Genomic DNA, 72,089 nt, shown 5'->3' on the forward strand with positions numbered 1-72,089 from the left:
AAACACCAGCCCCCCCTGGATTCCGATGGGCTGATGCCTGGAGATGGTTCCGCCCTCAAGATAGCAATGGGAGGGTCCCATCACTACCTCTTGGGTCCCAAACCATGTCAGGTGGTGACTTAACCACCACAACTCCCACAATTAGCTTCAGATGCCAACCCCTCCCAAAACACGGTCCCTTCTCAGACTCACCTAAGCAGCGAAATTTATGCAAAAGTGGAAAATTCCACATAATTAATCCAAAATGTTAATAAAAATGTGACATGGAGGAGAAGGATGTAGTAAGAATGAAAATTTCTAGAAAGAAGAGATAGTTCTGACGAATTTAGTTGGATCGGCAGCAGAGTCTCAAGACTAGTGGAGAGGAATCCCAATCAGGTGTCAAGGCCCTTCTGCTGGTCCCTAAGCCCCCTACCCACGACAAGGGGTCAGAATCTAGGGGGCAAAATTACAATGGAATAAGCTTAGCCGTCCAGTCGATTGACGGAGGTCTAAAATGAACGTGATACGGTGGAATCACCTATGGCAGCCGGGCATTCATTACCTTCATCACCTAGAATTCAAATGAATTAGCAGGACTAGATGGGATTCAGTAAAAAGATGACACCTGCAATTTTACTCACTGAAACGTTCAACTGCTTTTCGAAGATAAGCTCTGACTTTGAACCGAAAACTGGAACACTGAGCCTATGAATTTGGCGTGACATTTTTCCTGCTTATTTTGATACTAGAAGCATACGTAATAAGGAATCGTGCACCTGGAATAATAATAATAATAATAATAATAATAATAATAATAATAATAATAATAATAATAATAATAATAATAATAATAATTATTATTATTATTATTATTACTATTATTATTATTATTATTATTATTATTATTGAAGCTAAATCCACAGTTATGTAGATGTACTGTACATATAAAATCAGTAGCGATAGCTTTCGGGAACTTGTTGGGTTTCCCTTTCCAAGTTCACGAAAGCTATCTACAGTATACTGATTTACCTTGAAATATATGTGCATATACATAACTGTGGATTTGCTTCTCCATTTTAAGACTCATGCTACCATGAGTACTTTTTTTTTAATTATTATTAATAATAATAACAATAATAATAGTAATAAAAATGGGCTGTGTAGAGTGGTGGTATTATTATTATCATAATAATTAGCTTCGTTCTGTTTTTCTTCGGATTTTCATGAAGATTTGTATTTCGGTGCCTAACTCCGGGGTTGGTTGGTGGCTATTTCCTGAGAGGAAATTTTCTGTTCGTGGACCATTTTTCGTAACTTCTGATCAGTTTAAAAACGAGACTTTTAGGAAACCTCAGACTTCAGAAACAAGTTAGAAATTTTTCTCTGATTTTCAAGGAACTTTGTAGAAGTTACAGTGGGACTGGGTAATTACTTTCCAAAAATAATTTTGACAGATTCATTTTTCAGAATCACTGGTTAATTTACCTGTGAGCATTTTGACTACCATTTATTCTGACGAAATTTGGAAACCAGGTCACTTAGGGGAGGGGTGTTAGTGGTGTTTATTTTTCCAACGTGGAGGCTAAAAATTAATTCTCTGATTTTAGAGAAAACATTGATATGCATGTACTTTGGGAGTTGGTGATTCATTTTCATCTATTGTATTTACACTGACAACTTTTTAAGGTTATAGGGCAATTTCAAGGTCAGTGCTTTATTATTTGTCCATAAGGTCTCAAAAACTATAATAGTTAGAGATCCCAGCTCTTCAGCATATTTGTCGGAACATGTTCATTGATTTCTCCAAACCTTTCTTTCCTTCAGGCTATTTTACTATTATTCTGATGATATTTGTTCTTTTACCGCGGTCTTGCTTTCGATTTAGATCCACAGTGCATTATAGAAGAGTTTTATTTCTTCAGGAGCTGTGTCTTGGTTGAGGTTTGGTCCTATCCAATACAACATTTATCCATTGCCTTTTACTAGTGTTTGGTAGGCGAGGTACCCAGGCTGTTGTTGACTAAGGGAAATATCCCACTGGTTATCTTGCCTAATCATGCAATGGGACAGGGTCCTTTGTGCAAAAACTTGAACTACAGTGTTCAGGTGTCATTTAGGGCACTCACGTTAGCCATTCAGAAACAAACCTTCGCTTGTAGGTTCAGCATAAACAGAAGTATTATTATTATTATTATTATTATTATTATTATTATTATTATTATTATTATTATTATTATTATTATTATTATTATTATTATTAAAATAGTTTAGCCACACCACTGAGCTGATTAACAGCTCTCATAGGGCTGGTCCGAAGGATTAAAATGAAATGGAGTACCAGGTCTAAGCCATAGGCTAAGCACTGGGACTAAATGATGAATGAATAATGAAATTTTAATATGCAAAAAGGCATATGCTTCCACATTACAACACATGTACACATTAAATACATTTACTCAAGTTTCATGTGTCCAACTAAAAAAATAAATAAAACTGAATAATGATCAAATTCTGAATAACTTAAGGTTTTTTGAAATTCGGATTTTTTTATGTATTAGTTGCCCCGTGGGATTTTGTATTTTCATAAATTAATTTTTATACTGTATCAATTAATTTACATTTCCTCATGAATAATAAAACCGAGTCAATTGAAAATGTTGCAGACTCTGATAAAACTTCACCAATCGATCCACTTCCAAAAATTGATAATCGATGTTGGTTATATTTTGGCCATTCGCATAACACGTTTATCTGTTATTATCACTTTGCATTCTGAGCATTCGGGAGCTGTTCATGTGGGCTGCTCATTAAGTGTCCATGTGTCAGACAACTATGGCCTATTCGGAGACGTGTTAGAATTACTTGCGTATGTCTCTCTCTTTGGTATAATGAACTACATTTCTTAACTCCAGATTTTATTTCCTTCAACTTATTATTTTCAGGTTCTTCATTCCATTTATTTTGCCATTTGTTTATAAAGTCTAATTTTATATGTGTTATATATTCGTTAACTGGGATGTTTACATTAGATCGTGTCATATGGGCTGCTTCTTTAGCTGCTTTATCAGCCTCTTCATTTCCCTTAATCCCTACAGTACATGGGCAGGGATCCAACATATTTCTATATTTTCCCTTTATTATATAACTTTGGAGTAATAGCTTTATTTGTTGTACAATGTTAGTTTTTGGTTTGTAACTCTGAATGGCTTCGATGGCGCTTCTAGAATCGCTAAAAATTACAAAATCATTAAATGAGGTTTCTTTCACTGTTTATGGTTGATGCTATTGCGCATAACTCAGCTGTAAATACCGAGGCATTATCACTTGGAATATTATTATTATTAAAACAGTTCAACCAGACCACTGAGCTGACTATGAGCTCTCATAGGGCTGGCCCGAAGGATTTGGATGAAATGACAGGTCTAGGCTAGAAGCCTAGCACTGGGGCCAAATAGGTCATTCGATATGGTGGTGAATGAATGAAAATGAAATTAAAAGCTGCATAATGGCATACGCTCTCATACTGGAACACACTCACACAATAAATACATTTATATTCATGTTTCCATATGTACTCACTACAAAGGTATATTAAAATTTAAAATAAATTTATTAAAATTTTAAAATTTAGTTGTTTTAGAATTCATTAGACCCCTACTGTTTTCGTATTTCTATTATTTACTTTTTATATTTTATCAATTAAATCACAGCTCCTCATGAACATTACAATTGGTATTGCTGAAAATGTAGGAGATTCCCACAAAATTTCCTTCATTGATCCATTTCCAAAATTTGATAATCGCTACAGGTTATATTTTGGACATTTACACAATACAAGTTTGACTGTTACCAACACTTTGCAATCTGGGCATTTGGGAGGAGGGCCACGTGGACTGTTCATTAAGTGTCCATGTGTCAAACGAGTATGGCCTATTCGAAGATGAGTCAGAATCACTTGTGTGTGTGTCTCTCTCTCTGATATGATGAACTCCATTTTCCATTTTATGTTTCAGTTCATTATTTTCAGGTTCTTCATTCCACATATTTTGCCATTTACTTACAATGATTGTTTTTATATATCTTATATAGTCACTAATAGGGATGTTTACATTTGCTCTTGTCATGTGGACTGCTTCTTTAGCTGCTTTATCAGCCTTTCCATTTCCCTTAATCCCTACATGGGCAGGGATCCAACATATTTCAATTTTTTTCCATTATTATACAATTTATGGAGTGAAAACTTAATTTTTTGTACAATATTATTTTTTTTATTATAGCTTTGAATGACTGCTATAGCGCTTCTGGAGTCGCTATAAATCACAAAATTATTACATAAGGCTTTTTTGATTGTTTTTATGGCTGATGCTATTGCACATAACTCTGCTGTAAATACCGTGGCATTATCTGGTAGAGAGAACTAATATGTTTTGTGTGGGGATACTGCAGCATATCCCACTCCGTATTGTGACGTAGATCCGTCGGTGTATATTGCGTAATGTGGACCATTTCGGACTATATGTTCTACTGTATGTTGCCTATGGTGTTCTGAGGTATATGAATAATTTTTTGATAAATATTTCAAGTGTGTCCAAATTCTCATTTTATTCGTTGTCCAAGGAGGAGGTAATTTTAATATTAAAGGTAGTATATTTATATTTAGCAACCCAAACAAATCTTGTAGCTATAATTGGGAAAGGAGGTGGATGATTGTTTATAAACACATCTCTTAATCCAAATAATTTTTTGGTTGGAGAATCATTTGTCTGAATTCTCAGAGCACTCTTCATTGTTACTAGCTCTCTCTACAGAGAGAGGGGTAGTTCACCACATTCAACCTGTAAAGAAGACGTTGGAGATGATCAAAAAGCTCCTGAACATATTCTAAGGCCTTCATTATGAACTGGGTTGCATCTGATGCCGAGCCATATATCTCGCTTCCATAATCAATGATAGACAGAACCGTTGCTTTATACAGTACAGTAAGGGTATGTCTGTCGGCTCCCCAAGTAGTGTTCCATAGTTTTTTAGTTAGGTTTAATGCTCTTTTACATTTTGATTTCATGTATGTTTTGTGGGTTCTCCAGTTAAGGTATCAAATACTAATCCCAAAAATTTTGCTTTTTGGCCAATTGGTATGGAATGATTTCTTCGTATGTGGTCTTCCAAGTTAGACAGAGAATCCAGTGTAGATCTGTTATATTGTGACCCAAACTGAGTGGGAGTCAAAATTTTATTTTCTCGAATGTGCCATGTTAGTCGAGCATTTACTATTTTCTCTAGTAATCTGCATAAACAACTTGTTAGAGAAATTGGTCTGTAATTGTTTACATTACTGGGATTCTTTCCAGGTTTGGGGATAGGAATAATTATACCCCTTCATCAGAGAATAAATTTCGAAGCCATAAGTGGTTATAAAACTCTAATAAGTATGTCTTTGTCAAAGGTGCTAAATGGCAGATCATTTCAAACAAATATTGTCAACTCCAGGGGCAGATTTATTGCTGTTCAACAGAGCAAATTCTAACTCTTCCATATTAAATTTTCTATTATAATATACATCTTCTATTGTTTCAAAATTTATTGTTATTAATTCTATATTATTTTTCTTTGTGCAGAAATGATCATCTAAATTTTTGTCAATATTTACTTTTGCTAAATTTTCACCTGTTACATTACTTACTTCTTTAGAATCAAGTATTCTTTTCCTATTTTTTATTATGGCATGTCTAGGTGGTTTAACATGGGTACCATTTATTTTCCTGAATTTTTCCCATATTTTTTGTATGGGAGTATTATTAGAGAGATCTGATGCATATTTCCTTCATGAAATTGTCCTTCCTTGAATTACTTCGCTTTTAAATTTTGCAGATATTTTGTTATATATAGGTTTTAATGTATCAATTTCTAACAATAATATAGTAATTTTTTTGTAAAGTTCATTCTAATATCGGTAATGTTTTGTTTATTTTACTATTTTCTATTCAAATTATCTAATCGTCTTCCAATTTGGTGTTTTATTTTTACTAATTCTGTTAGTTTTTCAGACCACCATGGGACTTTGTTTTGTTGGATGAGATTTTGATTTTGGTACTGCTCTATCAGCAGCATTTTTAATGAAATCAACAAGAAATTTATTAGTTTTATTATGGTCTTTTAAATATTGAAATGGTGGGGTAATCCTAGTGTGGCAATCATACTGCTCCCAATCTTCTTTATAAATGTTATATTGAGGGACATGCTTGGTGGGATTATTTTGTAACAATGAAATTAATATTGGGAAATGATCACTTGTATGCAAGTCGTTAACTGTTTTGCAATCTAATCTGTCAACTATGTTTGTTGTACATAGAGATAAGTCGATTGAGGAAAATGTTCCATGTGTTTTAGAAAAATATGTGCTCATTTTGTTATTTATAAAGCACATGTCATATGAATCTATGAATTCTTCTATTTTAGTTCCTGCTGTATTTGAGTCTGTACAATTACAGTCCCACATCGGGTTGAGCATTAAAATCACCTACTGATAATGTAGGTTCCTTGGAATTATTAAGTAATTCGTTAAGTTTGTCAAAGTCATAATTTTTATTAGGTTGATTATATATATTATAAATTACATAATTATTGTTTTTTATTCGTATTCTAATACTCGTTATTTGCAGATCAGTAGAGTTTACGGGTACTTTGTCATAACTTACTTTGTTATGTACATATATAGCAGTACCTGAATTTCCTTATTCCTCTCTACATGTAGATGCTAAGGTATATTTACATACTGTTGATATTGTTTTGTTAACATGTTGTAAACATAATATCATTGGTTCGTATTCTTTTGGTAATCTTTGTATTTCTCCCAAGTGTAATCTGGTCTGTACAGTAGACCATTTTGGTTCCATTGTATAATATAGCTATTGAAAATATTATGTTATAGCGGTCGAGTTTTACTTTTTTTTTTTTTTTGCTCAATGAACATGCAACCTTTTTCACGGGTACTCAAATCCGTGGTTTCTCTTTTTCTATATTTCGTAATATTTCTTATAATGTTTGTTAGACCATCTTTTGTTATGCTTTTGTTATTACTGCATAATTCAATGAATCAATCATTACCTCCACATGTATTATCATGTATATTTGTTTTTTCATTTGTTCTTGTACCAATTACTGGAGATGGAGTAATCTCTTCTCCCTTGACATAATCGTTATCGTCTATGGTGTGGTTCTCTTTCACTTCTTCGGTGTTTTGGATATCTGCCATCATAGGTTTTACTATTATTTTAGGAGATGAAGGTATATTCTTAGCTTGCTTTTGTTTTTGCTCTTTCTTCATATCCTTTACCTTTGGTTAGACTGACGTTTCTCTAATAATAGTTGGTTTTTTCGTTTTGGGTGGTGTTCTCTCCAAAGGCCTTTTTTTATCTTTAATTTCCATTCCATCACGACCCTCTTCTGTTACTTCTGTAGTAGCATCCTCCTTGTTCCTATATGCATTAATATTTCAAATGAATTGGATAAAATATTATCCATCCCATTTGTACTTGTTTCTTTATTCTTTACCATTACAGTTTTTATTTCTAAAGCATTAATTTCTTCTTGAGATTTACTATTCTGTGCTCCGTTATTTCTGTCTGTATGCTTTTTTGTCTAATTACTCGTTCTTGTTATTGAAGAATATGTACATTTCTTAGGCGGAACTTGAATTCCTCTCACTTTCAATTCCAACTTAGCCTCTTTTATAGACATCCCTGTTCTTTCTTGTAACATTTTCAGTTCTGTATTGTATATATAGTACATACATTCTTTGGACCTTGAATGATGATCTTGTCCACAGTTTACACATTTCCATTGTGTGGCATATTCGTCAGATCCACAATAAGCGCATATAGGTTCCTTTCGACAGTTTTTCTTCGTGTGTCCATATTTACTACAATTTTGACATTGTAGTGGCTTTGGAACATAAGGTCTCAGTTCTCTAGTTTGGCCCAAAATTTTTATTTTTTGAGGCAGATCTTGACCCTCAAATTTTATTTTTGTAATTCCTAATACTTTATTCCGTTTACTTGGTATTATATATATCTCACAATCATGAACTTTGGGATATCTCATTTTAAGAGTGTCCAATAGAATATTCTTCTCAACCAATTCGTTATTATTTTCAGGAAGTACAAAAGTACTCTGAATGCTGTTCATAGTGTCATGCTTCTTTACTTTTACAATCACACTGTCGATACTTTTTACGGATAAATAGTCTTCAGTCTGGTTTTTTGTTGTGGCTTCTATAAGCCACGTCTTTATTTTTATTTGTCTGAACGACATTTCTGTCGTTGAGAGTCTCTTTAATGGGAAGTTTTCCAACTTTAGGGCTGGAATTTGTTGTTCTGTTTCTAAGGTTAGAAACCTTGACCAACTTCCATTCCCAAAGAGGGAGTCGAAGTGAGTCAAGGTTGGGTCAAGAAAGGTATTTGCTTCTTTTGGGTTTGTTTTGTACTGGAGCATAAGGTTCCAGTGTGATTACATTTTGATTCTTTTTTTATTTTTCTAAAGAAAAGTTGTCTGAGGAGGTTCCAGCGGTTGCCAACTGTGCCGAGTCACAACCATCAAAAAGGCCAGGGGTACTTGAATCTTTATTTTCACTTATCATAAAGATTTGAGGGAGGAAAAAATATTAACCTGAAAACCTAAAAAAGATATCATCAGCTTTACATGGAGTTTTATTCTTCCACCAATGGCACACGTGAGAACCGACTCCCAAATGTCTGCGTCCCTACCCTACCCCACAAGGGATGGCACAATATGATTAGAGTGGCCCAAGTGTAAACCAAACCTGCTTGCTAAGACTGAAGGTATTACGAGAATACTATCATCCCCATTCTAATCATGTTACGGGTAAACCGGATAGAATGCCGAGAGTCCTATCCCCAGAACCAGACCCCCTGGACGTGGTCCAGCCATGAAAAATAGTTCCGCCTGATATCTCTCAGGTCCAAATATCATCGGGCAGTTGATGGTCCTACCACAGTTCCCACTATTTAGCCTCGGATATTAACCCAGTCCCAGTTCTGATATCTTTTCCTGTTTATCAGATCCAATAAATTTTTGCAAAATTGGAAAATTCCACAAAAATTCATTCAAAGAAATATATAATGGTACATGGGACTCTTAGACTCAAACCCGGGAACAGATTCCTGGGGTTCAAGAGCCCCCTCACCACGTCAAAGTGGTCCCAAATCGAGGGGGTAGTCTGCAGAAAACACAGATGGTTTCATCCAAGGTGGGACAGCCAATCCATGGTATAAACTTCACTGTCATACCAAACCATCGTAAAGGGACTTTCTCCTGCAGGTATAACGTGTAGTGCTTCTCATCTCTCTCTCTCTCTCTCTCTCTCTCTCTCTCTCTCTCTCTCTCTCTCTCTCTCTCTCTCTCTCTCTCCTTCATCCTTTGTACTGCGTCCTCTGTCCTTCTGTACTCTTCCCGCTTTTTTTGCTCTGTCCTTCCATCCTCACTAGGGTAATCCTATGGGAGATTACATAGATTTCATTGGGCAGCACTAATGATGACACTTTCGATGACCATCATTTCCTTACGTGGAGATTCTTGAAATTTCTGCTTTTGGTTGGCTAATCAAAAACTGATCATCCGACCATGCCAGACTGGAAACTTCTACTAGGTTTGCAATGAGATCTTGCTTATAATGCGTCGAATCTTCCAGAAAGGAAACCCCACGGGGTTACGAAGAAATGACAAGCAACAAGGGGCAAAGATACCCAGGACAAAAACCTACTGGGTGCTCACATGACATGCACTTTTCAAAAAGAACATTTTAGTTTTCATTAGTACACCTCCTTAGCCAAAATAATCACTACCCACGACTGTCACCTGGTTTAGATCAGTGGTATCATTATCAGGAAATTCTAGGTGTCAGTAGCAATGCCTCCTAACAGTAATGGGTGCTCACATACATCTTTACTACAGTATATCTATTGATGCGCCTGTCGATCACTGAACAAACCAATTTCTTATCAGTCATTTGGTCCTTTGTTACCAAAGTTCTACTTGGCAGTAAGGGAGTTTATTTATCAATATATGCAGTGCCTGAATGATGTACAGGTGGGAGATATCATGGAAATGGTGCATAATATTTATGATGGCCATTAGATCCTGCTGGGTCAATAAAGGCTCATGTATTTTTTCACAGTGCCTTCTCCAGTTTGAAGGTTTATGTCAGTGATTTCTGTTATGACACATTTACCTTCATGTTACCTACACAACAAGAGGGTGTACCATTCATCAGTAATCGTCTTGATTTCTTTATCAATATCACAGCTGAATAACCTTTACTCAAGTTCCTGAGCAGACTGGTTAAGCTTGCAAGTAGAATACCAAAATCAACAATGTAAAAGGGCCCTTCTAAAATATACAGCGATATGCTCCACTTACAGTGTTCTGAGCACCCCTGCTCTCCATCAAGGCATATTTCATAGCTGGGGAGTTTCCATTGAAAGATAGTTTCTTCTTTGGGCGAGCGGGTTCCGTTCTCAGCTACCACCCTGTTGGCCGCGAGTTCGAATCCCCGTTAGGCCAATGAAGAATAAGAGGAATTTATTTCTGGTGATAGAAATCCATTTCTCGCTATAATGTGGTTCGGATTCCACAATAAGCTGTAGGTCCCGTTGCTAGGTAACCAATTGGTTCTTAGCCACGTAAAATACGTCTAATCCTTCGGGTCAGCCCTAGGAGAGCTGTTAATCAGCTCAGTGGTCTGGTTTAACTAAGATATACTTAACTTTTTCCATTGAAAGATGTCTGTTGAAAGGTTCATTTGTTTAAGCTACAGAGAACACCATCTGATATTAGGTTCAAATGTAAAGAGATAAGTAATCAAGATCAACCAACCCTCCCCCCCGGCCTCGGTGAGAAAACACACTGACGCACTCACACATCTTCAACATTGAACAAGAGGTAAAACACATAACACACAGGACATACGCTTTTACAAACAGACTTCTTCAAAAGGGTTTTAGAGCAAAATACAAAACAATTTCATTATCCTCGAACAAAATAAATATAATGGCGGGAAACAGCAAACTGATAACCTCACAGATCATGCCACTTTCGGATGCAGACGACCTGTTGATGTATAAAAAGGTAAGCATCTTTTTCTATAAACAACACCTCGGGCTACAATCTAACTCTCTCTTTCACTTCTTCACTACTTAACAGAAATTATTTAAACAGTAACATTTAATCATTACAATTTTCATTATTATTATTATGATTATTATAACTTCAGATACTTATTAATGTTTACTTTATTACATAAAGTAAATTTGGTCTATTTGGTGTGCATTTCCATTGGCCTCCATGAACTATTTCGGAAAACAAGGATGTTGAGGGAGGTTAGTTTTCCAACAGTGCTATCCTCAAAAGTGTAATGAACACTACAGTACACTGCTCAAATGCCTGTTTCAAGGTGCCCTCAGGGATGTTACAGTGAGAAATGGTGTTGACATGGCATACCCAGCCAAGGCTAAGTTTCATGGTTTCATACACGGGCATGATGGTAAACAAGGACTCGACACTGAGGGGCACAATCACCACTCTGATGGGAGAGTCCTACAAGATATCTAGGAATTCAGCCAAGGAATGAAGGATACTCTTTTGGGGGAACATATAATGTCAGAATTTGATATAGACTATTTACCAGATGTTACATAGGGCCTGGAGAAAGGCTTATTCCTATACTGGACATATGGGTTACCAAGTTTATGGGGTTTTACATTCCCATGCATGTAAGCCAAATCATAATCAGACTGAACGTCTGAAAGTTTTCAAGCTCTGAATGGCCAAAAGTGTCCTAGCCTCGCTGTCATTCAATGAAATCAATAAATCAAGTCTGACAAATTTAACAGGGGTTTCAAGGAAGCGAAAAGAGTGGCCTTTTCATGATCTTGGATGTAATGTGAGTTCCTGAGTTAGTTGCTTTAAAATAATGTTAAGGTGAAATTGATTAGGAATTTTCTCAGCTTAAAAATGTTTATATGTAAAGCAGTATCGTTTGTCGATACGATAACGTCCTCGCGTATTCGTGGTTAGGCAGTCGATTACCAAAGATGGGGTTACTATTAAACCAAATATCATGAATGCTACTTTAAACCTTTAAAATAAGTAAAGATACAGATCAAGAACAAATCATCATGCATGCTATGAGGACGTATGGGAATAGGATTTGAATTGTACTTGATTGTATATGTACGACTTTCATTATGCATTTTTATCTTCTCTTTTATATGATTCCTTTCCTTTTTTTTTTCTTTTATTTTTTGCTGATGATAACTTGCTTCAATCTTTAAAATGCCAGCGGTCCATTCTTTTGATAAGTGTTGTTTTATATAAAAATGGGTTTGAAATATGTTGGGTTAAAGTAAATTTCAAGGTTAAACTTAATCTTTTCAAATTTTGGCTGATTTTGGGTATTTTTCATAAAAGCTTTTATTCCGTTCTCTCCCCCTCGATGTGGGACCACCTTCACGTGTTGAGGGAGCTTGAACCCTAAGAATTTGTTCCCGGGTTTGAGTCCAAGAGTCTCATATGTTAATATATACTTGTTTGGATTAATTTTTGTGGAATTTGCCACTTTTGCTAAAATTTATTGGACTTGTTAAATAGGAAAAGATATCATAGCTGGGATTGGGTTTATATCCGAAGCTAAATAGTGAGAACTGTGGTAGGACCATCAACTGCCCGATAATGTTCGGACCTGAGAGTTATCAGATCGATAGCTCAAAGGCGGAACTGTTCTTTAGGACTGGACCATGGATTCCTGGGGGGTCTGGTTCTGGGTATAGGACTCTCCGGAATTCTACCCAGTTTTCCCATAACATGATTAGGGTGGGGATGATAGTATTCTCGTAATACCTTCGGTCCTAGCAAGCGGGTCTGGCTTACACTGGGGCCCCTCTAATAATGTTGTGCCATCCCCTGTGGGGTAGGGTAGAGACGCGGACATTTGGGAGTCGGCTTGTACTTGTGCCATAGGTGGAAGAATAAGCTTCATAAAAGGCTAATATCTTATTAAAGTTCTCAGGTTTAATTTTTCCTGTTTTTTTTACCTCAAATCTTTATGACAAGTAGAAATAAAAATTCGAGTGCCTGGGCCCTTTGACAGTAGTGACTTGGCACAGTTGACAACCGCTGGACCGTCCTCTGACACTCTTTCTCTGGAAAAATCAAATAAAATTCCTAATACAGTTACACTGGAACCCTATGCTCCAGTACAAAGCAAACCAAAAAAAGGCAAATATCTTGACCCAACCTTGAAATGTCAGAATCTTTTACATTTCCAGTCGTTCCGAGTTTGTTGTTCATGAGGAACTGTGGTTTAATTAATAAAATATAAAAATAAGTAAACAACGAAAGCACGAAAACCCTTATAGCATTTGTCGAATTTAAATTTAAATTTTTTTAAAGTATTACTTAACTTATTATGAATTTTAATATACCTTTTCAGTGTGGAAACATGAGTAAATGTATTCATTGCGTGTATGTGTTACAGTATGAGAATGTGTGCCTGTGTGGTATTTTATTCTGATCCTTCGGGCCAGCCATAGCTATGAGAGCTGAAAGTCAGCTTAGTGGTCTGGTTAAACTGCTTTATTACTACTATTCCGACTCTGTTGTCTGTCCTTCTCCATACTTTTCGCCACCACCAAAAAATAAAGAAAAAAAATTGGAAATGCCAAAGGCTTTCTGCTTTTTAGATTCTTTCTCTGTCCCTTGATGGCTAGGGGGCAAGTCTAGTTAATATCCGGAGTTTGTTGAGCTATATAGTTCCTTATCAGAAGGTTTTATGAGCGGTGGCCCCCGACTAATTGATGAGGCTGTAAATGATGCAATCTTCGCCAACGCCTCAGTAACAAGCATTAATTGCTATACCCTACAACTACTAGGCCACTACTAAACCTTAATGTTGCTCTGAGAATTTCGTTCTTTTGGTTTTTCGTTTGAACAGTTAATGTTAAGGGGTCGGGAGACGAAAGGTTTGGGAACGATGCTGTGCAAAAATCCCAAGAGATACCAGCCTCGAAGAATGAATTTGAGTTTTTCGTATATTTCCCTACAGAACTGGATATATATACACAAAGTTGGACACACATGCACACACACACACACATACATACATACATATGCATACATTATATATATATATATATATATATATATATATATATATATATATATATATATATATATATATATATATATATATATATATATATATATATATATATATATATATATATATATATATATATATATATATATATATATATATATATATATATATATATATATATATATATATATATGAGGAACAAATATCATTCAATGTTCAATTCAGAGAGGTAAAAGTTGATATCGATTCTGCTGTAGGCTACATTTGCCTGTTGAACTGAGGTTACTGTTCTTAGAACTGATATCAACCCACCTCCCCATGAAAGGTGATTGGTAAGTTTGCATCAAGTGGACATTTATGAATTTTTGTCACATACTCTATGACATTTTAATATTCACGAATAATATGCATAAAACCTGGAATCAACAGGGAAATGTACAAGGGAGTCACTATCAAAATATACCTCTCATGATGGCTCAGTGGTTAAAAGTCATTATACACTGTTGTTTTTAAACCAGGCAGCTGCTCAAATCCCACTGGTGACGAAGCACTTATTAATCATAATTCCCCGAAGTATAATGAATTGAATATTGAACTATATATGTGGCTTCATATCTATGAATATAATAAATGTCACGGTTTATGTGGCAAAAAATAAAAATATATATATATATATATATATATATATATATATATATATATATATATATATATATATATATATATATATACATATATACATATTATGTTATATATATAATGTATATTATCAACACATAATCACGTGTGGAACAGAAATAAAGTTCTGACTCACATCAGAATCAGAACCCAGGTCTTTTATGACTTGCATGGCCTAGTTGATTTATGGCCATCTTTTTTTCAATTGAAAGTCCTGGGTTCGATCCTGATGTGAGTCAGAAATTTATTTATATATATATATATATATATATATATATATATATATATATATATATATATATATATAGCCTATATATATATATATATATATATATATATATATATATATATATATATATATATATATATATATATATATACTGTACATATATATATTTATATATATTTATATATATATATATATATCTCTGCGGAGCGTCACTATACTGTGATCAAAAATAATGAGTAAAAAAGCCACAATAATGCAATTGATAAATTGTATATTTTAAGATACAAAAGTATACAAAAAAGGGGATAAAACAAGGGAGCTTTCAACCGTTTGCGCAACGGTCCTCTTCAGCCAACACTGAAGAGGACCGCTGCCCAAACGGTCGAAAGCTCCCTTGTTTTTATCCCCTTTTTTGTATACTTTTGTATCTTAAAAAAATACAATTTATCAAGTACATTATTGTGGCTTTTTTACACATATGTATACATATGTATACATATATATATAATTACATTTATATGTGTATATGTATATATATATGTTTATATATATATATATATATATATATATATATATAAATATATACATATGTATATATATATATTATTTTATATATATATATATATATATATATATATATATATATATATATATATATACTGTATATACATATATATATGCACATGGATGTTGTAGTGTGTGTGTGTGTGTTTGTATATGTTCCAGATTAACTCTGACATGTATTGAGCAATTTCAACCAAAATGCATATGACTTACTCTCTGGAAAACAATACTGTGGGGGTAAGACATCATTGGCACCAAAGGGGACCAAAGGGGACCAAAGGGGACCAAAGGGCACCAAAGGGGCTGGGGGTGGGAGGGACTTCACTAAAACGGTGCTGGATCTGCCCGTAGACTTATTGTATGGCATTCATTGTGAACTAGGTCTAACGTTTTCAGCAGTGCGTCTGATGCTGAGCCATACATTTCGTTTCCACAGTCAATGATAGACACCACTGTTGCTTTATACTGTACAGTAAGGGTATGTGTATCAGCTGTCAAGTAGTGTTGGATAGTTTTTTAATTATTATTATTATTATTATTATTATTATTATTATTATTATTATTATTATTATTATTATTATTATTATTATAGTTTAACCACACCACTGAGCTGATTATCAGCTCTCATAGGGCTGGCCCGAAGGATTAAAATGAAATGGAGTACCAGGTCTAAGCCATAGGCTAAGCACTGGGAATAATGATGAATGAATAATGAAATTTTAAATACATGCAAAAAGTCATGTTTCCACACTAGAACAAATGCACACGTTAAATACATTACTCAAGTTTCATGTGTACAACTAAAAAAATAAATAAAACTGAATAATGATAACATCCTGAATAACTTAAGATTTTTAAAATTCGGATTTTTTTTTACATATTAGTTGCCCCGTGGGATTTTGTATTTTTTATAAATTACCTTTTATATTTTATCAATTAATTTACATTTCCTCATGAATATTAAAACTGAAAAAGTTGCAGACTCTGATAAAACTTCACCAATCGATCCACTTCCAAAAATTGATAATCGATGTTGGTTATATTTTGGGCATTCGCATAACACGTTTATCTGTTATTATCACTTTGCATTCTGAGCATTCGGGAGCTGTTCATGTGGGCTGCTCATTAAGTGTCCATGTGTCAGACGAGTATGGCATAGTTGGAGACGTGTCAGAATTGCTTGCGCATGTCTCTCTCTTTGGTAAAATGAACTCCATTTTTTAACTCTAGGTTTTATTTGCTTCAACTTATTATTTTCAGGTTCTTCATTCCATTTATTTTGCCATTTGTTTATAATGTCTACTTTTATATGTCTTCTATTTACATTCGATCTTGTCATATGGGCTGCTTCTTTAGCTGCTTTATCAGCCTCTTCATTTCCCTTAATACCTACATGGGCAGGGATCCAACATATTTCTATATTTTTCCCATTAATATATAACTTATGGAGAAATAACTTTATTTCTTGTACAGTGTATTTTTTTTGGTTTGTAACTGAATGGCTTCGAGGGCGCTTTTAGAGTCGCTAAAAATCACATTATTACATGAGGTTTCTTTAATTATTTTAATTGCTGATGCTATTGCGCATAACTCAGCTGTAAATACCGAGGCATTTATTATCAGGTAGAGAGGACTGATACATTTTGTCTTGGGATATTGCAGCATATCCCACCCCATGCTCTGATTTAGATCCGTCTGTGTATATTGCGTAATGTGGACCTTTTCGGATTATATTTTCTATTGTACGTTGTCTATGATGTTCTGGGGCATCAAATTCTTATTTTATTCACAGTCCAAGGAGGCAGGAGGTAATTTTACTACTGAAAGCACTTGCATATTTATATTCAACGACTCAAACAGTCTTCTAGCTCTAATAAGGAAAGGTGGTGAATGTTTGTTTATAAATACATCTCTTAATTCAAATAATTTTTTGCTTGGACAATCACTTGTCTGAATTCTCAGGCCACTCTTCATTGTTACATTATTATTATTATTATTATTATTATTATTATTATTATTATTATTATTATTATTATTAAAGTAGTTTAACCAGACCACTGAGCTGACTTTCAGCTCTCATAGGGCTGGCCCGAAGGACTAGAGTAAATTACCAAACATTATCGGGCAGTTGATGGTCCTACCACAGTTCCCACTATTTAGCTTCGGATATAAACCCAATCCCAGCTATGATGTCTTTTCCTATTTATCAGGTCAATAAATTTTACAAAAAGTGGAAAATTCCACAAAATTAGTCCACAGAAATATAAAATAATATAATACAAGAGACTCTTTGACTCAAACCCAGGAACAAATTCCTGGGATTCAAGAGGCCCCCTCACTACGTCAAGGTGGCCCCACATCGAGGGGGAACTTGTTAAAGAGATTGCTCTATAATTATTCACATTACTAGGATCTCTTCCAGGTTTGGGTATGTGAATTGTTATCGCATTTCGCCACTCACCTGGAAGCAAGTTTCGGAGCTATAAATAATTATAAAATTTTAATAAGTATGATTTTGCCAAAGGTGCTAGGTGGCAGATCACTTCAAAGCAAATATCATTACCTCCAGGAGCAGATTTATTACAGTTCACGAGAGCATATTCCAACTCTTCCATACTGAATTTCTTATTATAATACATATCTTCCTTTGTCTCAAAATTGAGTATTATAGATACTGCTTTATTCTTTATTTTTTGAAATGTTTGTCCAAATTTTGGTCGCTGCTTATTTTGGCAAAACTTTCCCCAAGTATGTGCCTAATTTCGAAGGGATCTAAAAAAATTTTTTGCCATTATCTAACATAGCTTGTCCGGGTGATCTAATATTTTTTCCATTTATTTTTTGGAAATTTTCCCATACTTTTTTAATTGATGTTTCGCTTGTTATTTCCGATACATAGGACCTCCAAGATATTTTACTTTTTATAACCTCCTTTCTAAATTTGGCTGATATTTTATTATATAAAGATTTTAATGCATCTATTTCTAATTATATAATTGTCATTTTTAATACGTTTTCTTCTAGGAATGGTTTTGATTGATTTATTTATTTCATTGAATCTTCTGTTTAGAGTAACTAACCTTCTTCCTAGAGGGTGTTTTTCTCGTACTGATTCAGAGAGATCATCTGAACACCAGGGGAATTTGTGTGTTTTATTATGAGGTTTTCATTCAATGAGTAATACCTTTGTCTGGTGCCTTGTTAATGACGGATACAAAGAATTCATTTGCCTCACTATGACTTTTCAAATAATCATATGGCGCAATATTTCTGGTAAGCACGTTAAATATTTCCAAATCTGCTTTTTGCATGTTGCAATGTGCAGAGCATGGTTTTGGTTTATCATTTAATAGGGATATTATTATGAGAAAATTATCACTTGAGTAGGAGTCGTCATATGTATTCCAATCTAGTTTGTGAACTATATTTGTTGAACAAAGGGTGACATCTGTTGAGGAAAATGTTCAATGGGTTTTGGAACAGTGTGTATTTACTTCATTAGGTCTCATATTTTTTCTCCATTTTTATCTGGTATAATATTGTTATAATCCCATATTGTATTATGGGCATTGAAATCTCCTATGGGATTCTCAAATATTTAAATCATACTTTTTATTGGGCTGGTTGTATGGGTTAATAACATCAAACATATTGTTTTCTATTTTTACTGTTACTGCTGACATTTGTAATTCAGTGTAATCTATATCTACTTTGTCGTATATTATTTTATTATTTTCATTTCTCTTTGATGTTTTGGCTGGTAGATATTTACCTATATTAACAAGTTTTCCTATGTGTTGTATACATAAAATCACTGGTTCATGTTCGCTAATAAGTCGTTGAACTTCTCCTAAGAGCATTCTCGTTAATAATCCAATATTGCACTGAATTGTTCCAGCTTGTCAGATTGGCAGTGCAGTGCACAGGTGGGCGGTAGCTCACTTGGTACAGTTGTCCACCAGGTACTTCTGGGAACTCGCAACGTATTGGCCAACAAGCTCAGCTGCCAGAGTCAGATGACAGGGACGGAATGGTCCCTACACCAGGCAATGTGGAGAGGCTCTTCAAACTTTAGGGGCTCTGAGTATAGACCTTTTTGCAACCCAGCACAACAGGAAGCTTCCAGTGTTTTGTTATATAGTGCCAAACCCCTGGGCTGTTATGGGGATGCCTTTTAGCACCAATGGGACAACCTAGTGGCCTATGCCTTCCCTCCGTTTTGCCTGATTCATCAGGTAATCAACAAGGTGCTGAATACTCCAAATCTCAGGTTGACTTTGGTGGCCCCCAAGGTCCTGGAAGAGATCCCTGTAGCACAGCCTTCTATGTCAGCCACACATGGAGAGATATCACTAGGCTGTGGAAGTGCTGGTACTTCATGCCTGGAGACTATCCAGCATCTCCTGAGAGCAAGAGGCTTTTCTCACCATACAGCAAAGATGTCTGGATACCTTCAGAAATCCTCAGCAACTTTGTACCAGGGGAAATGGGTCATCTTTTGTAGCTGGTGTCAGCCACAACGACACCAGCTACAAAGCAACTCTTCAGCAGAGTAGCAGACTCTCTAGTCTTACTTTGCTGAGAGAAGCTTCTCTCTGTCTCGGCCAATAAGGGCTACAGTTCTGCCCTTGGCCAGTCTTTAGGTTGAAAGGTAGATCTCTGTTCCTCATGGGAGATTTCCATGCTCCTGAGAACAGCTTTGAACAGTCTTGCCCACCCAGAGAACTCAGGCCCCCATGTGACGTGTAACTCTCGTAATGAGGAGCCTGACTCGTACCCTTTATGAGATGTTGAGAGAGTGGTCAGACAGGGATCTGACCTTTGAGACTGCTTTTTTGCTTGTCCTGGCTTCGGCAAAGAGAGTGGGTGAGCTTCATGGCTCCCCTTTGATGTTAAGCACTCTAGGGGAAGGGGATCAGTTAAGGTGCTAGGGTACTATCTCAAGGTAACTCGACAATTAAGACCTAAGTGTTGATGCCTCTTTGTTAGTACTGGCTTGACCAAGAAAGAAGTGTCCAAGAACACAATCTTTTTCTGGCTGTATGACGATCAAGCAGGCATACGCCTCATCTGGCAAGGAAGACAGGTATGGTCTAGGCGAGAGCTCACGAGGTCAGTGGCATAGCTTCAGCAGGTGTTACGAGCTGAGGTGTGGTCACATCAGACCACTTTCACCTTGTTTTATCTTCGGGAGTTGTGTTGTTCAGCCTGCTCCCCTAAGAGAGTCAGGTTGCAAGCCAGTACCTGCTGAATGGACGAGGATTGCAAGTGAGTTGCATAATGGGGTTTCGTGTCAATGGTTTTTGTTTTCTGTAGATTGACTGGATGCAAGTCGACCTCCCTCTATGCAAGCCAGTGTGTTGCTTTAATCTTAAGTCTAGCATTCACTTCAATGTATATCAAGTCCGCAATAATATTCAGTGGTGAATTATGTTAATTTTATAAAAAAAAAAAAAGAGTTACAGGAGCTTTCGAAACCTGTCCGGGGTTCATCTTCAGTCTAACTAAAATCATCGATACAAAAAAGTAAATATGTAAGCTCCAGTTTTAGGGATGGAACCAATGGAGGTTACATATTTACTTTTTGCATTGATGGTTTTAGTTAGACTGAAAATGAACCAACCCAGGACAGGTTCGAAAGCGCTTGTAACTTTTTTATAAAATCAACATAATTTACCACTGAATATTATTGTGGACCCGATATACAGCATAACCCGTACTCGATCTAGAGAAGGAAGACCTATTCACTTCATTTTCTGTGCATTGGCGTGTTTTCCATGCTGGGTCCTACGAGACTGTAAAACATCCCACCATGCTTTCACTACTTTTCTTTGTCACCTTTGGCTATTTTGGTTTTATGAAATCTCTTACACGACTTTTAAGTTACACTAGTCATTTGATTTCTCTTTGTACTTGTCGCAGGTTTCGGAGGGAGCATGTGGAAGTCTATCCTAATATATTGATATCGTTTTCTATTACACAATGTAGAAAATGGGCATGTTTAAAATGGGGTACTATATTATTTCGTTACCCCACTAATACCCGATTCCCCCACCTCTCTCTCTCTCTCTCGTTTTACGTCAGAAATCCAAATAGTTCTTGAACAGAATTTCAGTAACAGTAAAAGCAGATCAAACTCCATAATTTAATAGTACTTTGTAAATAAGGTTCAATTCGCGTCCGTACAGAAATTTCTAAAAAAATTAGCATCTTGATCATTTTAAATAATGGATAAATAATTGTGATTTTTTCAGCAATCTGTTGGATTAACCAGCTTTTTCCCTAAGTGATCAAGCGTATAAAATAAGTTCTCTCCACTCTTTTCTGCCCAGTACAGTATTCTTTTTCACCATGAACTCCCGCTGGATTTGAATCTTCATCCATCACCATTTTGTATAATTTCCAGGGTTTTTCTACAGCTTTTCGTCTTGCTACTTCCAAATTTAACATTTTTTTTACTAACTACACTTCATCCCTCTCAATACATAACCAACCCATCTCAGTCGTATAGAACTTAATGACTTTCTTTTCTCTCAATAACACCTCTTCACCAATTCTTCATAATACGGTTTCTCGCCTTACTCTGACTATGAATCTTAAGATTCTACAGTCACACATTTACAAAATCTCTTCTCTTTTCCTTATCAGGCTGTTAAATTTTTGGAGATGTTCATTTCACAGATGACCTCAGGCATACTTGTTATGTCTGAATGTATATATTTGTAAGTTTCTGATGTCTGTATTGTGAATGTTGCTGCATGACCTTTAACAAATTTAATCCGTGTATACAGAAATGTATGGATGCATATATGTATAGATAAAATATAACAATCTCTTTTAGCACCTTCAATATTTTACGTTAGTTAAATAGTTTGACCAGTCAATCGCCTCACCAAACAGACAAACGGGCAAATCCAGCCCAGTCCAGTCCAGTCCTCAGCTGGTGATAGACATACATTTGATTTACTAATTACTGTACATAATGAGTAAGCCTTTTTGGTTGTGTGGCTTTACAAGATATATCTTATCATTATTATCATCATTATTATTGATTGACTGATTATGAAATTTAAGTCTTGAAGACCAAGCGCCAGAACTCATCAGGATTTTTCAGCGCAGCGATGAAGATGAAATATGTAGATTAATGATGTGATTGATAATGAAAAGGTGAATGATAACATACTATACTAGTAAAATTCAGTGTTAAAATATGAACGTAAAAAATAAAGCATGATACTCGATAAAAACCATAAAAAATAAATATATATAAAAATTTTATGTATAAAATACTTAATTAATATATAAAATAAATATGACAAATCTTAGAATAGTTTAACCAGACCACTGAGCTGATTAACGGCTCTCCTAGAGAGGGCTGGCCTGAACGATTCAAATGAAATGGTGTACCAGGTTTAGGCCATTGGCCAAGCACTTGGGACTAAATGATAAATGACGATGAATTTTTTAAAATAACAATGCAAAAAGGAATATGCTTCCACACTGAACACACGCGCACATTAAATACATTTACTCAAGTTTCCATCTGCACAATAAAAAAAACTAAGTAATGATAAAAATCAGAATAAGTTAAGATTTTCAAAATTTGGATTTTTTAAATGTCCCAAGAGCTTTTGTATTTTCATAAATTATTTTATATTTTATCAATTAATTTACAGCTCCTCATCAATATTAAAATTGGAACAACTGAAATTTCAATGTTGTAGATTGTGATACCGTTTCACAATTGACCTATTTCGGAAAGTTGATAACCGTTGTTGGTTATATTTTGGACATTCACATAACACATGTTTAATTGTTGTTATCACTTTGCATTCCCAGTATTCGGGAGGAGGGTTATGTGGGCTACTCAAGAAGTGTCCGTCCGTGTGTTATGCGAGTGTGGCCTATTCTAAGACGTGTCAGTATTACTTGAATATGTCTCTCTCTTTGGTATGATAAACTCTATTTTCTGACACTGGGTTTTATATGTTTAAATGCCTATATTAATGTGTTACATAATCATTAATAGGGCTATTTATATTTGATCTTGTAATATGGACTGCTTCTTTGCCTGCTTTATCAGCCTCTTCGTTTCCTTTAATCCCTACATGGGCAGCGATCCGACATATTTCTATATTTTTCCCATTATTATACGATTTACGGAGTGATACCTTAATCTGTTGTAAAATGTTATTTTTTGGTCTGTAACTTTGAATGGCTCCTACAGCACTTCTCGAGTTGCTAAAAATCACAAAATTATTAAATGAGGTTTCTTTAATTATTTTCATAGCTGATGCAATTGCGCATAACTCAGCTGTAAATACTGAGGCATTATCTGGTAGAGAGAACTGATATGTTTTGTCTTGGGATATTACAGCATATCCCACTCCCTATTACGACTTAGACCAGTCTGTGTATATTGCATAATGTGGACCTTTTCGTGTTATATGTTCTATCGTGTATTGTCTATGGTATTCTGGGGGTATATGAGCAACTTTTTGATACATATTTAAGTGTGTGCAAATTCTCATTTTATTTATAGTCCAAGGAAGAGGTAATTTTACTATTGAAGGTAACTGTGCATTTAAATTCAGTGACTCAAACAATCTTCTAGCTCCAACTGGGAAAGGTGGTGAATGATTTTTTATAAAAACATCTCTTAATTCAAATAATTTTTTGTCTGAATTCTCAGGAAACTCTTCATTGTTACTAACTCTCTACGGACAGAGATAGGTAGTTCACCACATTCGACTTGTAAAGATGGGGTTGGTGATGATCTAAAGGCTCCAAAGACAGACAACACCGTTGCTTTATACATCTAGTGAGGTTATGTTTGTCGGCTCCACAAGTAATGTTCGATAGTTTTTTAATTAGACTTAATGATCTTTTATATTCTTATTTCATGTATGTTCTGTGAGCTTTCCCATTCAAGTGAGTATCAAATACTAACCCTCAGGGGCGTTCCTAGACATTTTGGGGCCCAGGGGGCACAGTCCCACTTGGGACCCCTCTTATGTCATAGCAGCAATGGTTAAATTTCGCATTTTGGGACGCCCCCCTCACTTTGGGGCCTGGGGAGCGATTTCAAACACCCCCCCCCCCCCCGCCCCTCAGGAACGCCACTGCCAATCCTAAAAATTTTGCAGTTTGGCCAACTGGTACAGTATGGTTTCTAATTTTTAAATCTATTTTTCCACATTTTTCCACGTTTTGATTTTAGAAAACATGACTGCTTGCATCTAATGTATGGATAATTTAAAGCCTACAGATGAGGCCAATTCATCTATTATTATTTAGCTTTAATTAATGATTCACTCCACATGTTTTATGCGAGATGCTGAATAATATATGTCAAAATCATCCATATACAAATTACTTTTAATTCCAATAAGTAGAATATTATTGATAACATTCATTACTATTCCAATAGGTAGAATATTACTGATAACATTTATTACTAAAGTAAATAGAGTGCCACTAAGGACAATACCTAGCGGAACACCATTTTCAAGTAGAAATGTTCTTGACAAAACATCATTACTTCCCACCTGAAAACTGCAATCTATCAGAAATGAATGGATGGATGTATGATATTTAGGGCAAAAGCCCAGGCACTGGGGCCAACAAGGCCATTCAGCGCCGTAAAGGAGAGAAAATAGATTATGTTAAAGTTATGAATTCATGAAGGAAATGATTAATAAATAAAATGAAGTGATGTGACCAATAAATAAGGGTATGAAGTTTAATGAATGATGTGATATATACATAAAAAATTTAATGTCATTAAAATTCTACGTGATGTAATAAATATATTAAATAAATCAAATATCGTTAAAAATTTTAGTACACTTTATAAAAGAGATGATAGCAGAAATATCTGCTTCATCTCCCAAAATATCAGACAGGGATTTACCCTGAAAATATCTCTCTCTTTGGTTAAAATATCTGGGGCAGACTACCAGAATGTGCTCCACTGTTAGTGTCTCGTCACAGTAAGCACACTCTGGAGGGCTGCTTCCTTCTAAAATAAACTGATGGGTTAGACGAGTGTGCCCAATCCTTAATCTGGTTAAAATAACCTCTGTTCGTCTGTCAAGCTGGAACGACGAAGACCACTGTAGTATATTATCCCTAATATTTCTATACTTCTTATTATTGGCAAGAAGAGGAGAAGTCCACCTTTCTTGCCATTTACTTAAAACATAAGATCTAATGGGACCTTTTAGATCTGTATGAGGCACTTTTCTGAAAGAGGTTTCTGATAAAATACTAGCAGCTTTCGCTTCCCTGTCTGCCATCTCGTTTCCGCGAATCCCCACGTGAGAAGGGACCCAACAGAAAGAGACTGATTTACGTCGACAATATATACGAAAAAGCCACTCCTGAACTTTTTGAATTAATGGATGAAAGCTATTAATTTTTTTAATAGCTTCTAAGGTGCTTCTAGAGTCTGAGTATTTGACAAAATTAGAGTCACTACTTTGAAAAACTAAATCTAGGGCAGACACTACGGCTGTTAATTCGGCAGTAAATATTGATGCAGAGTCAGGTAATTTAGCTGTGTAGGCTGCGCTGTATCATCAAGGATAACAGCGCAACCAACACCACTATCTGACTTTGATCCATCTGTATAGATTTTTGTAAAATTAGTATGGGTAACATCGTGCTCTAAGAATTTTCCCCTAATCTCTTCTACAGTGCAGTCCTTTTTGTTAAACAGTTTCTTACATATTGATGCTTCTGGGATAAGCCATGGAGGATTTACAGGATATTCTACTTCCAGGACTTTCTGGGATTTAAGATGATTATTCCTAACATCCTCATTCAGTCGAATTTGGAATGGTTTAGAAGCTCTTGTACCAGAAAAACTTCGAGAGTCTGTTTCCTTTAGTGCTTGAAAGGAGGGATTTTTGGGAGCACTTTTCATTCTAGCCATGTATTGCAACCCTAGCTCTTGTCTTCTTAGATCAAGGGGTAAATGATCTGTGTCGACATATATGCTTTCAACAGGCGAAGTTCTAAAAGCCTGTGAGCATATTCTCAACCCCATGTTATGTACAACATCCAGTTCCTTTAGCTTGGTTTTACAGGCTGAGGAATAAATCTGACAGCCATAGTCTAGCTTAGATCGACACAGAGAGTCATATAGCCTCAGAAGGGATTTCTTATCAGCCCCCCAACTAAATCCACAAACAACCTTTAAAATATTCATAGATTGTTTAACATTAAACTTTAGGGCATTTATGTGGCTAGCCCATGTTAATTTATGGTCAATAGTCATCCCCAGAAATTTAACTTCACTCTCGTAAGGAAGGATGGACCCTTTTAAACTAAGTGTGGGAACCTCTTCCACACGCCGGCACCCGGTGAATCTTACTGCAACTGTTCTGGAAGAGGAGAATTTTAAACCATTCTCATCAGCCCACTTAGTAATAGCATTAATAGACCTTTGCAAATGTTTACATACAGACAAGGAATCATATCCTGTGCAGTATATTGCAAGGTCATCGATAAAAAGCGAGCATTTAACAGGGGGTGAGATTTTTTCAACCACACTATTTATTGCCACTGAAAAAAGTGTTACACTTAAAACGCTTCCTTGGGGAACTCCTTCCTCCTGCATAAAAAGTTGGGAGAAGGAGTTTCCCACTCTTACCTTAAAAAGTGTCTGTTAAAAAGGAATATATAAACCTGATCATTCTTCTACATATGCCCATCTTGTGCAATTGTTTCATGATGCCAATTCTCCAGGTAGTGTCATATGCTTTCTCCAAGTCAAAAAATATGCCAATGGTCTGACACTTTTTGGCGAATCCTTGCTGGATTTGGTTAGTCAGCCTCAGCAGGGGATCAAGGGTGGAGCGGTTTTTTCTGAAACCAAATTGAAATTGCGATAGTAATCCTTTGGTTTCCAGGTGCCAAACTAGTCTAGTATTTATCATTTTCTCCATCAGCTTACATACACAGCTGGTAAGAGCTATTGGTCTATAGCTGGTGGCTTGGGAAGCATCTTTTTAATAGGGACAATTATGGATATTTTCCAGTCCTTGGGTAAAATTCCAGTTTCCCATATTTTGTTTATAATCTTCAGTAAATATTTTTTGGCATCATCTGGGAGGTGTTTCAGCATTTCATATATGATTGTATCCTCACCTGGAGCTGTGGATTCACTTGAGGAGAGCGCCTCATGAAGTTCTCTTAGGGAAAATTTGTAGTTGTATGATTCAGATTTTCCCGAATCAAACTTCAGACACATTTCAGAATTCCTAATTCTTTGAAATTCTGGAGAATAATTGTTAGGGCTGGAAACTTTAGAAAAGTGTTTTCCTAGCTCATTGGCAACTTCAGTGGGCTCTGTGATTAAAGTGTCATTTATTTTTAATGAGGGTAATGGTGACGCAACAAATTTTCTACTCAGTTTCCTTATTTTGCGCCACACCACTCTTAGTGGGGTCTTGGAGTTTATTTCATTAATATAGTAAAGCCAACATTCTCTTTTGGCTTTCTTATAGAAGTGCCGCTGCTTGGCTAAACCACGTTTGTAGATTAATTTAGACTGAGGGGAGCCACTAGTTTTGTAACGTCTGTAGCACTTCCTAGTCACTTTTCTCAGAATACCACGTCTTATTCCACCAGGAAACTGCAGGTCTACGAGGTTTGCCTTTTGTTTTTGGAATCGAGCTTTCAGCACTCTTCAAAGTAGATTCAATAAAGTAATCATAGGCATCTAGATGAGAATGAAAGGACTCAAAATCCCTATCTAGATTGACACCCTTACTGAATTTATCCCAGTCTGCGTCCTCTACCTTCCACTTAGGTAAAACTTCAGATGGAGCATTCAGAGCATATTTCAAATGGATCGGGTAGTGATCACTTCCATTTAAATCTTCATTAACAGACCAATTAAAATCAAGGTGGATACTAGCTGAAGAGATACTAAGGTCCAGTGCAGAGAAATGATTATCGTGAATGTTGTGGAAAGTCATTGACCCATTATTATATAGGGTAGCATCATTCCTGTCAATAAGGTCTTCGATTAATTTCCCTTTACTATCTAAAAACCAACTTCCCCAAAGGGGGTTGTGGGCATTAAAATCACCTAGCACAAGTAAAGGAGCTGGAAGTTGGTCAATTAACGACTGAATATCTCCAATGTTAAAAGCAAGGTCTGGTGGAAGGTATAAGGAGCAGATTGTTATCCTCTTTTCTAAAATGACTGAAATGGCGACAGCTTGTGGTGTTGTATTTAATTGTATTGTGGAGTGCTGTAGAGATTTATTAATAATAACTGCAGCACCTCCATGGGCACAATCACCAGTTGAGGGATATGATTTAAATATTGAATAATTTAGTCCAGGATTATAAGCAGAGTTGCCTAACTTTGTTTCCTGTATGCATATAATCCCTGGGTTGAATTCATGCATTAAAACTTTAAGGTCTTCTGTACGGGCTCTGAGACCTTTACAGTTCCACTGAAGGATATCGAGCAAGAATGCTAAGGTGGTAAAATGTGCTACTTCCCACTCCTTGGAGGGGAAGTACTGTTCCTAGGGTAAAGTGGGAAATTCTCCTTTATAAGAGATTGTTTTCCTAATCCCTTTTCATCTGAATTGGAGTTCAGGGTCTTTGATTGATCTTCATATTTTTTTATTATGAACCTGAGGTTCAGAATTACTACTGTGGTTCCGTGCACCACTAATCCTATTTGTCTTAGGGCGGCAAGACTGAACTGAACTCAGATGTTTTTATTCTGAATCTACTTCTGGAACCACCTTTCTAGGAGGAGAGATCTCTTCCAAAACACTGAACCCATTTGAAGATTTTTATTATAAAGTTATCATTATTTGGGGAAGTATTTCTTGTGCGCTTCTCGGTAGTTGCAACTGTAGTTTTATCATTATTTTTGTTTGTGGCTGTGGCGATTGATGGCTCTCAACTAGCTCTATCTAATTGGAATTGTTCCTTTAGCTTATTTTTGTCTAAAGTATTTTCAGAACATTTTCCTGAATTATTAGATGATTTTGGCACCCTTATTTTTGGAGATGAATCGGCAGCTGTCGTAGAGGTGTCATTTAGATCGACTTTGGAAGATAAATTTTCTGTGCCTTTGGAAGTACAATTTTTGGTATTGGACTCCAAGCACTTGCCGACGAAAGTTTCTGACCAGTTTGGAGATTTTCATTATTATTTGTAGTTCAATAAATAGCAGGTTTGTGATATCTACTATTAGACTCAGTTATTGGTGGCCTTACATTGCTGGAAGTTTTCATAAGTTTTATTACAGAAGCATACGTAGAGTTGGCACTTTTGTTTGCCCCCATTACCGTGCGCTTTGCTTCACTAATGCTGATATGTTCGTTATCAGCCACTGCCAACACTTCTTGTTCAAATTTATATCTGGGACAAGCCCTAGAATTTGGAGTGTGATCACCCTTACAAAGAAAACAGTATCGGGCTGCTTCACAATCGTCAAAATTATCGTGCACTGCAGAGCACACAGGACATCTTTTATTGTTATCGCAAGAGTTTTGAATGTGGCCATATTCAAAGCATTTGCAACACTATTTAGGGTTTCTTTTATATTTTTTAACCTGCATCCTCTCATGGCCAACAATGACGGTATCAGGTAGGTAATTGGCAGAAAAGGTTAAAAGGATAGCTGCATCCCCACCCAGTTTTTTTACATGCGATACACAAGGAGGACATCGATGGATAATCTCCTCCTCTTTAAAAACATGCAAGTATTTTGAGTAAACTACCCCTTTCAACGTGTTGAAGAATCTGTGAGATGAAATGCATTCAATATTTCCACTTTCAGGAGGTTTAAAGTTAGATAGCAGAGCTGCTTGAGTCTCATTACCAGCTTTTATTAGAAGGTTCTTTCCATACTATTTTAAATTTCCAATGGGAATGAAACCAACCTTGCTCTCAATGCATTCAGCGGTTTTTATTAAATTTTTCCCTCCCTCCTTGTAGATAGCAACATGCCATAAAGGGGGAGGAAGAGCTCTGGTACATGGAGCTGGTCCATGTTCTTCAGTCTTTGGAATAAAGTCATATGGCTCATCATTTAAGTTTTTTACTGAAAACACTTTCGTGCTGAGAACCGAGTCATTTAGAATGTGGCCACGGAGTCTTTGTTGTGCCTCACTAGCTTCCAAGGAAGAGGAAAATTTAACAAAAGCAGAAAATGACTGCTTATCTTTTTCTAGAATTAATTTAATTCTTTCCACTTAGCCGAACTGTTTTACTACACTGTATAAACATTCATAATCCAATGACATGTTTACATTAGTGCAATAAAGGACCCTATTATTTGAATCAAATCCACCAGATTTATTAACACCCTGGTGTCTCAGTGTTTGGTTCTGTCCAACAGCCAAGCTCGTATCCACGTTCATGCCAGAAGTCGTTGCCTGTGCCGTTAAGTCGTTGGATCCAGGGGAGGGAGAACTAATAGCCAAATCCATAAATTTAAACCAGTCCACATGCAAAAGTCCAAAAGGTTCACACCTGACACCCAAGAGCCCCCGCACAGACCCCGACAGCATATCAAAAAGGGGAAACTGGGCAGCTCTGCTGCCCAGTTTCCCCACCCCAACAAACTCCCAAAGCCTGCGAAGAGACCCCAAGATACCAAGCATGCACACATCAGACCACCACACACAAACTGGTTCATCCACCCACCCAAAACTTCTTGGTTATATCAAGAAAGTATCGTAGATCAGTCAGGTATTAGCATTCTCCACCAATGGCACAAGTGAGAGTTGACTCCCAACAGTCCACCCCATACCCTACCCTTTCAGGATAGCACCAGTACGCTTGCAGTGGCCCAGGTATAAGCCAATCTGCCTGCTGGGAGTTCTGCCCCGACTAATGGGGACTGACTCCCCACTCCAACCGTACTGGTGGGCTTCTGGACAAAAGCCAGGAGTCCCACCTCCAAAAACCAGCCCCCCCCCCCTGGATTCTGATGGGCTGATCCCCAGAAATGGTTCCGCCCTCAAGATAGCAATGGGAAAAATCTCATCACCATCTCTTAGGTCCAAACTATCTCGGTTGGCGACTCAACCACCACAACCCCCACAATTAGCTTCGAATGCGAACCCCTTCCAAAAAACGATCCCTTCTCAGACTCACATAAGCAGTAAAATTTTGCGAATGTGGAAATGTCCACGCCATTTAAATAAAAAACTATGTAGGATGATTCGTCAGGACCTGGGCCCAAAGGCCAGGGTCCCTTAGCCCCTCACCTCGTCAAGGCGTCCTACTCGAGGGGAGTCCCATATTGGGTTGTGAGCGTTAAAATCACCTACTATTAATGTAGGTTCCTTGGTATTGTTAAGTAAATCTTTAAGTTTATCAATGTCGTAACTTTTATTAGGTTGGTTATATAAGTTATAAATTATGTAATTATCGTTTTTTATTCGTATTTTAATACTTGATATTTGCAAGTCAGTAAAATTTACAGGTACTCTGTCATAACATACTTTGTTATGTACATATATAGCAGTCCCTAAATTTCCTTCTTCTTCTCTAGATGTAGATACTAAGGTATATTTACCTGCTGTTGATATTGTTTTGTTGACATGTTGTAAACATATTATCATTGGCTCATATTCCTTTAGTAATCGTTGTATTTCTCTCAAATGTAATCTGGTCTGTAGACCATTTACGTTCCATTGTATAATATAATTACTGAAAGTATAACGTTAGTGTGTTCAAGTGTTATTTTCTTTTTGTGGATCATCAATTTGCATTTTTTCTAAAATCCTATTTACAATACTTATTTGTTTTTCTTTATAAGACATTATGTGTCCAATGCACATACAGCCCTTTTCGTGAGTGTCTAACTAGTAGTTTCTTTATTTCTGTATCTTATAAAATTTCGTATAGGGTTTGTTAAACTGTCCTTTGTTATGCTTTCGTTTTTGTTGCACAGTTCAATGAAACATTCATTACATCCACATGTGTTTTCGTGTATCGTTTTTTCATTTACTCTTGCTGCACCTATTGTTGGTGATGGGGTAATCCCTTCTCCCATCACATAATCATTCTTGTCAATGGTTTGTTCCTCTACTATTTCTTTGATGTTCTGGGTATCTGTTTCCATTGGTTTTATTATTACTTTAGGAGACAAAGGTATATTCTTATTTTTTGGTTTATTTTCTTTCTTGGGGTCTCCTGCCTTTATTTTAATGGATGTATCCCTAATAATAGTTGGTTTTTTGTTGGTTTTGGGTGGAGTTCTCTCTAAAGGCCTCTTTTTTTCTTTAGTTTCTAATATTTCTGTGGTGCTTGTATTGTCTTCTAGTGATTCCATTTCTCTTAATACCTCAAATGAATTTGAGCAAGGAGTTTTATACATTTCTTGGTCCTTTGCTATATTAGTTTCTTCTTGCAAAGTGGTTAATTTTCTTTGAGACTGATCTATCAGGGTTTTGTTACTCTTATTTATATCCATTTTTGTTTCATTGTTTGATCTTATTACTGCAGAAAAAGTTCGTTTCTTAGCGGGATCATGCATTCCTCTAACCTTTAATTCTAATATGGCCTCTTTTATAGGCATTCCTGTCCTTTCCTGAAGTAATTTTAATTCTTTATTGTATATATAATACATACACTCCTTAGATCTTGCATGGTGATTTTGTCTACAGTTCACGCATTTTGGTTCACCACACCTCCACTGTGTGGCATGTTTGTCAGTTCCACAGTATGCTCATACAGATGTATTACGGCAATTTTTCCTTGTATGTCCATACATACTACAGTTTTGGCACTGCAGTGGTTTTGGAACATATGGTCTCAGTTCTCTGCTTTTGCCCAAGATTTTATTTTTAAGGGTAATTCATGGCCTTCAAATTTTATCTTTGCTACTTTTAGTGTTTTTCCATTACTCCGTCTACTTTCTATGTCGTATATTTCGCAATCTTGTACATTGTTGTACCTTTTTTTAAGGGAATCTAGCAATATTTTCTTTTCTATTGGTTCATCATTATCAGGGAGTACTATGGTACCCTGTACACTGTTCATACTGTCATGTTTTTTAATATGTACTTTTACATTGTCAATATTTTTTATATTTAAGTAATTTTCGGATTGATTTCTTGTTGTGGTTTCTATTAACCACATCTGTTCTTTTACTTGTCTGAATGACATTTCAGTAGTTGAATGTCGATTCAATAGAAAGTTTTCCAGTTTCAATGCCGATATTTTTTTCTCCGTTTCTAAGGTCAGGAATCTTGACCAACTTCCACTCCCAAAGAGGGAGTCGAAGTGGGTCAAGGTTGGGTGAAGGTATTTGGTTTTTTTGGTTTGTTTTTCATTGGAGCATAGGGCTCCAGTGTACAGTAAACCCTCAGATTTGTTCTCATGGTTCATGGACTGCATTTGGGTTTCTCTGTGGAACATAACTAGCATCATTTATGGAAAATTCGCCCATTTCATGGGATTTTTCACTGAGAAATATTCACTGATTACTGTATTTTCTCATATTTTTCATGAATAAATGCACTTTTTGTGATAAAACTATTAAAATACTCAGGTATAAGCATTTTTACAGGGTTTTTCTTGGTTTAAGCTATCAAAATGGGCAGTTCTAAGAGTTTTTAGAGGGGTTTTAAGCATTCGCAGATTTGACCTATTCGCGGGGGGGGGTGTAGGACGCATCCCCCGCGAATATGGGGGGTTCACTGTAATTACATTCATATTTTTTCCTGATTTTTCCAGAGAGAGGTCAGAGGAGGTTCCTGCGGTTGTCAACTGTGCCGAGTCGCTACCATCAAAGGGTCCAGGGATATTTAAATCTTTAACACAACTGAGCATTAAGATTGAAGTAAAAAATAAAAAAAAAATTTAAAAAATAAACAAATAAACCTGAAAACCTCAAAAAGATATCAGCCTTTCATGGGGTTTATTCTTCCACCAATGGCACAAGTGAGAACCGACTCCCAAATGTCCACGTCCCTACCCTACCCCATAGGGGCTGGCACAACATGATTAGAGTGGCCCAAGTGTAAGCCAAACCTGCTTGCTAGGACTGAGAGTATTTCAAGAATACAATCATCCCCACCCTAATCATGTTATGGGCAAACTGGATAGAATGCCGAGAGTCCTATCCCTAGAACCAGACCCCCCTGGTATCAGTGGTCCAGCCCTAAAGAATAGTTCCGCCTGATATCTCTCAGGTTCGAACATTATCAGGCAGTTGATGGTCCTACCACAGTTCCCACTATTTAGCTTCGGATATATAACCATTCCCAGCTATAATATCTTTTCCTATTTATCAGGTCCAATAAATTTTAGTAACAGTGGAAAATTCCACAGAGTTTAATCCAAACAAATATATAATGCCATATGGGACTCTTGGACTTAAACCCAGGAACAGATTCCTGGGGTTCAAGAGCCCTCTCACCACATCAAGGTGGCCCCAAGTTTAGGGGGGTGGAAAGCTTAAGTTGTGACAAATTGGGGGCCTGACTGGGATATACTTAGGTTTTTGTTATGCTAACACTCGATCTTGAAGGACGGTGATATTCACTTTGTTGTTTCTCCGTGATGATGGATAACATGAGTGTAGTGTATTAGTGATACTTTGCAAGTTTATAATACGAACTACCACCGGATAGTGTTCTCCAGCGAGCTCACACTTTCACATACGAGAATGTCGTGTTGGTACACATCATCTTAAGCATGTATCGGGATTTTGGAGGACGGGCAGGCAGGGTAATGGCATCCTTTTCTTCATCATTCTTTTAACCCTCGACTCTGTCGACTACCATCGCTTAGCGATATCTTCATAGTCGCCCCAACTTCGCCGAGGTGCTTCGAGGCATTCAAAACCTCACCTTAAGGAATTAAGATTCCTTCCATAGAAACCTCTGTTCCTCCTAAACAGGTTACGACCCTTGCTCTTTAAAAGGATTCAGTCTTCGTATGATAATACCATGTCGTCAGGAACCTCACTTTCTAGCTCGACGGACAATTAAAGGTTTATTCCTTGTTCAGGTAACAGCTGGTACCTCGTAATTACTTCATTTAGAATCTGTTTCATTCTGGATTGTTTATGGTTGTGTATTAATGGTGAACTACGTTTTCTGATTATGATTTTTTTAAAAATCGCTTATAGCAAATGCTCCTTCATTTAAAAGGGTATAATTGTCTGGCTGTCAATTGTGTTCCATGCTTCATTTAATGATTGTTACGGTAATTCGTGATTTATAGGTGCCTTCACACCATTTTTTTTTTACAAATGGCCTAAAGTTTTGATGTTTGGTGGTTACATGAGCTTGTGTATGGTAGTAGTGCAGTTTCACATGAACTGCTCATTTTATTAATATTTTCTTGTCAGTACTGAAAGATGCCTTTTGATCTTGAAAAATTTTTAAATTCTCCCAGGGAACACCTGAATACACTACGGGAAACCAAGAAAGACCAGCTTCGTCAAATAGCTGAAAGGGCAAGGATATCTGTAAGTCATGCTGTTGTGAAAGCTGAACTATTGGGAAAGATTTTAGACTTCTTGGTACATAGTGGAAACATAACAGAAGAAGAGGCTCTTCCCTTAAGGCCTCTAACACTAGAACGAGGTGCTATTCATAAAGTTACGACGACTGAAGACCCAGAGATAGTGAAACTGAGACTTCAACTTGAACTACAGCAGTGAACAGTAGAAGTTGCAAATGCTGCAGCAGCAGCAGAACAAAAAAGGGTAGAAGCTGCAAATGCTGCAGCAGCAGCTGAACAAAAAAGAATAGAAGCTACAAGCCTCATTGCAGAAACTGAGCAAAGACAACTTGAACTAGAAAGAAAAGAAAGAGTTCAGTTGGAAAAGGAACTATCAGCCATAAGACTGGAAGAAAGGTTAGCAGAGAAACAGTTTCCCGAGGCTTTTGATCTTGGCAAAGCACGCAAACTCCTACCTGTCTTCGATGAAAAAGACCTTGATGTATTTTTCATTACTTTTGAAAACACTGCAACGTCTCTCAACTGGCCTAGAGACCAATATGTACTCTTAATCAGAAATTCATTCAAAGGAAAAGCAGCATATGTGGCAGCACAACTTGTCCAAGAAAGGGATTATGAAGTCTTTAAAACAGCCATATTATATGCTTACAGTGTGACAGCAGAAGGGTACAGACAAATCTTTCGACAAACTTTGAAGAACCAAGCACAAACCTATCTGGAGTTTTTCACACTGAAGTTGAAGCAGTTTAATAAATGGTTAGATAAGGAACAAATAACTACATTAGAACAATTGAAGAATTTAATAGTTTTGGAGGAATTCCTAAGGCGTATACCAGCTAATGTGTCAATGTTTATTAGAGAAAAACAAGAAAAAGATGGAAAAAGGGCTGCCCTATTAGCTAATGATTACCATCTCATTCATAAACATAAACCACAGTCGTCCTCCCCTTCATCTGCCACTCAAATTTGTACTTTTTGTAAGAAAGAAGGACATCATATCAAAGACTGTCCTAGCCCCAAATGCAAAGCATCTCATGGTAAGACTTCTCTTAATGCTTTTCAACAGGGACACAAATCAGGGCCCACTGCAAATAAAACTACACTTCATTGTGCTCAACCTCTATCAGACTTTTCAGCATTTACATATCCTGGTAAAGTTAATGATATTCCAGTGCAAATTTTGAGCTATGCAGGATCATCTCAAACTATCATTAGCTCAAAGTTAAAAGATTTAGCCCAACCAACAGATCAATATGTAACTGTCACAGATTTGACTTGTCAAAAGGTTTTGCCCATTGTACAGATTTCTCTTGATTGTCCTTATTTTAAAGGTTCAACTAATGTTGGCGTGTTGGATTCTGACCTGCCTCGCAAGAACATGATACTTGGTAATGACCTGGCTCAAACTAACAGCACTCCTAGTCTTATCATCACTCAGCCTGAAGTAGTGATCGAGAAAGCTAGCCAAGTAGTGTTTTCTCCTGGGAAAGAGCTTCCCTGTCAAGTAGTCACCACGTCTGCAACCTTAGTTCCTCCTAAAGAGAAGAAACCCACAGGTAAGGTAGATCCAAGTATTTTAAGCGAAAAAGTCATTGCTGATATTGTTGATATTCCCTCAGATGAATTTGTACAGTATCAGAAGTCTGATGATAGTTTGAAAGATTATTTTGATAAAGTAAAAGACAATGCTGATGAAAATAGGTTACCATATTTTTATCTTGATAATAACATCCTTATGAGACGTTACAGACCTCTGAAGATTGCAGGACAAAATTCCTGGCATGATATTTATCAGCTTGTAGTTCCTTCTAATCTTCGTACAACTTTATTGGATCTTGCTCATTCAGCAGAGTCTCAACTAGGCATTTCCAAAACCTATAAGCGTTTATTGGAAGATTACTACTGGCCTGGTATGAAAGCTGATGTAAAACGCCACATAGAATCTTGCCATCTGTGCTAGGTAACGGGTAAACCTAATCAGAAAATACCACCAGCACCATTAGTTCCTATTACAGTACCTAATTCTCCTTTTGAAATGGTAATTGTAGATTGTGTTGGTCCAATTCCCAAAACTAAAAAGCAAAACGAGTACATCTTAACTGTGTTGTGCCCAACTACTATATTTCCTTTAGCCATACCTATTAAAAACATATCTGCCGAAACAATTATTGCTAATCGCCTTGAAATATTCACCATCTTTGGTTTCCCTAAGGAACTGCAGTGTGACCAGGGGACAAACTTCACTAGTGATTGCAGTGTGACCAGGGGACAAACTTCACTAGTGATTTGTTTAAGCAAACTTTAAAGCAGTTCAACATCTCCCATATTTTCGCTTCAGCATATCACCCACAAACGAATGGAGCCCTCGAACGGGTACATCAGCCATTAAAAGTCTCCTGCGCAAGTATATGTGTGAAACTCAGCGAGATTGGGATGAAGACCTGGATCTCCTTATGTATGTACTTAGGAGTACACCTAATGAGTCGACTGGAATTTCCCCCTTCGAGATGATGTTCGCTCGAAGACCCAGGACAAACCTTAGCATGGTGAAAAAAAACATCTTAGGAGGTACTTATAAAGACCAGCAAGTAAGTATTACTCAATACCTTAAAAGTCTTAAGGACAAACTTAACCTTATTTATGAATTTGCCAAATAGAATTTAACAAACAGTCAAATTCGTATGAAAAACCATTATGATAAAAAGGCCAAATTCAGAACTTTTAAAGTAGGAGATGATGTACTTGTGTATCAACCAGTTCCAGGAGTTCCATTAAGAGAAAAATGTATGGGTCCTTGTAAAATCACCAAAAGGGTCTCTAAAACGACTTATGCAATTGAAACTCCAGATAAAAGGAAACCTAGCCAGCTAGTGCACATTAATCTTATAAAACCATACCAATCTGCAACGATTTCTCCACAGGTAGTTCACCTGATAGGTAAAGGGACTTATCACTCTGCTCAAAACTCAAGGATGACAACTCCTCCCATCGAGGGGACTTCTATACAGAAAACCCCAGTGACTGAGGCAGTTGATATGAAATGTGTCTATCCTCTCAAACCAGACGAAGAAGAAACCTTGGCCTATAATTATATTTTGTCACGGAAAGATGCTAGTAATTCACACATTCTTTCTCTCCTTTCACAGTATCTTGGTCATCTCCCTAAAGTGGAAAGAGAAGAACTGGAGGCTGTTCTGAAGTCTTATCCTGCTATATGTTCAGACACTCCTGGTTACTATACCTTGGTGAAACATGTTGTGCTAGAACCCAACACCAGTCCTGTTCGTCAACCTTTTTATCAGGTGTCCCATCGTTTATTACCAGCCTTGAAGGCTGAGGTTGAGTATTTATTAAAACTAGACTTGGCTGCACCAAGTAAGTCTCCTTGGGCATCACCTTGTATTTTAGTCAAAAAGCCTAACGATTCCTATCGTATGTGTACAAATTATAGAGGTTAATTCTGTAACAGTTAAGGATGCTTATCCATTACCTAGAATTGCGGATATTATTGACTGTGAGTAATTCTAAATATCTTACCCAGATTGACCTTCTGAACGGTTATTATCAAATTAAATTAACAGATAGGGCAAAAGAGATTTCAGCCTTTATAACACCTTTCGGTCTCTCTGAATACAAAGTTTTACCATTTGGGATGACTAATGCTCCATCTACATTCCAAAGCATGGTCCATGAAGTCATACGAGGTTTGGAGGGCGTGTATGCTTATTTGGACGACATAGTGATTGCTAGTAACACCTGGGACGAACATCTCAAGACCTTAAAAGAACTATTCAGAAGACTCCTGAAAGCTAACCCCGTTATCAATTTAGCTAAGAGTTCATTTGGTAAGGCAAAGGTTACATACCTGGGTCATGTCATTGGCAGTGGCTCCATATTACCCAAGGATACAAATGTAAAGGCAATAACTTCATTTCCCACTCCTAGTGATAAAAAAGAACTCAAAACATTCCTAGGTATGGTATCATATTATTCAAAATTTTGTCCTAACTTTGCCATCATAACTTCTTTACATGCCTTAACATCAAGTAAAGTAAGGTTTCACTGGAATCAGGATCACGACAAGGCCTTCCAGCAGCTAAAGTTATTCATGACTTCATCTCCTTTGTTGCAAGCTCCTAATCTTGCTAAACCTTTTTTCATACAGGTAAATGCTTGTAACACAGGCTTTGGCAGTGTCCTACTACAAGAAACAAGTAATGGAACCAGTACTTTTCCTCCTTTGCTAGAACGACTGCTGCCTATATCTTATTACTCTGGAGCATTCAAAGGCACTCAACTAGGATGGCCTACGATCGAGAAAGAACTGTTTAGCATAGTTGCAACTGTCCTTCATTTTCGTCTCTACCTGGAAGGAGCTGAAAGTGTCGTCATCTACACCGACCACAAGCCTGTCACTTTTCTAGAAAGGGCCAAGCTTACCAACAAGAAACTTCTTCGATAGTCATACATACTGTCTGCATACAACATTAAGATCCATAGCATTCGAGGGTCAAGCAACACTATTGCAGACGCATTATCACGCCCTGATCAGAACTGAAAATGTCACAGTAATTTCATTCCTAACAGGGGGGAGCTATGATAACCCTCCTATCATTGTTGTCATACTATAATAACTCTATCATTATGTAGTAACTGTAATAACCCACCTGTTATGTATATACTGTTAGCGCCCTCTATTGGTTGCTTTTTGTACCACACAAAGTGTATGAAATTACCTCCTGTTTAAATAAGTAAAACTCTTGTTCAATTCAAGTTTTGGTTTGTTAATGCACCTTGTAAATCTACTTTACGCTACATGAAGTGTTGTCCTCATCACTTGGAATTAGTGAATGGTTCAAGTGGAAAGCTTAATTATTATTATTATTAAAGTAGTTTAACCAGACCACTGAGCTGACTTTCAGCTCTCATAGGGCTGGCCCGAAGGATTTGATTAAAATACTAGGTCCAGGCTTGAGGCCAAGTGCAAGGACCCAATAGATCATTCAGTACAATGATGAATGAATTAAAATGAAATTAAAAACTGCACATAGGCATATCCTCTCATACTGAAACACATACATACAATAAATACATTTATTCAGACTTCCTTGCATACATACTAAAACGGTATATTAAAATTCAGAATATAAACTAAGCAAAATTGAAAAATTTTTCTCTTTTGTAAAATTCAACAAATGTTAAAAGGGTTTTCATGTTTTTATTATTTACTTATTTTTATATTTTATTAATTAAATTACAGTTCTTCAAGAACATCAAAATTGGAACGACTGAAAATGTGAAAGATTCTGACAAAATTTCTTTCTTTGATCTATTTCCAAAAGTATACATTCGTTGTTGGTCATACTCTGGACATTCACATAACACATGTCTGACTGTTATTATTACTCTGCATTCTGAGCACTCGGGAGCCGGGCCAAGTGGGCTGCTCATTAAGTACCCATGTGTCAGACGAGTATGACCTATTCTGAGACATGTTAAAATTACTTGTGAGTGTCTCTCTCTCTCTCTCTCTGATATGATGAACTCCATTTTTTAACATTAGGTTTTATTTCTTTCAATTTATTACTTTCAGGTTCTTCATCCCGTATATATTGCAATTTATTTATGATACCCAGTTTTATGTGAGTTACATAATCACTACCAGGGATATTCACATTTGATCTTGTCATGTGAGTTGCTGCTTTAGCTGCTTTGTCTGCATCTTCATTTCCTTTGATCCCTACATGCGCAGGGATCCAACATATTTCTACATTTTTTCCATTATTAAATAATTTATGGAGATATAATTCAATTTGTTGTGCTATATTATTTATTGATTTGTAACTTTGAATAGCTTCTATAGCGCTTCTGGAATCACTGAAAATCACAAAATTATTGAATGATGATTCTTTAATTATTTTTATAGCTGATGCAATTCCATACAATTCTGCTGTAAATATGGAAGCATTATTAGGAAGAGAGAACTGATAAGTTTTGTCTTGGGACACTGCAGCATATCCTACTCCGTGTTCTGATTTAGATCCATCTGTATATATTGCGTAATGTGGACCTTTTCGGCTTATATGTTCTATTGTATGCTGTCTATGGTGTTCTGGTGTATATGAGTTACTTTTTGATAAATACTTCAGGTGTGTGCAAATTCTCATTTTATTCATTGTCCAGGGAGGAGGCGATTTTACTATTAAAGGCACTTGTATATTTATATTCAGCGACTCAAACAATCTTCTAGCTCTAATTGGGAAAGGTGGTGGATGGTTGTTTATAAATACATCTCTTAATTCAAATAATTTTTTTGGTTGGAGAATCACTAGTTTGAATTCTTAAAGCACTTTTCATTGTTACTAGCTCTCTATGGAGAGATAAAGGCAGTTCACCACATTCAACTTGTAACGATGATTTTGGTGATGATCTAAAGGCTCCTGGGCATATTCTAAGGCCTTCATTGTGAACAGGGTCTAACATGTTCAGCATTGCGTCAGATGCCGAGCCATATACTTTGCTTCCATAATCAAACGATGGTCAGAATTGTTGCTTTGTACAGTACAGTAAGGGTATGTCTATTGGCTCCCCAAGTAGTGTTCGATAGTTTTCTAATTAGATTTAATGCCCTTTTACTTTTAGATTTTACATATGTAATGTGGGCTCTCCAGTTCAAGTGGGTATCAAATACTAATCCTAAAAATTTTGCTGTTTGGCCAATTGGTATACTATGGTTTCTGATTTTTAAATCAATTTCTTCACCTTTCTTCCACTTTTTATTTTTATAAAACATGATTGCTTGAGTTTTATCTATGGAAAATTTAAAGCCTACAGATGAGGCACATCCATCTATTTTTACTATGCTTTTATTAACGATTCGTTCTGCATGTTTTATTCGGGATGCTGAATAATATATGGCAAAATCATCCATGTACAGGTACTTTTAATGCCAATAGGTAGATTTTTACTGATATCATTAATTGCTAAAGTAAACAGTGTGCCGCTAAGGACGCTTCCCTATGGAACACCATTTTCAAGTGGAAATGTTCTAGACAGATCATCATCAATTCTCACCTGAAAATTGCAGTTTGTCAAAAAGTTCTGTATAAACCTAGGTAAATGTCCACGGATGTTGTTGTTTTGTAAAGTTTTTGATATAGCATACCTCCATGTAGTATCGTGTGCTTTTTCAACGTCAAAAAAGACAGCTACAGTAATTTGTTTTTGTTCAAAACCTCTATGTATATGGTCTTCTAAGTTACACAGAGAATCCAATGTAGATCTGTTACACTGTGACCCAAACTTAATGGGAGTTAAAATTTTATTTTCTCGAATGTGCCATGTTAGTCGAGCATTTACCAGTTTCTCTAACAATTTGCATAAGCAGCTTGTTAAAGAAACAGGTCTGTGATTATTTACGTTACTGAGACTCTTTCCAGGTTTGGGGATAGGAATTATTAAAGCTTTACGCCATTCATCTGGAAATAAATTTCGAAGCCATAAATAATTATAAAACTCTAATAAGTATGACTTTGCCAAAGGGGCTAAGTGGCAGATCATCTCAAAACAAATATTGTCACCTCCAGGAGCAGATTTATTGCTGTTCCAGAGTGCATATTCCAACTCTGACATACTAAATTTTCTATTATAATATATATTTTCTATTGTTTCAAAATTTATTGTTGTTAATTCTATTTTTTTTTTTTTTTTGTGCGAAGTGTTCATCTAAATTCTTATCATTACTTACATTTGCTAAATTTTCTCCCATTATATTACTTATTTCTTTTGGATCAAGTGTTCTTTTCCCATCTTTTAATATGGCATGTCTAGGTGGTTTGACATGGGTACCATTTATTTTCCTGATTTTTTCCCATATTTTTTGTATGGGAGTATTATTAGAGAGATCTGTTACGTATTTCCTCCATGAAATGATTCTTCCTTGAATTGCTTCTTTTTTAAATTTTGCAGATATTTTGTTGTATACAGGTTTTAATGTATCAATTTCTAGTAATAATACAGTTATTTTTTGTAAAGTTCTTTCTATTATCGGTAATTTTTTATTCATTTTATTGAATTTTCTATTCAAATTATCTAACCGTCTCCCTATTGAGTGTTTTATATTCTCTAATTCTAAAGTAAACTTAATGGATGGTACCTGCTTATTCAAATTAGAGAATATATCATTTACATCAATACCAGCAGGCAAAACAGCTAAAATATCAACATACGTATACAACTTTAAATGAGTATAAATGATATTAGGTAAACATCGCTTTTTAAAGAATCCCATATACAACTTTGAGAGGAGTGGGGATTAAGGGTTGCCCATTGCCATACCAAATATTTGTTAGTAAATTCACCATTGAATATAAACTTACAATCACAAATGTACAACCCAGTGATTGAGATATCATTTACAGGTAGAGGTAATTCATCATGGATTAGTTCATTACTAAGATACTCTAAAATAGAATCTATAGGGACTTTAGTAAAGAGAGAAAAAACATTAAAACTAACGAATCTATTAGTGGGGCAAAAAGTGATTTTGTTTAATTCATCAACTAATTCTAGAGAATTATATATGTGAGAATACAAGATAGTTCCAAGTAACGGGGACAAAACCTTGGTAATATATTTTGACAGGTCATATGATACTGAACCAACAGTACTGATAATAGGCCGCATAGGATAATTTACTTTGTGCATTTTTACTAACCCATACAAGTAAGGTAACGAGGGAAATTTTACTGACAACTGACTATCGGTTCTTTTTAATATTTAAGTTTTTTTAACTGTGCTACTGAAATTTTTTATGACTTGATCAAGGGGATTTTTTGTTAGTTTTTGTAAGCCGTATCATCATCCTGTAGGGCTTTCAGACGTGATATGCAGTAAGCTTGATCTAAAATTACAATACTGTTCGACTTATCAGCTTTTGTGATGAGGGCTGTATTGTCTTTTTTAAGATTGGTCAAACTTTTCTTATAGAGAGCGGGGAAATTACTTTCATGCTTAACGCTGGCAGCTCCATAAACAATATCTTTAATTATGTCAACATGATTTTGAGGAAGATCGCAACATTTTTCAAATATACACAGGGACAATGCAATTGTTAAAGCAGAGGGTTTATTTGATATAAAGAAGGATTAACCATATCTGAGTGCACTCACAACATTTTCACTTATTTGTTTACTTGATAAGTTTATAACAATCATTATGTGCACTATTAATCCAGTCACTGCTCTCAATAAGATTTTTTAGTTTTCTGCCGAGTTTCCTTGTTAGGGCACCTGCAGTCCTACGAAGTTTTCAGTAAATTTCTTGTCACAGTGAGTCCTTCCAATCAGCCAGGATAGAATAACTGAATGAAATTCTGGTTTTTCTAATTCATTAAATTTTTCTTTTTCTTCTTGCTTTGTGGCTGCTATGTGGTGTTTTAACATCATAGTTCTGAATTCATTGAATGGGTGATGGTCAAATCTTCTTAAATGGCGTGGTAGCAAGGATGTAGGGAGCAATTGTTCAGACAGGCACTTTTTCAGGAACTTTAGTTGAATTTTGGTCAAATGCGCAGCCGAAAGAGACTTGGAGAAGGTAGTGACTATGCATCTCAAAAGAGGAAACAGGATAGCGAAAGTAAACATAACCCTCATTATGTATAACTGAATCCCAAAAATATGGAACATGATGAATATATAAACAGACAAAATCCATGAAGGAGAGAGAAACACTGGAGTACTACAAGGCCTTTTGACTTCTTGTCCTTTACTTAGCAGACGGAAGAAATATAAAAAAATAAGTTTACAAAGAAAGCTCGTATAAATGACAGATGGGGATTACAAATGAAAAAATACGTACCTGGAATCCAACACAATTAAAGAATTAGTAGACCTACCAAAACAGGGATAAATATTTAAGGGGTTTTACAAATTATTAGGCCCAACAGCTCAGAAGCAGGGACAGGACAATTAAAAGATTATACAAGGAGGGTGACTGACCACCAAAAAATGTTATAAAAGTACAACTCAATAATTCTCCTTTTGGTAAACAATAACAATTTCTGGGATCGACCTGTGTCACCCAGTGAAATGGTTCCAATAGCACACATTTCTAGGTATAAATATTGCTAAATATACCAGAGAAAAAGCTATCCATAATGCCAGGGTTACTACCCCTGGATCGATCACCACAATGGTGTCGGTATGCACTAAGGGGTGAGTGGTAGCCAATATCACAGATGCTTCGCCCAACAGATTTCTCCATTCTCAAAGCCCCCAACATGGGTGGGCCGTTCCACCCATTACCTTCCGTCTGCTGCCACCTACCACTCGTGCCCGCCATCTTCATTCCAAAATCTAGCACAAACACGTGAACACCGTGTCTCTTTTTTCTTCGTGATTTAGATCCATTTACAGCTTTAATCATGTCATCCCACGAGGATTTCACACCATCTAAGTTGAGTACTTTATCTGGTTGGTTTGTTAAACGTGAGAGGCACAGTATTTATGAACTGTACGTAAAAGGGATTTTGACAGAGGAAAAATCTATTTCTGAGGAAGGTCCCGTGTCACCCGGTGAAATTCCATTACAGCACGAATTTCTAGGTATAACAATGCTAGATATACCAGAGAAAAAGAGCTTTCAGGAAAGCTGGGGTTATTACCCTCAGTCGACCGCTTTAGAAGACGTCGGTATAATGAAGGGTGAGTGAAATACCACTACCACGGAAATATACTCGAAAGATCTCTCCTTATCAAAACCCCCGTAAAAGAGCGGTGAGCCGTTACAGCTCCCACACCTAACACCCGCCAGGACGGCGACACCAGCGCCACCGTGCACAGCCGAACGTAGGCCATGCTTGCCTCTGTTGCGTTTTCGACCTTCAGTCTCCGCATTATCGTTAGCAGAACGAAATTCTGCTAGATACTTTCCATTTACTCCATTTCGGTTTTTGGAGCATATTTTGGAGAAATTACCATGTCGCTGGTTTTGAGGCAAAGGAACTTTTGTATCATGGCTTGAGCTAGGCTCAACTATTTCTGATCATAGATTTTGAGTCTTTTTATTAGTTTCCTTTCCTCCACCAGCGAGTTGGTGCCTTCTCGATGGTGTTATTATTATTATCATGATTATAGCTAATGTGTATAAGGATGGATGACATGTCCATTCCTGGATTAGTTTATGCATGTGATTTGGCATCAGAGGTAGGCCATCTTGGTACCTAATGTTACCTACGAATGATTTTCGGGTTCCTTCTCTGTCACCAAATCATTATGTTTATATATATATAATCTTTAGGCTAGCCCACATCATGGGTGGTTAACATTATATTATATATTATTTGCTCTAATAACAAGGTTGGTTTTTAATTCTATCAATTTGGTAGTTACTAGCCCAGCCCACCTGACCAGGCCGTGATACGGTTTTGGAGGGTTAGGCGAGGCATGACTTGCGCTCTTACACGATGCTCAGGCTTCCTAGCTCACCTGACCAGGCCGTTTTACGGTTTTGGAGGGTGAAGTTAGGCTAGTGAGAGAGTTCCTCATTCACACTTAGCCCACCTGACCAGACCGTTAGGTTTTGGAGGGTGAGGTTAGGCTAGTGAGAGAGTTCCTCATTCACACTTAGCCCACCTGGCCAGACCGTTAGGTTTTGGAGGGTGAGGTTAGAATAGTGAGAGGGCTCCTCAATTCATACCTTGCCACCTGACCAGGCCGATTCGGTTTTGGAGGGTGAGGCTAGATTAGTACGAAGGTTCTTCTCTCCCCACACCTGTAGCGCTCATCCTAGCCTTCCTGACCAGACCAAAAACTTTTGGTTTTGGAAGGTAAGCTAGGAACAGGAGGTTATCCTCCGGCTTTTTCATGTATATAGCCTAGTCCTTCTTTACCTGAACGATTAGAATCTGGCGACGTTGCCTGGGCGACATCCTCATAAGAGGAAAGCCGATCGCTTGCGCTCGGCACCTCCGTATAGGAGGTTGTACTCGGCTTCTCGGAGGGTGCATCCACCTGACCGGTCGCCGTTCCGTCGGGTTTCCGCCACTCACCTACCTTTCCTGTGAAAGCAAATAAGAGTTACGATATGATAGATTTAGTTGTTTTTAAAAGTACTTTGTGTTTACCGCCTGCTTGAGGCAGCGGAATCTCTGCCAGACTAGTCGGATCTCTCGTTTGTTATTGTCCATTTAACCACTCCGGTGGGTATGGTTTCCGGCATATTTTACGGTTTCCATTATTTGGTTACTGCCCTGGGCGATTTGAGAGATGGGCTATATGCGAACACTCTAATTGGCTCAATTTACGCCAATTCCATATTATGTGACACAATGAGATTTCTGTGACAAGTCACGGCGGAGTAACATAGAGTGCTTGCTTGTAACTTAAATGTTAGTTAACCATTCCGTAGCATAAATCTATTTTAAATAGACTTTTGCTGCCGGACTCAGTTCCGGCGGGTCTTGCCTTGATGATACTCATGTACCATCATCCATAATCTTGTTAAGATAGACTTTTGCCGCCGGACTTAGTTCCAGCGGGTCTTGCCTTGATGATACTCATGTACCGTCATTCCAATTACAGATGGTACGTTGTCAGGAGCAAGGGTGCACGGCCGTCCTCCAACAACCCTGCGGACACGAGGTGTGCCGCTCGCACTCCAGCTGCGCAGTGCATGTTGGGGACCTGGTCATTTGGCACCCGGACGGCTGTGAGATTTGTTACGCTCTTTACTAGCTGGTAACAGATGAATCGGTAAGTGACAAGAGACTGCTAACCTTTAGTCCCTTTTGATTTTAATGACTCATATGGATATATGCGATAAAAAATTGGAAGTTCCAACTGCTCAAGAATATTTTTAGCAAGTCCTATCTTCTCTTTCAGTCTAACCAAGCAATCCGAGCCTCTTCACTGTCGACCCTGAAGACCTGGGTCGGTGGATTTGGGAGAAATGTTGCGTCTGGCCACGCCTACGTACTGTCGGAGGAGATTTGCAATCTCCTCTATCCGAATGCTCGGATCTCCGCCGCAGTACCGAAGGACGTGGCCGCCCACTCATTTGCGAGGATCAGGAGGAGACAGCAGCCCCAAGAAGAAAAATCTGTGCGAAGAGGTGACGGAAGAGGTAGCGGCCATCAACATCCACATCGAGCCGATGAGCGTAGATGATCATCAGGTAGAAGGTAGGGCGGTAAGTGAGGCAGGTGGGAGCAGCGGAATTAGATCACTTTTAGTTAGTTCACCATCTTCGTCTTCTTCTTTTCAAGGATTTTCCAAGTCAGCTATCCTTGGGGACAGATCTCGGTCTGTTATCCCCAAGGTGAAATCTCTGAAGAAGAAGGACTTACCTAAGTCTTCTAGACCTCAAAGGTCTAATCCGCCAGCTCCCTCTAGGTCGTCACTGGCTCCCAAACCAGTGACGTCCTTGGTAAGGCTACTCCCCCGTCTAAGGGGTCGAGGACCAGAGTTTCGAAGGCTAAGCCCCCACAGCCTAGCTTCGACTCTAGAGGCTTTCGTCGACCTGCTGATGCAGAGGATCGATTCTAAGGTTGAAGCTCGGCTACAAGATCTCTCGTCTCAGCTTGTCACAAGCTTAGAGACCTCCGGACAGTCAGTGGTGTCATTGGTACAGAGGATGCAGGCCCAGGAAAGCTTGCTCTCCGGATTCATCCAATCCGGAGCAGTACAGCAGTCACATGTTGTCCCGGATGCTTCCAGACTGCCCCCCTTTGATAAGGGGAACCCATGGTGGCTGGCCCTGCATGCCCCCCTGCATAATGGCACACTGACCATAGAGGGATTGGGCACTTGTCGTCTGGAAGAACTAGAATTCTTTCCGGCTGACCTAGTGCCTCCCTATCCAGGCTTTGCCAGGTTAACTGAGGAAGCCTGGATTAGATCCGATAAGGTCCCTAAGGAAACGGTCATCTTTCCTAGGGACCAAGCTCAGTCCAACCTGATGCGCGCTCTCACTGACTGGGAGTGCGAGAACACGAAACTTACTCCCTTTAGAGGAAGTTTCACGATGTTCTCTGTAGGGGACTCTATCCCGACCCCCTGCACTATTAAGATTGCAGAGCTGACCCTTCAGGCTGGGATAGAGGGCAAACCCATACCTCAACTCCGGGAGACAGATCCTGCTTCTCTTCTCTTCCCCAGAGATTTGGAATGTTGGGTGGGAGCTCCGGCAACGTTCACGGTGGGGAAACTCGATCCCGAGTGTGCCTCCACCCTGTTCAGCGAGCAACTTCCCAGGATTCCGGATGCTCTGCTGAAGAAAGAGTTTGAGACTAGATGCAGGATGAGTCGCTCCCTTCATTCCGTCACCATCTCAAAGGTAACTGCATTAGTCTATACAGACGAACCTCTGTTTCAGGTCCTCACAAAGTCATTATTGGCATCCTTCCAATCGGACCTTTATGACTTTGTGGTCGCGAGGCAGAACTGCCGAAAGCACATCTTTGCCAACGCCACCATCAGGCATGAGCCCAATAGACTCATGAAGAGCTCTATCTGGGGACCTAACCTCTTCCCAGAGGATGAGGTCAATAATGTCCTGGCAGAGGCAACCAGAGCGAACCAGAGTCTTCGCTCTCGCTGGGGTCTTCCTTTCAAAAGGAAGTCCTCCGAGACCTCCGGACCTCAACCTAAGGAAAGGAAGAGGTTCAGGAGATTCCAGAACTATCGGAAGCCTCAGGCTCAGACTGTGCTTCAGGCGGTACCGGTCTCACAGATCGGACAGCCTTCCACATCTAAGGCACAGCCTCAGCCGCAGTACGTACTGATGCAGCCGGCTCAGCAAGCTTCGGCTCCGCCAGCCTTCGTGACATCCCCAGCTTTCAACGCCTCGTTTGAAAACCAAGGGGCGTTTCGGGGATACAATAGACATGCGAGGGGTAGTAGAGCCACAGCCGCCTACAGAGGTAGAGCAGCGTCCAGACCTCTCTCGCGTGGAAGAGGAGCCCGAGGAGGCAGAGGGAGTAAGACCTCTTCCAATCAATGAGTCTCCTCAGGTAGGCGGGAGATTGTATCTCTTCCGGGACCATTGGACCTTCAGTCCATGGGCCCACAGCATAATTTCAAAAGGTCTGGGATGGAGCTGGAGCAGAGGGCCTCCTCCGCCAGTCAGATTCCATCAACTTCCATCCAAAGAATTACTGGACTATGCAAAAGACCTTCTGCAAAAGAAGGCAATAAAGAAAGTCAGGCACTTGAAATTTCAAGGCCGTCTGTTCAGTGTCCCAAAGAAAGACTCAGACAAGCAAAGAGTAATTCTAGACTTGTCTCGTCTCAACTTATACATTCAATGCGACAAGTTTCGCATGCTTACAATCTCGCAGGTACGGACCCTACTTCCCCGTGGGGCCGTCACCACCTCTATAGATCTTTCAGACACATATTATCACGTCCCGATTGCAAGAAATTTCTCTCCTTACCTAGGGTTCAGACTAGGAAAACAAGCATACTCGTTCAGAGTCATGCCATTCGGGCTTAACGTAGCGCCCAGAATATTTACCAAACTGGCAGAGACAGTAGTCCAAGAACTACGGGCTCAAGGGATTATGCTGGCCGCATACCTAGACGATTGGATAATATGGGCATCCAATGCCAAGGAATGTCGAAAAGCAACAATCACAGTAATCAACTTCCTGGAATACTTGGGATTCCAAATAAACAGGAAGAAATCCCGTCTAGTTCCGGCGGCTCAATTTCAGTGGTTGGGAATCCAATGGGACCTAAACACACACAAACTGTCACTTCCGCCAGCCAAAAGGAGGGAAATAGCCAAAGCTACCAGGCAGTTCCTCAAGAACAAAATAGCCTCTCGTCGTACCCAGGAAAGAGTTCTGGGCTCTCTTCAGTGCGCTTCAGTAACAGATTTGTTACTAAAAGCCAGACTGAAGGATATAAACAGGGTATGGTGGAAACGAGCCAACAACAGAAACAGAGACAAGGTGTCTCTAATTCCGCCGGTATTGAGGAAAAGGCTTCGACCATGGTCGACAGTCAAGAGTTTGGCAAGGTCAGTGCCTCTTCAATTTCCCCCTCCATCGCTAGTGATCCATACGGATGCTTCCCTAAGCTGATGGGGAGGATACTCCCAACACAAGAAAATTCAAGGAACATGGTCGACAGTATTCCGCCAGTTCCATATCAACATTCTAGAGGCAATGGCAGTTTTTCTAACATTAAAGAAACTACGTCCAGCCAGACAGATTCATATCAGACTGGTGCTGGACAGTGCAGTAGTTGTACATTGCCTAAACAGAGGGGGATCCAAGTCGAGCCATATCAATCAGGTAATGATTGCAATTTTCTCTATGGCAAGGAAACATCTTTGGCACCTGTCAGCTACCCACCTGGCAGGTGTTCGAAATGTCATTGCAGATTCTCTATCCAGGACAACTCCGCTGGAGTCGGAATGGTCCTTGGACAAGACATCGTTCGAGTGGATTTGTCTTCAGGTACCGGGTCTCCAGGTAGACCTGTTTGCCACAGAGAGCAACCACAAGCTTCCGTGTTACGTTGCTCCCAATCTAGACCCTCTAGCTCATTCCATAGATGCGATGTCAATCGACTGGAACAGATGGCAAAGGATCTATCTGTTTCCACCAATAAACCTACTGATGAAAGTTTTACACAAACTCAGATCATTCAAAGGTCAAGTAGCACTTGTGGCACCCAACTGGCCAAAGAGCAATTGGTTTCCTCTTCTAGTGGAGTTGAAGCTCCGGCACAAACAGATTCCCAATCCAAGATTGACACAAGTAGTGCAAACTCGGACTGTGTCAGCTTCCTCAAGAATTCTGAGTGCCCTAGCTTTATGGACTTCATGAAGTTTGCAGCTCAGAAAGACGCTAACATTGACCCTCTTAATACACTGTTCATAGAATCAGATAAGAGGGAATCTACACTTAGACAATATGACTCAGCAGTTAAAAAGTTAGCATTATTTCTAGGGAATCTGAAGCTCAGAAAATGAATGACACGAATCTAGCAATCTCTTTCTTCAGATCATTATTTGAGAAAGGACTTGCCACTAGTACTATTACTACAACAAAATCTGCTTTAAGGAAAATATTTTTACATGGCTTTAATATTAACCTTACAGACTCATATTTTTCATCAATTCCTAAAGCATGTGCTTGCCTTAGACCAGCAATCCGTCCACACACGGTTTCCTGGTTCTTAAATGACGTACTTAAATTGGCATCAGACACTGATAACGAATTATGTACATACCCGAGTCTGTTAAGGAAGACGTTATTTTTAGTAAGTCTAGCCTCAGAGGCTAGAATTTCTGAACTATCTGCTCTCTCTAGAGAACCGAATCATGTTGATTTCCTCCCGTCAGGAGAAGTTCTGTTGTCTCCGGATCCCAGATTTCTAGCAAAGAACGAGGATCCACAAAATAGATGGTCTCCTTGGAAGATTATTCCCCTTCCATAGGATCTATCTTTATGTCCAGTTAACACTTTAACAGCTTATTTAAATAGAACTTCTAAAAGAACTTCAGGCCCTCTTTTTGTTAGGGAAAATGGGGGTACCATTTCCTTAAAGGCCATCAGGCAACAAATTCTTTATTAAACAAGCTAACCCGGATTCAGTACCTCGGGTACATGATATTCGAGCGGTAGCCACCTCAGCTAATTATTTTCACAATATGAATTTTGATGACCTTAAAAAGTATACGAGCTGGAAATCACCAACAGTATTTAAACGCCACTATCTTCAGTCCTTAGAGGCTCTTAAATATTCCACTGTAGCTGCAGGAAGTATTGTTCCTCCTGGCCCAGCTCAAGACTAGTATATAACTTGTTTATCCTTGTTGTAATGTAATTCTTGATTAAATTACCTATTGGTATATTCTCTCGCCTACCTGCCTCGCTTGCTTACCCTGCTTTCTAGCCTTTTAGGTCAGGTCTGCTTCACAGCCTGACTCCTGCCTGTAACATTGAGATCCTATTTTTGAGACATAATCTGTTTAGCTTTAAGTATCTTGGTGTTGGTTATTTGGTATTTTTAGGCTATGTGCCTTATAGTTTTTTAATTATATTTTGAACTCTATAATTTGGGATTATTAAAACTCAGTATTGTTCTCTTAGTTTTATTTAGCTCCATTAAGGTAATCCTTTAGATGGTACTACCAAGCTATTGTATGGCTGATTCTCTGTTACTATTTCACTGGGTGACACAGGTCGAGCCTAGAAAAGGGATTTTGACAACGGAAAAATCTATTTCTGGGGGAAGACCTATGTCACCCAGTGACCCATCCCTATACTTCCTTTCCCACCCGGATAGCATACCAAGCTTGGAGGGTGCTAATTTTGGGATGAAGATGGCGGGCACGAGTGGTAGGTGGCAGCAAACGGAAGGTAATGGGTGGAACGGCCCACCCATGTTGGGGGCTTTGAGAATGGAGAAATCTGTTGGGCGAAGCATCTGTGATAGTGGCTACCACTCACCCCTTAGTGCATACCGACACCATTGTGGTGATCAATCCAGGGGTAGTAACCCTGGCATTATGGATAGCTTTTTCTCTGGTATATTTAGCAATATTTATACCTAGAAATGTGTGCTATTGGAACCATTTCACTGGGTGACACAGGTCTTCCCCCAGAAATAGATTTTTCCGTTGTCAAAATCCCTTTTTTGCAAGGTGAACATTTTTTACAAAAAAAAATTATTAAACATAAAAATACATAGAAAATATATATTATAAGATAACTAATTTGTAATTAAGTCGTGATTTTGCCATTTAGGTCATTCTTGAACATTTTACTAATACAAGGGTCCAAATAATACATGCCAGGGCTAAGGTTAAAATTACAACTGGCAGTAAGCTGTATAATAGCAGATTCAAAAAGATTTCGTGAAGAGAAATCTTTTGATCTGGCAATCACTGAACTTTCAGTCCAATTTATTGTTGAGAGTTTTCACTTAAATGAATGAATATAGCATTGGATGTTTGCCCAGTTTTGACAGAATACTAATGCTGTTTAATATGTACTTCTAAATCCTTGCTAGATTGGCCAATATAAAAAGAGGGGCAGTCCAAACATGGAATTTTATATATTATGTTGTTGCTTTCCTTAGGGCTATTTTTTATTAACATTTCTATTAGTGTGTTATTATAGGAAAAACGAGGTTGACATTCAAAGATTTTAACAATGATTTTATGTTTTCAAAACCACTAAACTAAGCAAGCTAAGAATGTTCTTAATAAGAAAGTAACATGGAGAAAGAAACCACTAAGAACATTCTTAGCTTGCCTTATTTTAGTGTTTTTTGAAAACCCAGCAACCTCCTCTGGATTTTAAGTGCCTGGTATACTCTACTAAAATGAGGCACTGTGCCAAGAGTTCCATAGGAGCTCAATGGCTCTAATATATAGGACAACATTTTATCACTACAAATTAAAGGTTACTACTACTATTTCACAGAATCTTGTTTAGGATGATAGTGTCTCTAAGGTGTGTCAGTTTTTATAAGTACTCCTCCTGCAATGATGTTGTACAGGGATTTACCTGACCAGAGATCACCTGGGTAGGTGCCAGGATCACTCTGTGAAGAGAGGCACTGTGCCACATGGGACACGCGTGCCAAGGAGAGCTCGTGGCTCTATGCTAATTGGACCTTTTCTGCCCCTTTCTCTTCTTCTTCTTCAGGAGTGAAGTCAGGGGCAACACTAGAGGCTTATGGGACCGGGTGGTGCGAGCTTTAAGCGATCCACTGGATGGGCGGCTTGACCAGCCTCATCAGTGCTAGGGCCCCTGTAAGCTACCATAGTATTAACGTGGCCTGTAGGAAGACTCCCTACTCCGGCTGCTGCAACAACCAAAACAAGGGCAGTAACAGCTTCTGTGTCCTGGCAGGGCAGTTCCTGGTCAACCAGAGAAGATGTAATAGGAGGGTCTGCCAGAGGTTCATCCTCTGAGGACTGGGGTGATGCAGAAGGAGGATTATCGGGTGCAAGAGGCTCGAAATTGGCAATGACAAACTCAGGTAAATCGTGGGGGATCTCCCGAAGGAAGATTGGTGATGTGATCTGGAACTGACACTAAGGCAGGGCCAGGCATAGGAATCACATTTGGTAACTGCTTGACGTCCGTGGTGGATGGAGAATGGCAGTGCTCAGGGTGCTCAAGTGGCACTGGCAGGGATTTTATGTCAGGAGTGCCTGACAAGGAGCCGGGGGTGCAGGGCTCCTGGATGATCTTGAGTTGGGCTGAATAAGAGAGTCCTGCCCCAGGAGGAGGTCATAGGGTACTCTCGGGAGAGTCCGGCCCGGCTGGTTAGTTTTCTCAGATTTGGTAGAGTAGTCCTCTTTAAGAAACCTTATCTGCCCTGGTTAGGGAAATTTGTGCACTAGGATTCTCAAGCGCACGGACCTGGCTTGCACAGTAGCGACCTCAAGAAGATGCCACAAATATAGGCCCCTCAGATGGAGTGCCTAGAGAGGGGTGACGAGTACCCTCCACCAAAATGACGGATGTGGGTTGCTTGCTGGGGCGCCCCGACCAGTTCATGGAGTGTCCCTTTATTTTGCACGTCTTACTGCGGTAATGTGAAAATTCCTTTCGTGAGGCAGGAGAAATCTTCCTGTCAACTTCCTTTCGTTTTGAGGGAGGAAGTTTCCGGTGGCCTTCCTTTCGTGAAGAAGGAGGAATTGGCCTTTGTGGATCAAAACAATCAGATGGAGGCTTTGCATTGGCTCTCCTTTTAGATTTGTACTGCCACTTGTACTGGTGCTGTGAGTTCCCCTTCCACTTGCAAGGCGGGCATACAGGAGGTGATTCAATTGACAGAGGCACGCCTTCCAGCGTGGCAGTGCTCTTGTCGTTTGGCGCTACAGTTTGGTCCTTCGAGACGAAGGTTGTCAGGCAGCTCAGGGGCGTTGAAGGGGGAAATCCCCAGAGAAGACCTCGGCCCCACAGGAAATCATACCCTAGCTTAATAGAGTCTAACACGCCCAGGCAATGCTCTTTAGTGCTCCAAGGTGTCATGAAATTGAGCTCAACTTTAGGAATGTCTTTGATAACATCCTCTATCCAGTTTAACCCTTAAGGGACGGCATAATTTATCAATGTGCAGCACCCCAGATCGAGGAAACTTTGAGGTCGGCAAAATAAAAAAAAATCACATCAACGGAAAGGGATGACACAACATTCACACTGTATAAATGAAAAAATTCTAAAAAATTTTCCCTACCTTCCACGAGAAGTTGAAAATGACTATTTACAACCCCTTGTGGGGCCTCATTTACAAGACAATCGTAAATTTTACCAACTTATATATGTTTTTTCTAATAAATAAATTTATTGTATTTTGTAAAATTATTATTACAGCTCACACAATAAAAGAAATAAAAGCAGTAACAAATTTTTGGCATATTTGTTGTAAAATATTCACGTAAATTTACGAGAAGGAAGATTCAGTAACCTTTTTTTTCTTTTACATGCTTTTTCTAATATTTCTTTGCAATTTTCTTTGTAAAATTACATTTACAACTGACATACTATCGTAAAAGACAAAAACAAAAAATAACAGCAACCCCTTCGTATATTTACAAGCAAATTTACAAAAAGACTCATGTGAGACAGAGAGATGCAGTATTTTCCCCCTTGAAGTCACAAGCATTACTGATACTGGCCTAACTCTCACGTCTGTATAAAAGTTGCCATTAGTGAATTTATAGCATATAGAAGTATTGGCACCTTTGTTTTGAATCATTATTAACATAACAGTGGTGCATAATTCTGCTTCACACTGAAGCTCAATCCATCCACCTCCCCAAACCTGTTTTACTTCACACTGAGGCTCAATCCGTCCCTTAAAGGTTAAGGTACAGAGTCTGTTTTCGTCAATAGTAGCACAGGCTGACACTCGTGACTTGGAGATCAGATTGATGTCTGCTCCTGCATCTACCATAGTTGGCAGTTCTTCTGGCAAGACAGAGCCATTAATGGGAGCCACTGAGACTACTTGAGAGCGGAGCCACTCCTCGGAAGGTGTGGTGAGCCACAGCTTGGCTATCGTGGCACTGGAGATAGAGTGGACATGTTTTGTTGCCTTGCCATGCTGAGGGCAGGCAGGAAATCTGGCACTATAATGACCAGGATCACTTAAGTCTTTGCAGGGGGATCTTGGATGGCACTCACTGGCTGTGGTGTCAGTGGATTGTGAGGTTTGCTTGGAGGTGGATGGAGTGGAGCCCTTGGATTTCTTGAATGGCTTGGAGGGGAGCTTCTTAGTAGCTCCACCTTTAAAATGACACTCAGACTCTGAATATCCAGTCTTATGGCAGTGGTAGCACACTGGAGGCTTTGAGGGGAGTCCATTCTTTGGGCAAACTGGCCCTGAGAAATGACCAGGTGGCACTATGCATCGGTGAGGCATGCTGGAAGACAGGTGGAAGGTTTTCCAAGTGTCAGCCATACAACAGCCTTCCAAGAATGTCTAGGGTTACTTATCGACGTACGTGGCCAGGGACCAAGGGGCATACTGGAAGAAATCCTCCAGCATCATCTGGTTGAACAGGTCCTTGAATTCCATGCATGCCAGGACGTTGAGCCAGCGCGGGCCCACGCGGGTTTTATGATAGGCCTGTTCAGCCCAGGCCTCACCAATTTGCTTTGGGAGAGTCCTCCACCGTTGTCTCAATTTCTCTGGTGTGATCTCGTATGCCTTGGTTATGGCACGACGAATTTCATCCATGTTTCCCTGGCACCGTTATCCAGCGTGCGGAGGGCGGCCTTGGCTTTACCAGTCATATGCTTGGCAAGAAGCAAGGGCCTTTCCATCTCTGTGGTACTGTATTTCGTGAAAAGTGCTTCTACCTCTTCCAGCCATGCCTCTGGCTCATTGTCAGTCCTTGTTGGCATGAGTGTGTTAATGCTGGATATATTAGAATGAGGCATGGAAGGTATGGGATTAGGGCTTGTTGTTGGGCCAGAGCCGTGGTACTGTCGTGTTGGGCTTTCTCCAGCTCAAGCTCCTTTTCCTTCAGAGCTATTTCATGTTGCCGTTGCTCTTCTCTTTCCTTCCTTTCTCTTTTTTCCTTTGCCAGTTCATACTGCCATTGTTCTTGCTCATATTTCTATTGTTCTTCTCTCTCCTTCCATTGCTCTTCTCTTTCCTTCCACTCTCTTTGCAGCATGGCATCAAGCTGCTTCTGTACCCACTGGGTTAGTTGCTCTCCCTGTAGCCTTCACCCTTCCCCATATCCACGAAGGCTTGATAACTTCCCAGCAACATGTTACTGGAGGGTTAAGGCGCATCGAAATGAGCTGGGAATAGAGCCGTGCAAGTGATGGCACAGGATGGGCACTCAGCTCTTGGTGGAAAGGATGGGAAAGCACACTATGGAAGTGTCCCTTGTGAGGGTGACACTTAGGCTGGAATGCACCTGTTTAAAGGTGGCACTGTGGCTGAGTGTGCTGTTAAATGGTTACACTAGATGGAGTGTTCCTTGGTGAGTGAAACTCCTTAGGAATCATAGACACAGTAGTGACTCATGGTATTGTTGGCGGACATGCTAATTGTTGGCACTCACTGTCTGACAGCATAAGTGCAGTTTGTGTAAAACACAGGACTCATTTTTTGGGTGGCGCTGCTGTGCCTGCAGGTTCAGAAGAACGACACTAGTTGACCATGCAGTAAATTGTATGAGAGGAAACGGCACTCCGCATAAAGCAGAGCACACAAAATGAGTAGTAGAAAAAGGGAACACACTTCAGGTGGGTTATTTGGTTCGCAGTGCACCAGCTCTGTGGCACTGCGAAGGGGAAATCCCTTGGTTGGGACTCGTGGACAACTATGAGATTCACAGCCGGTGTCCCGGTGTTTTTTCTGAATAAAATTTTATCAATGTACTTGACAAAGATGACACTTTGTCACAGGGTATCTTACATCCCTACCTAATTTTTTACTGTATCCTGTATTACGAAAGTTGCATATATAATTCTGGTAATTATAAGAGTAAGACCGACTTCTTGTAGACATCGCCAGCAAACTCAGAGGAATGTCTTTCGAAGATATAATGACGTAACTTATGACGTCATTAACTTGCCTCCTTCTCGATGGATAATAATTGGCTATTCGTGAAAAAGTCTCAACCTCTGGCAACAACGAAATACAACTAATGCTCCTTGTTTACAATTTGTACTAGTGGTAGCAGTAGTAGTAGTATATAGGATTTATGCCATGAGGTCGAGTAATCCATCTTCTATAAGATATTTTTCGTTCAAAAGACGATAATGCTTGTTATTATACCTTTGCAATTGGGTGGATCCACTTTATCTTACTCTTGGTGTCTGGAAAAGGGGAAAAATAATAGGTCAGTCAATGGAGGAGGGAAAAAGGCTGAATACAGAAAAAAATCGGGGAAAGCTGGAATGAGCTTCATTTTCTTCACAATAACGAACTTAATAACATATCAATTTTGCGCCCCTCTACCACCCCGGATTTGGCAACCATATTGAAAAAATGGCGGCAAAAAACAGTTTTTTGCAAATATCTCTCTTTGGGCACATTTTAGTGAAAAATGGTAGAATATAAAAAATAATCTACATAAAATTCTCTATAAAAACCCTTCTATTCATTTTGCTGATATCTTGTACGGTTTTTGTGCCCGAAGTGCGAGTATATTCACATCTCTTATTCTGTATCCCCCAGCACCAAGAGTAGTTTTTCTTACATGCAATATTAAAAAAAAAATCAAAGTTAATAACATAATTGTTTTTCTCTTGTTTCAGGACTATGAAAAGAGACAGTTTACCAATCAGTGATTCTATATTGAGGAAAATGTTTTCATTGAAGAAATGCTTCATTTGTGATGGACATCTTTCTGAGGGTGAGACTCGACATGTTAAAGAGAAAGGTATTCAGACACTGATAGACTACAGTGTTAAGTGGAAAGATGGAAAACATTATCAATTAGAAGGACTGAAAGCATGAGAGAACATGAAAAATGTAGGAAGGTCTACACGAAGGAAAGGAGTGCTGAAGCTTTCCAGCCAAGACAGAAAACATCTCAAATGCCTACAACATCACTACGAAGTTTAGAGTCACATTTTGATTTCCAGCATGATTGTCTTTTTTGTGGAAAAGACGCATCAAAAGAGTTTTTGAGAAAACAAAGCAAAAAACAGCCTAGTGACCGTGAATCTGTGTATTGTATAGAGACTCTTCATGTTAAGGACACTATTTTGAAAGCAGGTGAAATGAGAAATGATGAGTGGGGCAAAAGTGTATGTACTCGTATAAACAATGTAGTTGATTGAGTTGCTGCTGAGGCAAGATACCAATCGTCCTGCATGAAAAAATTCTACCATACCAATAGGCCTACATCTTCCAGTGTGAAACGTGGTCGCCCCAAAACTTCTACAGTTGCAGAAGCAATGACATGCTTATTAATACCTGGAGAGGAATGCCAATTTACTTTAAGTGAAATCTTTGAGGGATATGATGGTGAGCTACCAACTGATAAAACAATAAAATCTGAACTGAAAGAAAAATATGGACAAGACATAGTTGTTTCTGTGAACAAGAACAGAAAACAGTGGTGTGTTTCTGTGACACAGGGAATAAAATTCTAACTGATGCGTGGTATGACAAACACAGGAATCTTGATGAAAAAGAAGAGAGGCTTCGGATTGTAAATACAGCCGCCAAAATAATTGCTGAAGATATATGGTCACAGATATATGAAACAGATCAGTATCCTCCACCAGAAAAATTTCTAACTGACACTGATTCACTTATCCCAGATAACCCTCAACTGCCTTGTTAAAACTATTGTCTATAAAAACAAGAAAGGAAATACAAGAAAATGGGATAGGAAGTGTACAGCCATTTCACACGCTATCCTAACAGCAGCTAGACCAAACTCTTGCATATCCCCTCTACAAATAGGTCTTGCTGGTCACCTAAGTCAAAAGTATGGATCAAAACATCTACTGAATGTGCTCTCTGCCTTGGGATTATGTGCTTCCTATGTTGAGGCAGCACTCTCTCAAGTATCAGTGTTGCAGCATCCAACCGGGGAACCTAATGCCAACTCATTTACACAGATTGTATTTGACAACGCTGATGTGAATATTTGTACCATTGATGGATATAACACTTTCCACAGTATGGGAGGGATTCAGTGTGCCACTCCTCCAAATGACCCTACTTCAGACCAGCCAATCACTAGACTAGAGAAGATCCCTCATGCATCTACTGTTGGACAGTTTGGTCGTGTTCCCATTAAAACATTTGAAAACAAAAGTACAGGTGGACTGCTGCATATCAAAGTCAATGATTTAGCAAGTATCAATCCAATTTCCACTACTGTACCAGTAACAAGAAGGGAAATCCTGTGGCTACTTGGAAAATGGCAAATGAAGACAGAGTTTCTAGGATGGAATGGTTACATGGAGAAATGTACTACACACTTGCCATATGATGTTTCCCAGATCTCATACCTTCCCTTTACAAATGCTCCACCTACCGATTATGACACCATATACACAGTACTTGACCAAGCTGTACAAAGATGCAAAGAACTGAAACAACAAAGTTGCTTTGTTACCTTTGACCAACCTTTGTATATCAAGGCTCGTGACATCGTTGCAAAATGTGGTCAAGATTCACACCTTAGTAATGCTACTGTACATCTTGGTGGCTTCCATTTACTGATGTCCTTTATGGGTGCAATTGGTTTTATCATGAATGGAATTGGAATAAAAGAACTTTTTAGTACTGTTTATGCAATTGCATCTGTTGACAAGATGTTAACTGGGCATGCTTATGCAAGAGCACTTAGGGCACATATACTAGCACACGTTGCACTGTCTATCTTAATTTTCAATGAAACTGATCTCTCTCCTGATGAACTATCAACAACGGAAACAGCTTTAAAAAGTTTGATTCTACACTGATTGACAGTGAAGTACTACAAAATGTGCTTTGTAAGTTCAATGACACCTTGAGTTTGATGAAAAACAAAGGTGCCACTGCAAAACTCTGGGTGCAGTACTTTGAAATGGTAACATTGGTAAAACAGTTTATTGAAGCAGAGCGCTCAGGCTCCTGGGAACTGCACCTACAAACGATTCAAAAGATGCTTCCCTACTTTCATGCCAGTGGTCATTTCTTATATGCAAAATCAGCTCAGTTGTATTTACAAAACATGTATGACTTAAAGGACTGCATTACCCCCAAGGAATTTGAAGATTATGTTCAGAAGGGTTTTTTCACAATAAGACAGTCAGACAAATAAAGGAGGAAGGCCAGCCTTGTGAGACGATTTTCCAAACTGTATTAGAAAATGGGGAGTAGCGAGAAACATATGCAACCATTTTTTCAACTGTAACTCAAAAACCTTGCAACATATCAGAAAAATGAACAGAAGAATTTTTATAGAGAATTTTATGTAGAATATTTTATATTTCGTATTATTTTTCCCTAAAATGTGTCCTAAAAGAGATATTTTAAAAAAAACTGTTTTCGCCGCCATTTTTTCAAGATGGCAGCCAAATCCAGGGTGGCAGACGGGTGCAAAATTAATATGTTATTAAGTACGTTATTGTTAAGAAAATAAAACTTATTGCAGCTTTCCAAGATTTTTTTCCTTATTCAACTCCCTACTGACTGGCCTATAAATGGTCGCTTGACTTTTGCTGCATAATGTATGAGCAGCTAATTACTGTTATTTTCATTCGCTTATTATTATCAAGTTTTATGAGTCCAGAATGACTTCCTCTAATCTTAGAGACAAACAGTTGCTTATTGTAGGTCGTAATTGGATGATCTGCTAATTCATCGCTTTCAATTAAGAACCATTCAAGTGAGCAAACTGAAGGACAGACAGTCGACGACTGTCAGTAGGTATCTGGCTCCTCCAGATGGGGGAAGAGGACCCACTACATCGATGTGGATGTGCCCGAAACGTCTCCCCGGCTGGGGAAAGCCATCCACCCCCAATTTGGTGTGCCACCCTACTTTGCAGGCCTGGCACTGTATGCACTGCCTTGCCCAGGCCGTTGCGTTCTTCCGTATGCCGTGCCAGACGAACTTCTCCACCAGTAGCCTGGCCATCGTCCTGCCGGAGGGGTGGGACAGTCCGTGGATGACATCGAAGACCAGCTGACGACAGGAGGCAGGCACCAGTGGGCGGGGGTAGCCAGTGCTTGCATTGCTCAGCAATGTTGGTCCCCCAGGGGCGAGGGGCACATCCTTCCACTTCAGCAACGTGATGGCGGTGCGGTAAGCTGGAACGTCTGGGTCAGCAGCTTGTTCCCGGGCAAGGTCCTCGTAGTCGATCCTGAGTTGCACTGCATCGATTTCGATCCTCGAGAGGCCGTCGGCTACTGGTTCTTCCTGCCAGGGAGGTACTTGATGGTGGAGGTGAATTCCGCAATGGCTGCGAGGTGTCGCTGTTGCCTGGAGGACCATGTGTCCCCCAGCTTTGTGAAGGCGTGGACAAGAAGCTGGTGGTCCATCCAAACTGTGAAGGGCGTACCCTCCAAAAGAACTTGAAGTGGCGTACTGCCTTCCCTGTCGAAGGTGCTGTAGCGGGACTCGGTGGGGCTGAGCTTCCTGCTTAAGGAGGCGATGGGCTGAGGGGCTCCGTTGACGACCTGCTCCAGGATGGCCCCACAAGCGACGTTGCTGACGTCCGTTGTTAGCTGGAGGGGGGAGCTGGGGTCCTGGCGGGCCAAGGCGGTTGCCTCGGCGAGGGCAGCCTTCGTCAGGGAGAAGGCCTGCTGCTGCTCGGGTCCCCAAACTAAGGACTTCGGGTGGTCCTTCAGGATCTCCGTCAGGGGGGCCATGGTGTGCGCGACCTGGGGAATGAACATCCTGTAGTAGTTGACCAACCCGAGGAATTCTTGTACGGCCATGACGGAGGTAGGGGTGGGGATCCTGGTAACAGCTGCGACCTTCAATGCAACTGGGCGGACGCCTACTGGGGATATCTCGTGGCCAAGGAATTCAACCCTATCGACGCCAAAGGTGCACTTGTCGAACCTTATGACGAGGCCATTCTCCTGCAGGCGCTGCAGGACCTTCTGGATGTGCCAAAGGTGTTCCTTGTGGGACCTGGAAAAAATTAGGATATCATCGACGTAGCAGACGCAGAAGTTCAGGTCGCCCAGGATGCTGTCCATCAGTCTCTGAAAGGTCGCCCCTGCATTCCTCAGGCCGAAGGTGGAGAAGGCGAAGACATAGGACCTGAAGGGCGTGATGATGGCAGTTTTGGGGATGTCTTCCGGACCTACTGGTACCTGGAAATACGATTTTAAAAGATCTAGTTTTGAAAATATTTTGGCCCCATGGAAGGAGGCCGTCAGGTCTTGCAAGTTTGGTAGAGGGTAATGGTCAGGGTCTGTAGCAAGGTTGAGCCGCCTGTAGCCGCCGCAGGATCTCCAGGAGCCGTCTGTTTTCTGCACCATGTGAAGGGGGGAGGCCCATGGGCTGGGGGCCTTCCTGCATATGCCCATACGCTCCATCTCGGCGAAGGCCCTCTTGGCCCCCTGAAGGCACTGAGGGGGAAGCCTCCAGAACTTTGCGTGCATCGGGGGCCCCCCGTCTTGATGTGAGTATATATCCTGTGTTTGGCAGGGGCCCCGGGCACCTGAAGAAGCTCGGGTTTGAATACCTCCGGGAATTCCTTCAGGAGGGAGGCATACTAGTGGGGAGCGACGGAACAGACTGTGGGCACCCTGGGCCCCGGCGACAGGGGCTGGGATTGGCAGGACTCGGTGTCCAGCAGGTGCTTGCGGCCAACGTCGACTGCCAGTCCAAAGTGGGCGAGGAAGTCCGCACCCAGGAGAGGGGTCCTAACGTCCGTAACAATGAAGTTCCACTTGTATCTCCGGCCCAGGATGGAGACCGACAGGAGCCTGGTACCGTAGGAGAGGATGGGGGACCCATTGGCGGCCGTCAGGGAGGCAGCCAGGTTCGGCGGGCACTTGCAGTCCTCTCTGGAAGGCGGGAACACTGACTGCATTGCCCCCCTTGTCGATCAGCATCATCCTGCCAGAGATAGTGTCACAGACGTAGAAGCCTACTGGTGTGGGGCTCCCAGGTGTTTTGGATGCTGCTGCCATGGCGGCCTGTGAGGGTGGCCGCCACCTACCTCGTTTTTTGGATGGGCGAAAAGGCGGGGCTTTACAATTCTGGGCATCTTTACTAAACCTCTGGTGGTAGTAGCAAAGCCCTGGCCTTTCCTTCTTTTGCTGGTGGGGTGGCCGCCTCCTGGCGAAGACGTTGATGCACTCTGTGGCACGGTCCTCCTGCTGGAAGCAGTTGATGGGGTGTGCAGGCATGGATGCCCACCTCAACACACTCGTGGAGTCAGTCAGCTGCTGCGCCATCCTTATCAGGTCCTCGACCGGCAGGGTGTAGGGCTCCGTAAACTGTCCAGGGACCTCTGGGAGTAGCTGCCGCAGAAGGATCTTCCTCAACAGGCTAATCTCTTTGTGCCTGTCGCTGCTGTCCATCTCGGGGAGGAGGAGGAGGTCCTGGAGGGCATGCCACGTCTCCAAGAGGGTCGTGTCCTGCCGGGGGTTGATGGCGAGGTCGAGGGCGCAGGCGGCCCTCTCGGAGACCGGCAGGGAGCAGGTCTCGATGAGAGTGGCCTTTAACTACTGGAAGGTGGCAGGGCTCGTGGTTGACGTCACCCATGGGGCGACCTTCCTGTATATCTCCTCCGGTAGGCCGTTGATAGCGGCGTCCGCCTTCAAGACCTCGTCGGTCAGGCCTGCCACCCTGAATTGCCCCTCGACCCTGTAGAGCCAAGACACCGGGTTCTGATGGGTGAACGGCAGCAGCTTTATGCTGAGGACCGCCCTCGGTTGGTCCATCAGGAGGGGCATCACGCGGGAGCGGGTACCAGCGTGGAGGTGCGCACGGGTTTCGGCGTGGAGGAGGGCTCAAGACAGGGTTGCGTGAGGGAGACATCTGCCTCCGAGAAGTTCACGGTTATTTGTATGTGGGAGGGAATGTCTGCATCCATGCTCATTCCGCACTCTCACTTGGAGTGTGAGGGAACACTCACGTCAATACAAGCTTGGGAGCGTGCCATGTGGGTCAGCTAATGATGCCAGTGATTTGCCGACGAGGGTCGGTAACGCCCAACGCTTTGTTAGAGTGCCGTAGTTAGTCCGTTAGGTTCATCAGGCCAAGACTAAGTTGCCGTTTGGGTCCGTTAATGGCTCCGGGAACCACTCCAGGGGTCACCAATGTGAGAGGTGCTAAAGAAAGAGTAGGAAGACAAGTACTGCTAGTTTACTGATGAAGTGACCCGCTTATAAAGCGGCGTGCGGACGTCGGTGTATACGCACACATCAGTACAAAATTTACAAGTGACCCAAGCTCAAACTATTTCTCTACACAAAACAGGACATGATTTTATATATATAAGTCATACCTCGAAATTACGCGAGGTTAGGTTCCGGAGCCCCTCGTGCAAGGTGAATTTTCGCGTAAGTTTGGCATGGTCTTTAAAAATGTTAATAAATGTTTATTTCCAGAGTTTAAGTACTAAATATGACCCTAATCATGCTCCCAAGGTATTAAGCTAACTTTTAAATGAACTAAAGTTAGTGTAATTTTATTTAAAATTTAGCTTATTACCCTTAAAAAAGGAATACAGTAAATGGTTGACATAAAAATTGAGTACTGCACAGTTTCATAATAGCGCATTTACAGTAGGTACGTACGTACACTAATGTTACCCCTAATTCATGGGATGCCGTTTTCTTTGTCACTTAGAGTAAAAGCCGTTTTCTTTGCATCACTAGACAAAACGTCATGTGTCAGCCAACAAAAGTACAATTCCATAAAATATCGAAAACGTGTACATAATGTTCGTAGAAGGTAGTACAGTACAGGTAAAATTCAATCAATTTAAAATTATATACTGTACAGGTAATGACGTAAAGAGAAATAATAAGTTGTAAAAGCATGTTTCAGCGCTAACTACGAGAGAGAGAGAGAGAGAGAGAGAGAGAGAGAGAGAGAGAGAGAGAGAGAGAGAGAGAGAGAGAGAGAGAGAGAGAGAGATACTGTAATAAAGTAATTGTACTGCTTTTGTATCGTATTTATGCGCAAATATATAAATGCAAATTTTCCATTCTGATTTTACATCTAAAAACACGAAAACTTAAAAATTAAACACACTTTCTACAGGGGTATCATCTTTGAAAAATGCAGTAACTAAGGGTATCACATCTTGTAAAAGTACACCAACGGAACGTGCTGTAATTACATGCACATACAGATTGCACCAGCACTTTTCTCCGAGGTGAACAGAGTAATTTTCAAAGAATGACACTATACAACTCTTAGTTACATCTCTGATATTACATTAACGAATTCATTTTATCAAATGAGCGCGACTGAACAACCTCATCTCAAGGTCATGTAAAGTCCTTGTGACAAAGAATTTGCAAATGGACATAATACTTGTGATATTTATGTACAGAAATATAAATATAAATTTTCCATATCGATTTTACAGTTAAAAGCATGAAAACTTACAAATGTACTTCAAACATTAAACAAGCATTTTCTGCAGGGGTATCATCTTTGAAAAGTGCAGTAACTTTGCAAATGGGTATCACATCTTGTAAAAGTACACTAAGTGAATGTGCTGACATTACCTTTGCATCTTATTTATGCATGTACAAAAATAAAAATAATACATTTTCGATACAGATTTTACACATGAAAGCATGAAATGCATTTTTCATAGAGATTTTACACATGAAAGCATGAAATGCATTTTTCATAGAGATTTTGCACATTAAAACAGGAAATGCATTTTTCATACAGATTTTACACATAAAAGCATGAAATGCATTTTTCATTCAGATTTTACACATAAAAGAATGAAATGCATTTTTCATACAGATTTTACACATAAAAGCATGAAAACTTGAAAATTACTTCAAAAATTAAACACCCACTTCTGCAGGGTTTCTCGAGAATTTCGTGTCTGTGAAAAAATCGCGTATGCCCATTAGTTAGGTTCCAGTGAAAAGTTCATGTGTGTGTGAATTCGCACAATTCGAATCGTGTAAGATCGAAGTATTACTGTATATGTTATGTATATATATATATATATATATATATATATATATATATATATATATATATATATATATATATATATATATATATATATATATATATATATATATATATATATATATATATATATATATATATATATATATATATATATATATATATATATATATATATATATATATATATATATATATATATATATATATATATATATATATATATATATATATATATATATATTATATATATATATATATATATATATATATATATATATATATATATATATATATATATATATATATATATATATATATTATATATATATATATATATATTATATATGTATACAGGCAGTCCCCGGTTACGATGGAGGTTCAGTTCCTACGCGCGTCGTAAGCTGAAAAACGTAGTAAACCAAAAAATCATCAAAAATCCTAAGAAAACCTTACTTTTAATGCTTTGGGCATATGGAAAACGATGTAAACTGCATTTTTATTGTTTTTCATAAAAAAAATCCAAATTTTTATTATTCTGCGGTTTTGGAGCCATATTTCTTCCGTCGGATTGGCGTACTACGCGTCGTAACCCCAGAACATGCGTTGTAAACCAGGAAATAATTTCTGATGAATATATTTGAAAAGTATTGTAACCTTGGAACATCGTAAGCAGGACCTGTTGTAAACCAGGGACTGCCTGTATATATATATATATATATATATATATATATATATATATATATATATATATATATATATATATATATATATATATATATATATATATATATATATATATATATATATATATATATATATATATATATATATATATATATATATATATATATATATATATATATATATATATATATATATATATATATATATATATATATATATATATATATATATATATATATATATATATATATATATATATATATAATATATATATATATATATATATATATATATATATATATATAATATATATATATATATAATATATATATATATATATATATATATATATATATATATATATATATATATATATATATATATATATATATATATATATATATATATATATATATATATATATATATATATATATATATATATATATATATATATATATGATTATTATCACTTTTGTACATGATTCATTTATCACGCATTACCACAGGTGAAAAATAAGAAACGGGGTGTAGGTCCTGACCAGTTTCGACTTTATTTCCAAGCCATTGACGAAGGACTGATACAGAGTATGAGAAGTCACAAATATTACAGGAACAGTACTGACAAACATACACAGCCGTTAGAGACTTCATGTCCCCCATCAGGCCGGTGTCGAGGTAGGAGTGGCCTTTAAAACTCTCAGGGGACAATGCTGATAAACAGACCATACTGACCTCAAGATCCACACCTGACAGGTGTCAGGGAGGCGGAGTTTGGAAACTTATTACTACTGCTACCCCTGTACTGTGTTTACAAATATGATAATCCTATTTTCATACATCTCTACTGCCTACCTTAAAATTTAAACAATTTACAAATTTCTTTTGATATTAAAGGATCAAGTTTATACATCCCTTGACTGATATTCATATTATGGTTGTAACTTTCTTTTATAGAACTAGATTCAATGATATTCCTTTCCAGTGCATTATTAGAATATACAATCCTTTTTGACCCTTCCCAGTTGACAGCATGATTGTTCTCACTAACATGTACAAATATACCACTGTTCCCCTGTGCATACCTCACACATTTCTTATGCTGTTCAATTCTTTTTTCCAATGCTTTCCTGGTTTAGCCAATATAAAAGTTGTTACAAGACTTACACGGAATTTTATATACACACCCTTTAGTATTGTCAAGGGAGTTCTTGATAAGTACATTTTTCATTGTTGTATTGTTCTTGAATGCGACATTAACACCAAAATTCTTAAGAAGATGAGGGATATCTTTCATATTATTATTATAAGGCAGAACAAGCAAATTTTTTGTGTTGTAAGGTTCTTTTTGGTTTTGATACATTGTCTTTTTTGCTGCTTCATATGCACTGTTTAATACGCTATCAGGATATTTCAATTTCTTGCCTGCATTCCTAATCTTATCTATTTCATCATCAATATATTCAGGGCTACATACACATAATGCTCTTAAAAACATAAATGAAAACACTGACTTTTTAACCTTATTGCTTTGTCCAGAATAGAAATGTACATAGGAAGAAATATTAGTGGGTTTTCTATACACACTATATTTAAACCCACTACTATTTCTTCATATGAGGACATCCAAAAAAGGTAAGCACACATCATTTTCCATTTCCATAGTAAATTTAATTGATGGTATTAATTGATTTAACTTGGCAAAAAAGTTTACATCTTGGTTCCCTGGCCATACACAAACTATGTCGTCAACATACCTAAACCATGTTACATTATGTGGGATTATGTTGTTTAATATTTTCTTTTCAAAAAATTCAATATATAAGTTACTTAACACTGGTGATAGAGGGTTTCCCATTGCCGTACCAAAATTTTGAGAGTAAAATTTACCATTAAATTCAAATTTACAATCTTTCACACATAATTTAATCAGTTCAATTAAAGTACTTTTAGAAAATGGGATGTCCAGCTGTGTGTTCTCTAACAATTCAGATAAAAACGCCATCAGATCATCAATTGGCACCTTTGTGAATAGTGATACTACATCCAAACTTACAAGCCTAGATTCACTATTAATCTGTACACTATTTAGTTTATTTATCAGGTCCACATTATTCGCGATATTAGCATTTGAGATGGTACCTACTAATGGGTTGAGAATATCCATTAAGTACTTCGCTAGCTTGTACGATGCGGAACCAACAGAACTGATAATTGGCCGGGCAGGAAAGTTTGTTT

The 72,089-nt window shown here is 38.6% G+C and overlaps 1 protein-coding gene across 1 annotated transcript; it reads left to right on the forward strand.

Moving 5' to 3' along the window:
- Nucleotides 1–20,665: 20,665 nt before the first annotated feature.
- LOC136850349 (uncharacterized) lies at nucleotides 20,666–40,551 on the forward strand. The gene is made up of 6 exons (XM_067123972.1): nucleotides 20,666–20,709; nucleotides 36,021–36,211; nucleotides 36,314–37,999; nucleotides 38,138–38,370; nucleotides 38,747–39,464; nucleotides 39,671–40,551. The coding sequence occupies exons 1-6, from the start codon at nucleotides 20,666–20,668 to the stop codon at nucleotides 40,549–40,551; spliced, it is 3,753 nt and encodes a 1,250-aa protein (XP_066980073.1).
- The last annotated feature ends 31,538 nt before the right edge of the window (nucleotides 40,552–72,089 follow it).

This window comes from Macrobrachium rosenbergii, chromosome 22, assembly GCF_040412425.1.
Source record: "Macrobrachium rosenbergii isolate ZJJX-2024 chromosome 22, ASM4041242v1, whole genome shotgun sequence".
In the NCBI taxonomy this organism is placed as follows: domain Eukaryota; kingdom Metazoa; phylum Arthropoda; class Malacostraca; order Decapoda; family Palaemonidae; genus Macrobrachium; species Macrobrachium rosenbergii.

Coding starts and splice junctions, on each gene's coding strand:
- LOC136850349 (XM_067123972.1), top strand. CDS start 20,666: ATGACGATCAAGCAGGCATACGCCTCATCTGGCAAGGAAGACAG. Junction 20,710..36,020: donor TCATCTGGCAAGGAAGACAG/GTATGGTCTAGG, acceptor AAATTCTCCCAG/GGAACACCTGAATACACTAC. Junction 39,465..39,670: donor ACTAGACTTGGCTGCACCAA/GTAAGTCTCCTT, acceptor TTAAATTAACAG/ATAGGGCAAAAGAGATTTCA.